The 67,828-nt window shown below is 54.8% G+C and overlaps 1 protein-coding gene and 1 long non-coding RNA gene across 2 annotated transcripts; both read right to left on the bottom strand.

Moving 5' to 3' along the window:
* Nucleotides 1-37,708: 37,708 nt before the first annotated feature.
* On the bottom strand, nucleotides 37,709-46,164 carry LOC148051682 (maestro heat-like repeat-containing protein family member 7). Its single transcript, XM_087735471.1, has 16 exons — nucleotides 46,142-46,164; nucleotides 45,634-45,754; nucleotides 45,326-45,412; nucleotides 44,482-44,586; nucleotides 44,019-44,199; nucleotides 43,439-43,545; nucleotides 42,870-43,019; nucleotides 42,498-42,652; nucleotides 41,969-42,116; nucleotides 41,132-41,269; nucleotides 40,263-40,439; nucleotides 39,470-39,625; nucleotides 39,064-39,165; nucleotides 38,545-38,647; nucleotides 38,150-38,209; nucleotides 37,709-37,860 (listed from the first exon to the last, which is right to left on the bottom strand). The coding sequence occupies exons 1-16, from the start codon at nucleotides 46,162-46,164 to the stop codon at nucleotides 37,709-37,711; spliced, it is 1,965 nt and encodes a 654-aa protein (XP_087591597.1).
* Nucleotides 46,165-52,022: 5,858 nt separating this feature from the next.
* On the bottom strand, nucleotides 52,023-60,731 carry LOC148051683 (uncharacterized). Its single transcript, XR_015699468.1, has 5 exons — nucleotides 60,604-60,731; nucleotides 60,241-60,325; nucleotides 54,666-54,760; nucleotides 53,125-53,173; nucleotides 52,023-52,476 (listed from the first exon to the last, which is right to left on the bottom strand). It is a non-coding gene; the product is annotated as an uncharacterized LOC148051683 (long non-coding RNA).
* Between the last annotated feature and the right edge of the window lie 7,097 nt (nucleotides 60,732-67,828).

A 67,828-nucleotide genomic window follows, 5' to 3' on the forward strand; every position in this document is an offset into this window, starting at 1 on the left:
CCCTAATGATCCAGCTCCGTACTGTTTGATTGCAACGATACTGAACCTGGATCAAATTTGGAATAGAACACGCGATCCCAAAGGCAGGTAACTGGTCGGCTCTGTATGCTGTCAAGCAGGGGCAGACTGAAACGCCCACGGAGCTTTTAGATCGCTTATGGGCTGCTGTGAGAAGATTTACTACTAGTCAGAAGCTGCCACACAGCAGCTGGTATCTCTGTTTCTGGGACAATCCACTAATGGTATCAGAAAGAAACTTCAGAAACGTAGGGAACCAGACATAAGGAATTCAGAAAAGTTGCTGGAGGAAGCGTGGAGAGTATATCGGAATGGGGAGGGGAGGACAGAAGGAAAGTGGGAAAGGAGATAGTGGCTCCGTTAGCCACATTCTCTGTATTGAATCAAACCTTGTTACCTCTAAGTACACAAAATGTTCATGTTGTGGGAGCAACTGGGCAGGTTGAAAAGGTTTTTTTCTTGAGACCATTAAAATTTAGAATTGGGAAGAGTGTGGGGATTCACAAATTTCTCCACCTGCCTGAGGCTCCTAGACCATTGCTGGGGAGAGACCTATTAGAACAACTAAATGCCGAAATAAAATTTAGAAACGGGGAAACTGAATTTAAAATACCAGATGAAAATCAGACTGAAATTTTAAGTTTGGTTCTTACTGACCCCAAATTAAAGAAGAAGAAATTACACAAGAAATAAAAGACCAGGTATACCCAGGAGCGTGGGCCTCAGGAATGCCTGGAAAGGCTAAAAATGCTGAATTGGTTGTTGTTAAACTCAAAGGAGGGGCACGACCTGTTAAGATAAAGCAATACCCCTTGAAATTGGAAGATAGGCGAGGGGTACAAAGTGTTATAGAAGAGTTTATAAAATTTGGACTATTAACTGAATGCTCTTCAGAATATAACACTCCCATGCTGCCTGTCAAAAAGCCTGACGGCAAAACTTATCCATTGGGGCAAGATTTGCGGGCAATAAATCAAATAGGTGAAGATTTGTATCCAGTAGTGGCAAACCCCTGTACTCTCAGTGGTTTACTGTATTAGATTTAAAGGATGCATTCTTTTGCCTTACCTTGGCTCCAGAAAGCTGCAATTTATTTGCCTTTGAATGGGAAAACCCTGATACAGGACGAAAAACCCAACTGACCTGGACAGTGTTACTCCAAGGATTTAAAAACAGCCCTACCATTTTTGGAAATCAATTAGCTAAGGAATTAGAGACCTGGGAGAGGCCCCCAGGAAACGGGATTCTTTTGCCGTATGTGGATGATACATTAATAGGCACAGAAAAGGATGAAGAGTGTAAGGAATGGACTGTGAGCTTGTTGAACTTTCTGGGATTAAGCGGTTATCGAGTCTCATTACAGAAAGCCCAAATCTTGAAGAAGGAAGTGATATACCTGGGATTCGTGATTTCTAAGGGACAAAGACAGCTCGGGAATGACCGAAAGGAAGCTATCTGCAGAACTCCAGAACCCAACACGGTAAAAGAGCTTCGAACCCTTTTGGGAATGACAGGTTGGTGCCGGTTATGGATCTCTAATTATGGACTTTTGGTTAAACCTCTGTATGAACTGTTGAAAATAGCCAGACACAATTACTGTGGACTGATGAAGCTGAGAGGGCATTCAAGGAACTGAAATTGGAGGTAATGAAAGCTCCAGCTTTGGGCCTGCCAGATGGAACGAAACCTCTCTGGCTGTTCTCGTATGAAAGGCAAGGAGTGGCTCTGGGAATTCTGGCCCAGAAGCTGGGTCCTTATAAATGAGCTGTAGCGTACTTCTCTAAACAATTGGATGAAGTAAGCAAAGGATGGCCGGGATGCCTTTGGGCAGTGGCCGCCGTTGTTTTGATTGTCCAAGAAGCTCAAAAATTTCCTTTGGGACAAAAGATGATTGTGCACACTTCCCACACTGTAACCTCCGTTTTAGAACAAAAAGGGGGACCCTGGCTTTCACTATCAAGATTCTTGACATATCAAGCAGTTTGGATGGAACAGGATGATATGGAAATCGTTACATCTACAATTATCAACCCTGCTTCCATTTTAAGTGATAAACAGGAAATGGAGACCGTCGTGCATGATTGTATAGAAACTATAGAAACCGTATATGCAAGCAGAGCAGACCTGAAGGAGGAGCCACTGGAGGAAGCCGACCAAACGGGGTATACTGATGGGAGCAGTTTCGTAAAGAACGGAGTTCGAATGGCAGGATGTGCTGGAACCACCACAGAGCGACTGGTGGAAGCGAAGTCACTCCCTAAGGGCACATCTGCACAACGAGCTGAAATGAAATAGTTGCCCTAGGGAGAGCGTTGGAGCTGGCCGAAGGGCTGCGAGTAAATATCTGGACGGATTCAAAATATGCCTTGGGTGTAGTCCATGCCCATGGAGCAATTTGGAAGGAACGAGGACTCTTGACTGCTCAAGGGAAAGGTATAAAACGTGCTGACCGAATTTTGCGACTTTTAGATGCTGTACAACTTCTGTCAGCAGTGGCAATTATGCACTGCAAAGGACATCAGAAAGGTAACACTGACAGGGAAGTGGGAAATTGGCTGATTACAAGGGCAGGCGAGCTGCAGAACAAGGTGAGGTATTAAGCATAATTCCTGAAACATCTTTGCCACCACCTGAAACAATTGAATGTGATGAAAAGGATCAAAAGCTGATGACTAACTTAGGAGCTGAAATCAGCCCATCAGGATGGGCACTGCTGAAAGATAACAGAATAATAGTTCCCTTTAGCATATTATGGGAACTTATAAAAACAGAGCACGACAAAACTCATTGGGGAACTGAAACCTTAACCAACTCTCTTCTTAAGCAAATTGTAGCTAGAAATTTCTATCAGACTCTAAAGACTGTAGTTAATAGATGTGAAGTATGCTTAAAGAACAACCCAAAAGTAGAAAACCGTGTGAAATTTGGAAATATCAGCAAAGGAAATGTTCCAGGTCAAAACTGGCAGATAGATTTCTCGGAACTCCCCAGAAAAGGGGGATATAGGTATTTGCTAGTATTAACTGACCCTTTTTCTGGGTGGCCTGAAGCCTTCCCTTGCAGAACAAATAAAGCCCGAGAGGTAACAAGAATTCTGTTAAAGGAAGTTATTCCTAGATTTGGAGAACCAGAGGCAATGTCCTCTGACAAGGGACCACATTTCATATCACAAGTGGTCCAGCAAGTTAGTAAGTTTTTAGGAATCTGTTCCGATCCAATGTCGGGGGAGGTTTCAATACGATCCCAGGGACGAGATTAAGACGCTGGAATCGGTCAGATGTCGTACAACCTTTTACTTTAATTTGAGGGGAGAAGAGAATGGAGGGAGGAGGGAGGGCAAGGGAGGAGAGGAAAAGAATAGGGGAGAGAGAGAGAGAGAGAGAAGGAGTTTATCACCACCACTCCGAGTCCGATGATCTTCCGCTGGGTCTTTGGTGGCCTCAGGCTTCGTCGGGGACGGAGGGGGGGGGGCCTTGAGGGTGCAGGAACGGAAGGAGTGGTCGCGCACGCCGCCGCCGCCCCCGCCGAGGGGCACGTGTGCTCCTTATATAGGGGCTCTCACGGATGCGCGGATCACAAATGCGTACGTGCGGTTTCTCACGGACGTACTGCTCCCGCCTCTGCTCTTTCCGCGCCTTTAGTCCCTGCGCAGGTGCACGAGGTTGTTTTTCTCAAAACTGTGGAGAAGAGGGCTTTCTCGAAGCACGACGCTGGATAGTGCTACAGCAGCAATGTCGAGACAAAACCGCATTTCATAACGGCTCTATACAGGCGATGGGGGGGGGGGGGGAGGTTAAACACAGACTCTGCCCACAGGTGGGCAGCAGGTGGGCAGCGGCGCGCACCAAGCGGGCGGCACCAAGCGCAGGGCATCTGAGGACACCAATGGGCCCGCCTCGGTGCTCCAGCCACCCAGAAGCCCTGGGGACGCCGGGGGGCAAAGCGCCCCGCCCCCGCCGCCCACCCGCCCACCCCGCCCGCTGCTGCTCGAGAAGGCGCGCAGCACGCATCCCCGCGCCATGCGACCCCACGACAGGCTGCTGCGCAAAAAGGTCCAGGCCAAAACACTGCGGGGGCCGAGGACGCCCCGCTCCGACCTGAGGGCCCACCTGCTGGCCTCCATCCAAAGCTTCCACCCGCTGGGGCAAAGGGTGAAGGCGGTGGGGCCCGTGCGCCAACCGCCCCAGCCGGAGCCCCAGGCCGGCCCCAGCGTGCCCCCCAAGGTCCCCAGGCCCCTGCCCCCTGCCCCGACAGCCGGCGAGGGGCCCGCTGCCTCCGAGGCCCCAGCTGACGGCCAGAAGGAGACGGCACCGGCGGCGCCATCGAGCAGCAAGGCGCGCACCGGGGCTGCCGCCAAACCCAAGCGGCCCAGCTGGCTGCGCCTGTCGCCCACGGGGGGCCAAACCCCGCGGGAGGGGCTGCCGCAGCAGCTGCACATGCCGCCGCGCCTGCCGCGCCCTCCCGCCGACTCCGCGCTGCCGCCTGACTCCCGCTGGCCCCGGGCTAGGCCCACCCCGCTGGAGGAGCAGGAGGAGTCCGTGCCCATCACGCCTGAGCAGCGGCCCGAGCGGGAGCGCCTCAAGAAGCTGGCCCAGGAGGAGCGGCAGCGGGCGGCCCTGCAGATGACACTGGGGCAGCTGCAGTTTTTTGTGCAGAGGGAGATCGACATGCAGATAGCCGACGCCTACGGCTACCCAGAAGCCACCGCTCCAGCACCGTCCCCCCTACCACCCACGCACAGAGCAGATGCGCAGGCAGGGACCTGCACCCACCCGCTCCATCCCCAGCCCTCTCCCACATCCCCCCGGTTCTTCTTTCAGTCATTAAAAGGCTTTCCTGTTCGCTTTGCAGCGCCTCTCTCTGCCTGCGGCCATTTGCTCAGCGGGGGTGGGGGGGGTGGGGGGGGTTTAACGCAGCCTCTGCCCACCCCGCGGGTGGCTGAGCTGGGCTGGGGATGGCCACCCAGACGATGGGTAGACGGGGCATCGCTCCGGGTGGCAGGCGCCCGTGGGAGAAACCACACTGATTCGCACCAACGCCGGAAGGACGCAGGCCTCCAGCACTGCCCCACTACCGGCATCACCGCCCCGCTACCGCCATCACCAGCACCGCCCCAGCACCAGCATCACTGCCGGCCAGCTGGATCCGGCCCTGGCAAGGAGCCGCGGCCGCCCCAGGGGGCCAGGCAGAGACAGCCTGAGCGCGCAAAACGCAGCTCGCCCCGTGGCCGGCCAGCGGCCGTCGCCTGCCAAGGCTCGCGTGCCGAGATCCCGCAGCTGCCGCTGCAACGCCTGCACAGCTCGCTCGGCCCCCCTCTATGGCCTCGTCCGGCGCTGCCCGGACCTCATCCACCAAAAACCCCTGCCCACACGCCAGCCCTCAGCCGCTCTCACCAGCAACTCGCAAACGGCCCGTGCCGACCGAGGCCAGAGGCTAGGACGCAAAGGGTCCAAATACAGGGGCCAAGATTCTTTCACGCACGTGCCGGGTCCCAGCCCAACTGGGGCAGCCCCAGTGTGCCTTTACACAGGGTTCTTGGACCCTTCAGTCGGTCAGGTACCAGACCACTTGACTGATCACTCCCACCCACGCTACCCACTCCTCATCACAGGCCAACTTTGCAAAGCAGCTCTAGTTTTGCAGCATTCTTGATGCTTGTCTACCGAGCCGCATGTTCCTGGAGTCAGTCTCGCTACAGTTCCTGATCTCTGATGCTGGATGACGCCGGCAGGGTTTCAAAGACTTTCGAACATGGCTACATTGCAGTCCTATGCCCCAGGAACTAAGATTTCTGACCAGCATCTTGAGTGCCTCAGGACTACAGTTCTCAGCTTTTCCCTGAAACAACATGGCCACCTTGCAGCTCTGTGCTCCAGGACTACACCTCCCAGCATGCTGCGGGGTGCTCCTTTCTTCGCTCTCACCCTGCTGGGACATTGCCTCACCGTCCTGGCTGGGCCCGATCCTCCTGCAGGCCCCAGGGTTTCCTCCCTCGGTCTGCCTGTGTCCCAGACCCCAGTGGGGCAGGGAGGAGGAGGAGAGAGGGACAGAGTGGCAGAGAGGGGTGGGATAGGGTGTTGGGGTGCCCGGAGAGGGAAAGAAGCAGGACAGAGGGACAGGAGAGAGACAGAGAGAGGAGGAGAATGGGGCAGGGAGCTGGGCAGCGGGTGGAGAAAGGAAACCCCTGGTGAGGAGTGGGCACAGGGACATGGAGTAGGGCATGGAGGGGAAGGGGGCAGGGGGTGTCCCGGATCATGGTGACGAGCAGCGGGACAGAGAGAGCAGAGGAGGGCAGGAGGGAGGACAGAGGTATGGAGCAACACAGGCAGGCTGAGGGAGAGGAATAGAGGGAAAAGGAGGAGAGGAAAAAGGAAGGGGAGAGAGAAAGGGAGAGGCAGGGACAGAGAGCAGGGCACAGAGAAGCAGAAGATCTGCAAAACAGTCAGTACTGTAAACTGCCTCTTGTCTGAAAAGATGTGAAAACTGGAGTTATCGACCACACAAGCAGCTGCACAAGCCAGGGGCCTGCTCTCGCCCTATCACCTGCTCAGCAATCAGTGAGATCAGAAGAAGTGTCACAAGCAAGGGGACTTCTCATACCCAGAAAGCTACTGAGCAACACGGGACACCACAAGCACCTGCACAAGCCCAGGACGTGCTGTGACGCTAACAGCTACTCAGAGACCGGTGACCTCACAAGCACCCGCGCAGCAGAAGCATCCTCACTTCCAACATCCCAGCTTTTTCCCCTCCATCACCATCCCTGTCTCCCATCTCCCCGTGCTCTCCTCTCTCCCAGGCGCCTTTCTCACCCACTCCACCACCTCCCAGTGGCTGTCTCTGGCTCTCTCTGGCAGATCTTACCTCGGCGGCAGCAGTGTCCCAGACGGGTCACCTGCATCTCCTTCTCTTCCTCCTCTGCTGTCATCGCAACTGCGCCAGGTGCCTGATGCACTTTTTGACCTCAAAGGGCATTTCGTCCTGCCTCCCTTCTGCTGTGAAATCCTGCTCCTGCAAGAGAAGTGACAGTCAGTCACGGTCACCTCTGTTGCATCTTACCTGCATCTTCCTGAGCTGGACAGCTGCTGGGACCTGTCACCATCAGCCCCGGCTCTGCTTGAAGTCTTCTCCTGGCACAGGCGTAGCTCTGGCTGAGCTTGGGGCGGGCCATGCTTCCTGAAGGAGGACAGCAACACTCACAGTTACTCCTGGGCAGTTTCCAGCTGGGAAAAGCTGATTAGAGGCAGGTTTGCCACAGGTCCGGGTGTGCTCCTTGTCCCCCAGCTCGGCCACAGGTCCCACATTTGGCTCCCTCCAGCAGGAGCTTGGAAAACCCCTTCCCAGCTGGGAGCGCCAGGCCCAGGGCATGGGGCAGAAACAGCCCCCTCCCCCGAGCACCCCAGCCCCCAGCTGGCCTCTGCCCCCACACTCCTAAAATTCCAAACAGGCTCGCCCCCTAACTTAATTATCTTCAGTTTTAAGAAAAGAAACTGTGTACTGCCAGATTCAGTAGTCCGACTAAGACTGTTAGAGGGCGATTTGGGCTTCAGCTCCAGAACAAAAGGATTTCCAGTACAGAATCTCAGCTGCCAACTCCATGACCATCTTGGCACTGACACACAAACACGCTGTTGTACTAAAACTTACGGCAAATTAAAATTATCCTCCCCTCCCCAAATCTTTGTTCTTCTCATACCCTCAGACTGCCACAGGTAGTATTTAATGTAATAGAATATAATAATATAATCATGTCATTATTCTGCAATTACCACCGATCAGAAAGCCCTCCAAAGCATTACTCCCTGACGGGACTGACAGTACTGCTGATAAGGGAGAACCATCACTACCCATGCACCTGCCTGTTAGGCCTTTTGCCTCTGCGACCAAGCACTTCTACATGGACATCTCTGCCTGACAGGAGAAGACCAGCCCCCCCAAAATATCTTACATTGCCTTGGCTCTAGAGTAAGCCAGGGATCTATGAGAGTGATACAAACAAGTTTAAGAGAAAGCAGGATAGCGGAAAAAGCAGAAAATGTAAGATATCTCACCCCCCTCTAATTTCAGAAGAAAGTTTCAAGGGCGTTTTTTTTCTGTTTGGTTTGGTTTTTTTAACCACTGCAGAGCACAAGTTGAAAACACATGCCTATGTTTTAAGGAGAACTGTAAACTACAAGAGTAAAACTATCCAGTCTATGTAATGACACTTCTTTCCAGGATACATCAGTCATTTTTCTTACATTTCACTGGAGAGGTTTATGCTAAAATCACTGAATTCTGATGTGGAAATAGCAAAATGTCATCTGTAAATCTTGGAAAAGAACACCACATTGGAGGAAAACTGTTCATAGAAACTGTAAATGACATGTTTCTGCTGCCAAAGGTTATAATGCTTTTGAGTATCTTTGCTGCCTTCATCTTCTTTGCCTTCACTTTCTTCTGATGACATTATAACTACTGTACCTCAACATAACATTAAACTGTTCAAGCACTCTTGCAAATTACATGAAATCCAAAATGCCTTACTGTACTGGCTTTGGCTGGGAGAGTTAAATTTCTTCAAAGCAGTTTTTATGGGGCTGTGGTTTGGATTTCTGCTGAAAATACTGTCGAGAATGCACCAATGTGTTAGTTACTGCTGAGCTGTACGTACACAGCATCAAGGCCTTTTCTGCTCCTCACGCTGCCCCGCCAGCGAGCAGGGTGGAGGTGCACAGCGAGTTGGGAGGGGCACAGCTGGGACAGCTGACCCCCGCTGACCCAAGGGATATTCCATACCCTATGACGTCGTGCTCAGCAATAAAACTGAGGGGGAGAGTGGCAGGGGGGACCCTGCTCAGGTACCGACTGACTGTCGGTCGGTTGGTGGTGAGCAATTGCTTTCATTTGCATCGCTTGTTTTTCTTGGGCTTTATTTTCCTCTCTCTGTTTGTTTTTTTTTTCTCTTTTCCCTACAATATTTTTTAAAAATTTCTTTTCAATTATTAAACTGGTTTTATCTCAGCCCACGAGTTTCTTTCTCACTTTTACCTTTCTGATTCTCAACCCCATCCAACTGGGTTTTGTTATTACCATCACATCCATGACACACTAGATCCTGCCAAACCTACAACCTGCAAAACCAAAAGACCAACTTATGCAAGACACGTTCCAGAAATTACCATCAGCACAGAGAAGCATACGTATCTATCTTGTTCTGTCCTTGCCGGAACTGCTGGCTGACCTGTCTTCAGCCTCGGTGACTAACAGCAGGCAAGATGCTCTCATCTGCCTTAGCTCAGATGCAGCTCCTAGGAAAACAGCTATTTCAGAAAGTCATGCCTTGTTATTTTGGGAAAGTGTTTCAAGGAAATGTTTTTAACACTCCAGAATGGTAAGACTAAGCACGGTCATCTCACTCCAAGTTCAAGCTCTGCTACAGATTACCTTTTTTTCTTTTCCCCCCCTTTTCCCCAAAAGGGTGGCACTTCTTCCTGAACACAAGATGAGTTACATGGGGTATACAGATAGCCCACGGAAAACTGAGAAATGAGCCTGTGATCCCTTCCATCCCCATTCCTTGGCACTCCAGCACTCCTTTCACACTCCTCTCCTCACCAGCAGTCAGGCCTTACGCAGGCTGTGACACACATACAAGACGCCAGCTTCGCCAGATATTGCCCAAATCATTTCCTACTTGAGATCTGATGGGCTCAGCTACTGCCACAACCTTTTCTGTCCTTACATGCAGTCTTGCCCCCTTCTGACCCATCCAGAAAGCTCCTCAAAGGATCACCTCACTCACTGCCTTCATTGCAACTAACAGTCTCCTTAACACCCCAAAGTTGTTTCCCTCCCTTCACACATCGAGTTAATATGGCCTTTCATGACTTAGCTCCCTCCCTCATTATCTCCCACCAAGTACCACGACGACAGCTCCGAATTACAGGCCCTGAGAGCAGCTTCCACCAACTGCCACCTGCTACACACCAACAGGAACGGCACTGTCTTCTCCCATGCCCGTCTCCATGCTGGGGAGGAGCTGCTCACACACCCCTGGCAGCCGGCCTTGGTGCCTGAAAATCCTTGCTGTCAACCAGAACCCCCAGATCCCTCTCCATGGGGCTGCCCTCCAGCCTCTCCTTCCCCAGGCTGTAGGTACATCCAGGGTTGCCATGTCCCAGGTGCAAAATCCGGCACTTGCCCTTGTTAAACCTCATACGGTTGGTGATTGCCCAGCTCTCTGATTTGTCCAGATCCCTCTGCAGGGCCTCTCTGCCCTCAAGAGTCTCAACAGCTCCTCCCAGTTTTGTGTCATCGGCAAACTTTGATAACAAACCTTCAAGTCCTCCATCCAAGTCATTTATGAAGATATTGTAGAGCACTGGCCCCAAGATGGATCCCTGTGGAACCCCGCTAGTGACTGGTCGCCAGCCCCATGTAACCCCATTTACTAGAACCCTTTGAGCCCGACCCATCAGCCAACTGCCCACCCACCAGAACTAACCTACACTCCCTCCTTGATTGGCACCTCTTTCTTCATCAGGTCCTTGCATTTCTGCAGTTCCTGGGGAGTACCTATCAAGATTTTCCTGTTCAAAAGAAGCAAGAAACATCAGTCACAACTATGCAGAAAACCTGCCATTCACATACACGCTGCCCACCCAGGAGCATTATCAAGGCCCTGCATATATGCAAAAGATTACATGAATGCACCGGGGAGGAGAGAGCAGGAACAGCACTCCGGCGCCCATGATGAGCAACAAGAATTTCTGCTCTGAACTGGGGCTTAGTAAATGTGCAAGTACACTACTGATCCAGACACGAAACTAAGCCTGTCACTTCACCCCAGGTGCCACCCACACTGCCCGTTCTTCCATCGCCTCCTACCGATGAACTGTTTTCCAGGCTCTTCCATCTCATCGCAGCTTCCTTACCTGCACTCTGGCTCCGGGATGACTGGGGGAACTTCTCAGCGCTTTAACTTTGCTTCGGGCTTGCTACGAGCACGAGGCTTCATCCCTCTGGCTTCGCCCCCAGCAGAAGCTGGGCAAGTGGCAGGTTTGCAAGTGCCTTGATGGAACGGAGCTTGGACACCTACCAGGCATTAAAAACCAACCAAAGAAAAAGCCAGAGAAACTGCGTTAGAGAGCAGCAGAAAGAAACAACGGGGCTCAGCACTCTTTCACACATGGGGTTTGGAATTTGGGAGACTGGGGCTCCCAACAGACTCGCCTCTTGCAATGGAAACATCCTGTAGCTTTTGAGCCTGACAGAAATATGACAGACTGCCCCCATCCCTACGCTTGCAGTTGCAAGGAAATCAGCAAGATGACCACGTCCTCCTGATCCCTGGCTCTCATGGGAACTTTGGCCTGGCAACCAATACAGGAAATGGCAGTGGGATCACAAAACCATCAAGGCTTGCCCCGGAGCAGGTGGGATGAGATTTGCTGGTGTTCTGCAGGGAAGCACAGCACAAAGAAAACCTGCTGAGGTCTAAGCATTAACAACTTTATTGGGCTTTACTGGGCTTTTGCTGCCTTCTGCAGACCTCTCGGCTGTTAACATGCCAAACTTCCCAGCCCCCTGGGTAGTGAGGTGGCTCGTTTTGGCTTGGACTAGAGTACCAGTTAACACCTGCACTCCTGAACCCTCGTAGACCTGAGCGTGTTCCTCACAGCTCCGTGCCGCTGTCCCCTGGGGGAACTGGGGCTCAGGGGGAGCCGTGCTGCACAGATATGTGCTGGAAGGCAGCGCAATGGGAATACAGATACGAGACTGGTGGGGGAAAGGTCGAGTATCGACCCTGGGAAGCGTGATGCCAGTTCAGTGTCTGCAGCAGGCTCCGGGCAGCCACAGAGCTGAGCAGCGACTCTCTTTGGAGACCATGAGGCAACGGGTACCCTCACTCCCACAACCCGCTCTAGAGGACATCCCACTTCTCGCAGCCTTGCCCTCCCTTTCCCCTCCAGCTTCCCAGACTGTGGCCGTCGTCCTCTGAGGGTACGACAAGAGAAAGTGCCCCTTGCTGAACCGCCACCATTGCCTCCACTGGAACCAGCCTGGCTCTGCACGCAAGGACATACGGCAGTGGCAGCAGGTCACTCCCGTTCTGCTCCCTGCATCCCCCCTGATGACCTGAAGGAAGTCTGCTCCCGGCATCTTCCTCGTGCCCACACCAGCCTCCTTGAAGAAGTCGACTCTCAGCCGCTTCTGCTGGCGCAGGAGCTTGCAGCGTGACAAGATCCTGGGGTGCACAAAGAAGGGGGTGCTGCCCTTCCCCCAGGGCCGTCGGCTCTCTGCTCGTGAGCACTGGAAAAGGTGACAAAACACCCTGAGAGCACCCTTACCCAGTCGCCGTGCCAGGAGGTGTGACACCATCGGGGGTCAAGCAGCGCAGCTCTACGGATCTCTTCTGCTCTCTCCAGCCTTCCTTTTCTCCTGACGGTTTCCGTCAGCAGGGTTTGCTCCCGAGTTCTTGCAGACGCCAACAGAAACCCTGCCGTTATGGCTGAGGAACTAACTCACCCAGGAGCTATTTTTCAGAAAGGGCTACGGTTACTTGTCTGGCATAAGCAATGCCCAAACAGAGTTTCTGAGGCACCTCCTGAGCACAGGCGTGCAAACAAGGGATTGCTAAGACTCAGAGTAACTCACATCATTTAAGAACCCACAACAGGCAACTGAATGTGAAAAGGAGCACAAAGAAAGGGCTCTTTTCAGAATCGCTATCTTTTTCATGCCCGTACTTTCCTCACCACGGGGAGCAAACACAGACTCTGCAGCCCCTGCAGGCACAGACGGTTCTGTGGGACAGAGGGGAGAAGAAAGTAGAGAGACCTGAAGAGGGAATTTTCAAACCTGGGAAGAACCAAGTCGAAACACCTGCAAAGTGTACCAGCAACTTACAGAAATTTAAACCCGATGCAGCCGACTCGTAGAAGTGAGGATTACAGAGAACTAGAGGGGAGCACTGCAATCCAAGGGGGAAGCAACACAGGCAGCTCTAACCGCACATTTTCCCCTGATTGCCTTACACACAACAGGCCTGGGATCCCCACTGCTCACCTCACCCTGGAATAGTCCCATTCCTCCTCTGAAAGCTGCTGTGTGCCTGGCTGAGGACAGGCACAGGCCACACAGAGAGCAACCAGAGCTAAACGCTGCGCTTTCCTGGGTGAAGTTTCCTCAGAAAAAATACATTGACAAAAACAAATAACCTGCTACTGCAAGCACCAGGAAGAACAAAGTCCCTGACAGGTTACCGGACCTTCCCGGCTGTGGTAAAACCATCCGCCCTCGGTACCCCCGTTTCCCAGAAGCCCGCCGCACAGCTTGGGTGGGGGGACAGGCAGGTATCCCACCTTGGGGCCCAGAGAGGGGCACAAGCGTTACCTGTGGGATTCAGAAAAGGAGTTCATTACCAAGGCCTGCTTCAAAACGTTCATCATCAAGGCCTGCTTAGAAGAAGCTGGTCACCAACAACTGACAGCTCCCAAGGACAGAGTAGAGCTAGGAAGGAAGTGAATCAGCATGCCCGCAGAAACCAAGGACAGAGGAGAGGCCTGTAAGGTAAGAAGGAATCTCTGAATCAAAGAGTGAGCTCAGCACAAAGATCATGGGCAGTCTGAACAGAAACCAAGAAACTCCCTGAACACTGGCGAGTGTCAGCTGTCTTCTTAACAAAAGGAAACAGCCAAATCAGCATGCTGAGGTGGAAAAAACCAACGAGGTCAACAAGCGGACAGCTGGAACTTGAGGAGAACGACCACCAAGGGCCCCCAAAAGAAGCCCCAGAATCAAACAGCGCATGCTCCGGTGGGAGGGGAAATATGGTCATGATTTCTGGGAAATAACTGCAATATCAGTGACTTTCCTTGGAAAATTAAGGAATCTGTACGTTTTAAGTGTGATCACACTTTGCTGGCGTGACCTACGGCATGCACACTGGGCTGAGGTATCCCCCGTGCACCCAGCGCTGTGTGTCACACTTTGCTGTGTGTCACACTTTGCTGGCGTGACCTACGGCATGCACACTGGGCTGAGGTATCCCCCGTGCACCCAGCGCTGCAATAAAGAAGGCCTGCTTTCTGAATGCCAATTTGGCGTTAGAAAGTTTTTGGGCCGGTTGGCGGTCGCACAAGCATCTGCCAAGGGAGCTGCCTCCAACCAGGAGCGCTCCCCACCGGCTGCTCTGCCAACAACGCCCCGGCGCGTGCTCCCACCAGGAGGCAGAAACAGCTCCGTGTCTGGAAATCCCCATTTCTCAAAGGCTGTCGGCAGAGGCGGGGCTGTCCATCAGCACCAGACCCACAGGAGGGGACAGCAAAGGCCCCTGGCCTGTCCCCACCACAGCATGCCTGCCCCAAAGCCCGGAGCCGCCTGCAGAGAGGAGGCCACTCTGCCTTCCCCTGCCCTGCGGACATCCAACACCCACCTCCAGCTGGCAGGGCTGGGGCTGGCGACCCTGGGGGCAGCAGCAGGAACCGCTCCCACCCTGCTGCTGGGGCTGGCCCTGGGGCTGAGCCCTCGGGCCCAGGGCTGGGGACTGGGCCGTGGCGGGGCCCGTGGGCGGTGAGGCCTCCAGGCCCCTGCCCCAGGCCCATCCCCACTGGCACATACCTGCTCCTGCAGCTCCCCTGGCCCTGTGGCCTGGGCCTGGCCCTGGCCCTGGCCCTGGCCCTGGCCTGGCCCTGCTCCCCCCGGGCCCCGGCTGCCCCCGGCCCGGCTCCCGCCCCTTTCTCCTCAGGCCCCTGGGCCTCGGCCCCCTCCGGCCCCGCCCCACCCGGCTCTGACTGACAGCCCGCCTCCGGCTCCGCCGATTGGCTCCGCCGTGGCCAATGGCGCGGCTGGGGGGGCTGGGCCTGCGCAGGGCGGGAGGGGAGGGAAGGGCGAGGGGCAGGGCCGGGGGCAGGGCCGGGGGGGAGCTGCCCGGGCTTTGCTGGGCACCGGCACGGCTTTCCCAAAGGGTGGCTCTGGCTGTGCTCCAGCCACCGCCCTGGGCAGGAGGAGCTGCGTGCCGGGAGCCGCTGGCAGCGGCCAGGCTGAGCCCGGCACCCAGGGCCTCCCTCAGGCCTCGCTGCCCCCGGGCGCTGAGGAGGAGAGACGCCCTGTGCTGGCGCGGCCCAGGGCGTCCTCCTGCGGCCAGAAGGGGGGACAGAGCCCTGTCCCTCTCCCCACGGGGGCTGACCGCTGTCCTTGGCTTCTGTCCCCGGGGGTCCCCGGTGCTGGCAGGCCCCGCGGGGCCTCGGGGCCAAGCAAATGCCGGGGCGCCAGGGGCTGCTGGGGCCCAGGGCGGCTTTGGGCCTCTCCGAAGCCGAGGCACGGCCGCCCCTTTGCTTCTGCAGGTGCAGTTGTTTGCTACCCCCTGGGAGTCTGGGAGGCCTTCGGGGAAACGAGGAGGTCCCAGCACGCACGCAGGGAGGAGGACAGTGAAAAGGAGCCCTGTCAGGGTTTTTCTGCTGGTTCCCATCTGAACGCAGACACCTGCGGGCATCAAAGAGCCAGGGGGGCTGCGCTGGTCTTTGCGATAACTGCGCTCCTTTCTTTTTCAGTTGTGTGCCCACCCTTTTCCTTTTCTCCACCTTTTCTTCCTTCCCCTTTCCCCCCCAGCTGCACTCTCTGTTAAAGGTAATGAGGATTTGGCTTTCTGGACACATCATCTGGACACAGATTTCTAAGTCTGTTTTTACCCTAAGCTGGTCTCTGTGCTCCCAGTTTTAACTCTGTATTGCTGAGATTTATGGAGGACCGGGAATTGGGTGTACTGACTAAAACGACAGATATTCAAATGCAATCCTGCCTAGAGGATTAATGCTGTCATTTAGGTATTCACGCGGTCCAGTTCTCTCTCAGCTACATTGGCATTGTTTGCCTGCTCCTGTTTTCCAGCCGCCTTAAAGATACGCCTCTCCACCACAATTAGTAGATGTCATCAGCTTGTGGTTTTGCCATGTCTTTCTGATGTTGGTTCTCAAGAAATAAAGTAGACGGATGAGTTACAGGGAGTCTCAGAAAGACAGTACAGCAGCATCCTGGTACCCATGAAGCATTTGCAAGCAAAAAACCCTGAATTTATGTGGCTCTGCATGTAGACTTTGGGCAGATTGCTGCAGGAGTTGCTGCAGTGCTTTCAGGCACTACCTAGTAATTCTGGACGCCACAGCGTTGTGCTTATAAACATGGCCTTGTTTTGGGGGTTAATTTCAATGCGTATGCTTAGTGCTGTCTTGTCAATGCATCCTGCGTTTCTGGCTGGATGGCACCCTCTCCTGGTATTGTAATGCTGCCCTGAAAGGAGAGGAGAGATGCTGCTGGCATCAAAGCTCAAAGCAATACCCGTGTGTGGGGATAAGGTAGATATGGTAGATATCTGAACACAGGGCTTGGGCTCCCACAAAGAAACACTGTTCTAAAGACTCTGCTGCTGACATTTCTGTTATTTCCTTGTCAGATGAGTGATTTTTTTCACTGAAGGAGACTTGCACTTGGAGGTGTCTAGGCTATGACTGTTCTTTCTCCGACACTCAAGTACTCTACCTGGTAGCTATTTGTAATACTAGGGGTAGAGACATTGGCTGAAGTGGCCTTTGTGTTTTGATGGCTGATTCATTCTAAACAATGTAGCCTTGTAGTAATTTTCCAAACATTACCTTTATGTATTTTCCAGTACAAGACAGCATATGTTGTGAATAGAATGGATTTGATTCAGCGTAGTAAAAACTGAGCAATGCCATCGTTCGCACAGTTCTAATGGGAATACTGGGATCAGGCCGCGGGCGTTTTGCCCCTCTGGGAAGGCCCTGAGGTGGCAGCAGGTGGAGGGAGAATCGGGCTTGAGCATCTCCTGGGAGGCGTGAGCAGCCTGTGGGCCGAGGAGGCAGGTCTTGCTCACGTGCTCAGGGAATAGCCGGTCGCCGGCGGCGCTGGGGTCCGGAAGGAATTTTCCCCCGGGGCAGACTGGCACTGGTCCCCGGGGGTTTTTTGCCTTCCTCTGCAGCATTGAGCATGAGCACTTGCCAGGGCTCCTCTGGTCCCTTTTGGCTGGGTTACTGCCTGCTGCTCATGCACCACGAAGATGGCCTCTCGTGCCCTGCAGCTGGGGGGAGGAAGGCTTTTTTTCCCCCACGCTGGGCTAGCAAGTGTCCTCGGGGGTTTTTGCCTTCCTCTGCAGCACTGAGCACGGCCCCTTGCCAGGGCTCCTTTGGGCCATTTTGGCTAGGTGCCTGCTGCTCCTGCTCCACGAAGGTGGCCCTTGTGCCCCGCATGCGGGGGGGGGACGCTTTCTAGACTCACAGGGCGGACGCCCAGGGTGGCCCCCGGGGGGTTGCTGCTTCTCCTCTCTAACAGCATTGAGCGCAGCCCCTTGTCAGGACTCCTCTGGGCCCTTTGGGCTCAGCTCTTGCCTGCTGCTCTTGCACCTCCAAGGCGCCACTCGTGCCCTGGCGCTCCCTGGCTCTTTTGCCCATTGCAGGTTTGGAGCAGGAGCGAGCTCTGCTCTTGCCTTGGCTCCGTTTCCCGAGGTGTTCTTGCTTGTGCAAAACAGCCTGTGCTTGGAAGGGCTCCAGGCTTGCTGCGCCCTCCGCAGCTGCCGCTTTTCAGCTCTCCCTGCATGCGATCCAAGCAGGAGAGCGCTTTTCCTGCCTCCCTGGCCAAGAAGCACAGCGGAGCAAGTTTTGGAAGGCAAAAGGTGTGCTTGTCATCGACACGTGTCCTACTTGTGAAAATACCCCAGGGCACCACACCCCTCTTCTTCTTCTACCTTGCTGGGGGTGGTCAGGACCCATCCTCCTTCTTCAAGTTCTTCTGCACTGTTGAGAAACGAGGGACTGCTTGGCCCGTATTCCTGCTGCTCCTTTCTGCGGCTTTCCTTTGCCACACTGCAGGGCATGATTTTTCCAACTAAACTGAAGAACACATCAGCCTGCTCCTGGCTACACAGGCGCATTGTGTTAATGCTTGTGAGCATCGGCTCTGAAAGAGATTCAGCAAAATAGCCTCAGATAAAATCAGGTAAAATGAAGTAATAGGAAAAGAAAACAACAAAATAAAATAAAAACGCATAAAGCAAGGTAAAGTAAAGTAAGATTAACCAACATAAAATAAAATAATAAAAATTAAACCCAAAGAAAATTTAATAAAATCAAATACAATAACATCACATGAAAGAAACTAAACTAAAATAACATAAACCAACATAAGAAGACAGAAAATAAAATCAAGTAAAATCAAGTAAGCTAAAATAAAATCCTGTGTCTACTTGTATCCCTTTTGATTTGTGTCCTCGAAAGTGTTTCTGGAGCTGTAAACCCCCTGGCATTTCAGGCAAAGAGTGGTCTCCTTGCTATGCGCCTCATCGTGAGTGCAGGGAAGAGAAGAGAAGAGAAGAGAAGAGAAGAGAAGAGAAGAGAAGAGAAGAGAAGAGAAGAGAAGAGAAGAGAAGAGAAGAGAAGAGAAGAGAAGACAAGAGAAGAAAAGAGAAGAGAAGAGAAGAGAAGAGAAGAGAAGAGAAGAGAAGAGAAGAGAAGAGAAGAGAAGAGAAGAGAAAAAGAAAGAGAAGAGAGGGCAGGAGAGGAGAAGAGAAGAGAAGAGAAGAGAAGAGAAGAGAAGACAAGAGAAGAGAAGAGAAGAGAAGAGAAGAGAGGAGAGGAGAAGAGAGGAGAAGAGAAGAGAAGAGAAGAGAAAAGGAGAGAGAAGAAGAGAAGAGAAGGGAAGAGAAGAGAAGAGAAGAGAAGAGAAGAGAAGAGAAGAGAAGAGAAGAGAAGAGAAGAGAAGAGAAGAGAAGAGAAGAGAAGAGAAGAGAAGAGAAGAGAAGAGAAGAGAAGAGAAGAGAAGAGAAGAGAAGAGAAGAGAAGGGTTGAGTTGGCAGGGACCTCCAGGGATCCTTCAGGACTCTCTAGCTGAGGTGAAGACGACTAGCAGGAGCAAGACAAAGGCTGAGAGGGCTGCCGTCACTTTCAGGAAAGGTCTTGAGGGTGAAGGCCAAAGGAGGAGAAAAGCTCTTGAGTGCAAGGAAAAAGAGGGTCAAGAAGAGAAAACAATTTGGGACTTCTTTCCCAGAAGAAGACCTCACCATAAGCAGGGTAGTAGCAAATGTCCCTTGGTGCATCGGTCAGGAGCGGCGAGGCCATCCTGCACGTGCTCTACGGCTCTGCACAGTTCACGCAGAGGGAACCCAAAGCCTTGCTTTCACCTCTGGCATCCCCACAACCAAATGAATGGCTATGGTACAAAGAGCCTTCACGACGCAGTCTGAATGTCCAGCTGTATTTAGCGGGACGCCCAGCAGCTGTGCCCGGTGCATGGCCAGCAAGGGCAGGGACAGCCCCCTGAGCCTCCTGGGCCCAGGGACTGCCTCGGGGCCAGCAGCCCTGAAAGGGTTAAAGCCAAGGTAGACAAAACTACTGCATGAAAATGCTTCCTGAAAGAATGAAAGCCTAGGGGCAAGGAAGATATTTTACATATCTTAATCACTTAACTAAACAAAAGAAAGGCCTATGTGATTTAGAGTGTAGTTAGAATGGTTGTAAGATAAGGGGGCTCCGGGATAATCCCATCTCAGACAACTGGGCCTTGGAAGAAGAAATGCATGGAAGATAGGAAGTCACAAAAGAATGACAACAGCCTTGAAGGACACCGTTTAGGTGATCCTAGGACTGAGTTTGCAGAGAAGCAAGGGTCGGTCAGCGAACACAGTGAAGAAGACTACGAGCCTTCATCTGAAGACTCCCAAAGAGCACTTGAAGACCACCACGGGAGACGACTGTGCCTGCAGATCGGACATTTGCATATGTTAATGAGCTCCAGGAATTCTCATGTTTATGTAAATGATTTCTTGGAATTTCTGTGAATATGTAGGACTTTATAGTATATAATCTCTGAAGGTCTACCAAATCGTTGGAGCGCTTCTGGTGGAGAATCCCCAGTGCTGCCCAGCGCTGCAATAAAGAATACCTGCTTAATAGTGACTTCATTGCTATTGAGTTTCATTTCAGGGACTCTCTGAATCCTCGGTTTCTCCCTTGGGGAGATTCAGACTGTGAGGAGAAGCACCCGTGAATGTTTGTATCAGTTTTGGCGACCCAGGTGGGACCCTCTCTGTTTGGCTGCAGGACCCGTTGAGAACGGGATTCCCTAGGGTACCCCCGGAAAATTTCCGGAGGGACTCCTTCTCTGAATCGGATCACTGCGGGAGCAGATAAGGACCGTCTTCAGAAAAAGGTATTCTTTCTGAAATTTGGTTTGGGACTAGGCATTTGTTGGAAACCCCTGTAAGCCGTGAGTGGTTCACACTTGGTGGAGTATACCGGGCTGCTAGCGCCTTAAAGGAATACGCTTGGGAGCACTTCGGTGCTCATTTGGAACACTTGCATTTGGATACATTGGATCTTGGCTTTGGAACTCGGTTATTTGGTTTTGGGATTGTGTTTGGCATGTTACAAGGACAAGTAGTTGCTCTGTGTTTGCTTTTAGGATTTTTGTTCATTGTATTGGTATGTGAGCGTTTTTGTTGTCAAAAGTGTCTATACCGTCCTGTGCGTGCGTGAATGAGACGTACTCTTAGTACAAAGTGAGTGCGGAGTCCTGATCCGTGGTTTCGTTGTCCCGCAAGGGAAACGGCCGGAGATGGACGAAGCGAAAGAAAAAGATTGTATGGATGTAAAACAGTAATTCTGTAACCCTCTAAGTGGTAAAGTGTGGACGGTGGAACTAACTGTTAAAATACTGCGGGAATACAGGAGAGAACTGGGACCAATAAAATGGGAGGGTCACAACAAAGTAAAGAGATACCAAAGAAATCTCTGTTAGGTTGCATTTTATATCACTGGAAGGGCATAGGGGTCCTCCTGCAGGAAATGTGAATAAGAAAACTCTAATTAAGTATTGTAATCAGTGATGGCCATTGTATAAATTAGATGATGAAGAAAAGTGGCCTTTGAATGGGACTCTGAAGTCTAATGCCTTGCTGCAACTCCTCTGTTATTTTTAAGGAGGGAGGGAAAATGGGACGAAGCTCTGTATGTGGATACGTTTTCACCCTTCGAAATCACCCCGAGTGGCAGAAAGATTGTGGTTTTAATTTTGCTCCCCAAGATCCCATGGTGTTGGCTTTGGAAAAGGAAAATCAGAAAGAGTTCGGGAAGTTGAAGCGATGTTGTTCAGCATGTAGTATTGGACAGAGGTGTTGGAAGGTGAAAGAGAAACCCAGAAAGGCGGAAGAAAAGTGCCTTTCCGGATGGATGATGTGGATAAGTGGAAGGATGCAGTGAAGAGGTACAGGGAGGACCCAAGTGGGGCTGCGAAAAGGTTTGAGTGGATTACTAAGAACTTGGACCCGGATTGGAAAGATGTGGATCTTATGCTAGATGCTAGGACTGAACCTGAGAAGCAGCTTGTATTAAAGGCAGCCCGAGCTCCTGTAGAAACACAGACTGAGGGACGAGTTTTACAGGGCACAGCTGAAGATCATGCGCCCTCCAGGGACCCAGGTTGGGACCCTAATGATCCAGCTCCGTACTGTTTGATTGCAACGATACTGAACCTGGATCAAATTTGGAATAGAACATGCGATCCCAAAGGCAGGTAACTGGTCGGCTCTGTATGCTGTCAAGCAGGGGCAGACTGAAACGCCCACGGAGCTTTTAGATCGCTTATGGGCTGCTGTGAGAAGATTTACTACTAGTCAGAAGCTGCCACACAGCAGCTGGTATCTCTGTTTCTGGGACAATCCACTAATGGTATCAGAAAGAAACTTGAGAAACGTAGGGAACCAGACATAAGGAATTTAGAAAAGTTGCTGGAGGAAGCGTGGAGAGTATATCGGAATGGGGAGGGGAGGACAGAAGGAAACTGGGAAAGGAGATAGTGGCTCCGTTAGCCACATTCTCTGTATTGAATCAAACCTTGTTACCTCTAAGTAAACAAAATGTTCATGTTGTGGGAGCAACTGGGCAGGTTGAAAAGGTTTTTTTCTTGAGACCATTAAAATTTAGAATTGGGAAGAGTGTGGGGATTCACAAATTTCTCCACCTGCCTGAGGCTCCTAGACCATTGCTGGGGAGAGACCTATTAGAACAACTAAATGCCGAAATAAAATTTAGAAACGGGGAAACTGAATTTAAAATACCAGATGAAAATCAGACTGAAATTTTAAGTTTGGTTCTTACTGACCCCAAATTAAAGAAGAAGAAATTACACAAGAAATAAAAGACCAGGTATACCCAGGAGCGTGGGCCTCAGGAATGCCTGGAAAGGCTAAAAATGCTGAATTGGTTGTTGTTAAACTCAAAGGAGGGGCACGACCTGTTAAGATAAAGCAATACCCCTTGAAATTGGAAGATAGGCGAGGGGTACAAAGTATTATAGAAGAGTTTATAAAATTTGGACTATTAACTGAATGCTCTTCAGAATATAACACTCCCATGCTGCCTGTCAAAAAGCCTGACGGCAAAACTTATCCATTGGGGCAAGATTTGCGGGCAATAAATCAAATAGGTGAAGATTTGTATCCAGTAGTGGCAAACCCCTGTACTCTCAGTGGTTTACTGTATTAGATTTAAAGGATGCATTCTTTTGCCTTACCTTGGCTCCAGAAAGCTGCAATTTATTTGCCTTTGAATGGGAAAACCCTGATACAGGACGAAAAACCCAACTGACCTGGACAGTGTTACCCCAAGGATTTAAAAACAGCCCTACCATTTTTGGAAATCAATTAGCTAAGGAATTAGAGACCTGGGAGAGGCCCCCAGGAAACGGGATTCTTTTGCCGTATGTGGATGATACATTAATAGGCACAGAAAAGGATGAAGAGTGTAAGGAATGGACTGTGAGCTTGTTGAACTTTCTGGGATTAAGCGGTTATCGAGTCTCATTACAGAAAGCCCAAATCTTGAAGAAGGAAGTGATATACCTGGGATTCGTGATTTCTAAGGGACAAAGACAGCTCGGGAATGACCGAAAGGAAGCTATCTGCAGAACTCCAGAACCCAACACGGTAAAAGAGCTTCGAACCCTTTTGGGAATGACAGGTTGGTGCCGGTTATGGATCTCTAATTATGGACTTTTGGTTAAACCTCTGTATGAACTGTTGAAAATAGCCAGACACAATTACTGTGGACTGATGAAGCTGAGAGGGCATTCAAGGAACTGAAATTGGAGGTAATGAAAGCTCCAGCTTTGGGCCTGCCAGATGGAACGAAACCTCTCTGGCTGTTCTCGTATGAAAGGCAAGGAGTGGCTCTGGGAATTCTGGCCCAGAAGCTGGGTCCTTATAAATGAGCTGTAGCGTACTTCTCTAAACAATTGGATGAAGTAAGCAAAGGATGGCCGGGATGCCTTTGGGCAGTGGCCGCCGTTGTTTTGATTGTCCAAGAAGCTCAAAAATTTCCTTTGGGACAAAAGATGATTGTGCACACTTCCCACACTGTAACCTCCGTTTTAGAACAAAAAGGGGGACCCTGGCTTTCACTATCAAGATTCTTGACATATCAAGCAGTTTGGATGGAACAGGATGATATGGAAATCGTTACATCTACAATTATCAACCCTGCTTCCATTTTAAGTGATAAACAGGAAATGGAGACCGTCGTGCATGATTGTATAGAAACTATAGAAACCGTATATGCAAGCAGAGCAGACCTGAAGGAGGAGCCACTGGAGGAAGCCGACCGAACGGGGTATACTGATGGGAGCAGTTTCGTAAAGAACGGAGTTCGAATGGCAGGATGTGCTGGAACCACCACAGAGCGACTGGTGGAAGCGAAGTCACTCCCTAAGGGCACATCTGCACAACGAGCTGAAATGAAATAGTTGCCCTAGGGAGAGCGTTGGAGCTGGCCGAAGGGCTGCGAGTAAATATCTGGACGGATTCAAAATATGCCTTGGGTGTAGTCCATGCCCATGGAGCAATTTGGAAGGAACGAGGACTCTTGACTGCTCAAGGGAAAGGTATAAAACGTGCTGACCGAATTTTGCGACTTTTAGATGCTGTACAACTTCTGTCAGCAGTGGCAATTATGCACTGCAAAGGACATCAGAAAGGTAACACTGACAGGGAAGTGGGAAATTGGCTGATTACAAGGGCAGGCGAGCTGCAGAACAAGGTGAGGTATTAAGCATAATTCCTGAAAAATCTTTGCCACCACCTGAAACAATTGAATGTGATGAAAAGGATCAAAAGCTGATGACTAACTTAGGAGCTGAAATCAGCCCATCAGGATGGGCACTGCTGAAAGATAACAGAATAATAGTTCCCTTTAGCATATTATGGGAACTTATAAAAACAGAGCACGACAAAACTCATTGGGGAACTGAAACCTTAACCAACTCTCTTCTTAAGCAAATTGTAGCTAGAAATTTCTATCAGACTCTAAAGACTGTAGTTAATAGATGTGAAGTATGCTTAAAGAACAACCCAAAAGTAGAAAACCGTGTGAAATTTGGAAATATCAGCAAAGGAAATGTTCCAGGTCAAAACTGGCAGATAGATTTCTCGGAACTCCCCAGAAAAGGGGGATATAGGTATTTGCTAGTATTAACTGACCCTTTTTCTGGGTGGCCTGAAGCCTTCCCTTGCAGAACAAATAAAGCCCGAGAGGTAACAAGAATTCTGTTAAAGGAAGTTATTCCTAGATTTGGAGAACCAGAGGCAATGTCCTCTGACAAGGGACCACATTTCATATCACAAGTGGTCCAGCAAGTTAGTAAGTTTTTAGGAATCTGTTCCGATCCAATGTCGGGGGAGGTTTCAATACGATCCCAGGGACGAGATTAAGACGCTGGAATCGGTCAGATGTCGTACAACCTTTTACTTTTATTTGAGGGGAGAAGAGAATGGAGGGAGGAGGGAGGGCAAGGGAGGAGAGGAAAAGAATAGGGGAGAGAGAGAGAGAGAGAGAAGGAGTTTATCACCACCACTCCGAGTCCGATGATCTTCCGCTGGGTCTTTGGTGGCCTCAGGCTTCGTCGGGGACGGAGGGGGGGGGGCTTGAGGGTGCAGGAACGGAAGGAGTGGTCGCGCACGCCGCCGCCGCCCCCGCCGAGGGGCACGTGTGCTCCTTATATAGGGGCTCTCACGGATGCGCGGATCACAAATGCGTACGTGCGGTTTCTCACGGACGTACTGCTCCCGCCTCTGCTCTTTCCGCGCCTTTAGTCCCTGCGCAGGTGCACGAGGTTGTTTTTCTCAAAACTGTGGAGAAGAGGGCTTTCTCGAAGCACGACGCTGGATAGTGCTACAGCAGCAATGTCGAGACAAAACCGCATTTCGTACCGGTTCTCTACAGGCGACTGGGGGGGGGGGGAGGTTAAACACAGACTCTGCCCACAGGTGGGCAGCAGGTGGGCAGCGGCGCGCACCAAGCGGGCGGCACCAAGCGCAGGGCATCTGAGGACACCAATGGGCCCGCCTCGGTGCTCCAGCCACCCAGAAGCCCTGGGGACGCCGGGGGGCAAAGCGCCCCGCCCCCGCCGCCCACCCGCCCACCCCGCCCGCTGCTGCTCGAGAAGGCGCGCAGCACGCATCCCCGCGCCATGCGACCCCACGACAGGCTGCTGCGCAAAAGGTCCAGGCCAAAACACTGCGGGGGCCGAGGACGCCCCGCTCCGACCTGAGGGCCCACCTGCTGGCCTCCATCCAAAGCTTCCACCCGCTGGGGCAAAGGGTGAAGGCGGTGGGGCCCGTGCGCCAACCGCCCCAGCCGGAGCCCCAGGCCGGCCCCAGCGTGCCCCCCAAGGTCCCCAGGCCCCTGCCCCCTGCCCCGACAGCCGGCGAGGGGCCCGCTGCCTCCGAGGCCCCAGCTGACGGCCAGAAGGAGACGGCACCGGCGGCGCCATCGAGCAGCAAGGCGCGCACCGGGGCTGCCGCCAAACCCAAGCGGCCCAGCTGGCTGCGCCTGTCGCCCACGGGGGGCCAAACCCCGCGGGAGGGGCTGCCGCAGCAGCTGCACATGCCGCCGCGCCTGCCGCGCCCTCCCGCCGACTCCGCGCTGCCGCCTGACTCCCGCTGGCCCCGGGCTAGGCCCACCCCGCTGGAGGAGCAGGAGGAGTCCGTGCCCATCACGCCTGAGCAGCGGCCCGAGCGGGAGCGCCTCAAGAAGCTGGCCCAGGAGGAGCGGCAGCGGGCGGCCCTGCAGATGACACTGGGGCAGCTGCAGTTTTTTGTGCAGAGGGAGATCGACATGCAGATAGCCGACGCCTACGGCTACCCATAAGCCACCGCTCCAGCACCGTCCCCCCTACCACCCACGCACAGAGCAGATGCGCAGGCAGGGACCTGCACCCACCCGCTCCATCCCCAGCCCTCTCCCACATCCCCCCGGTTCTTCTTTCAGTCATTAAAAGGCTTGCCTGTTCGCTTTGCAGCGCCTCTCTCTGCCTGCGGCCATTTGCTCAGCGGGGGTGGGGGGTGGGGGGTGTTTAACGCAGCCTCTGCCCACCCCGCGGGTGGCTGAGCTGGGCTGGGGATGGCCACCCAGACGATGGGTAGACGGGGCATCGCTCCGGGTGGCAGGCGCCCGTGGGAGAAACCACACTGATTCGCACCAACGCCGGGAGGACGCAGGCCTCCAGCACTGCCCCACTACCGGCATCACCGCCCCGCTACCGCCATCACCAGCACCGCCCCAGCACCAGCATCACTGCCGGCCAGCTGGATCCGGCCCTGGCAAGGAGCCGCGGCCGCCCCAGGGGGCCAGGCAGAGACAGCCTGAGCGCGCAAAACGCAGCTCGCCCCGTGGCCGGCCAGCGGCCGTCGCCTGCCAAGGCTCGCGTGCCGAGATCCCGCAGCTGCCGCTGCAACGCCTGCACGGCTCGCTCGGCCCCCCTCTATGGCCTCGTCCGGCGCTGCCCGGACCTCATCCACCAAAAACCCCTGCCCACACGCCAGCCCTCAGCCGCTCTCACCAGCAACTCGCAAACGGCCCGTGCCGACCGAGGCCAGAGGCTAGGACGCAAAGGGTCCAAATACAGGGGCCAAGATTCTTTCACGCACGTGCCGGGTCCCAGCCCAACTGGGGCAGCCCCAGTGTGCCTTTACACAGGGTTCTTGTACCCTTCAGTCGGTCAGGTACCAGACCACTTGACTGATCACTCCCACCCACGCTACCCACTCCTCATCACAGGCCAACTTTGCAAAGCAGCTCTAGTTTTGCAGCATTCTTGATGCTTGTCTACTGATCTGCATGTTCCTGGAGTCAGTCTCGCTACAGTTCCTGATCTCTGATGCTGGATGACGCCGGCAGGGTTTCAAAGACTTTCGAACATGGCTACATTGCAGTCCTATGCCCCAGGAACTAAGATTTCTGACCAGCATCTTGAGTGCCTCAGGACTACAGTTCTCAGCTTTTCCCTGAAACAACATGGCCACCTTGCAGCTCTGTGCTCCAGGACTACACCTCCCAGCATGCTGCGGGGTGCTCCTTTCTTCGCTCTCACCCTGCTGGGACATTGCCTCACCGTCCTGGCTGGGCCCGATCCTCCTGCAGGCCCCGGGGTTTCCTCCCTCGGTCTGCCTGTGTCCCAGACCCCGGTGGGGCAGGGAGGAGGAGGAGAGAGGGACAGAGTGGCAGACAGGGGTGGGATAGGGTGTTGGGGTGCCCGGAGAGGGAAAGAAGCAGGACAGAGGGACAGGAGAGAGACAGAGAGAGGAGGAGAATGGGGCAGGGAGCTGGGCAGCGGGTGGAGAAAGGAAACCCCTGGTGAGGAGTGGGCACAGGGACAGGGAGTAGGGCATGGAGGGGAAGGGGGCAGGGGGTGTCCCAGATCATGGTGACGAGCAGCGGGACAGAGAGAGCAGAGGAGGGCAGGAGGGAGGACAGAGGTATGGAGCAACACAGGCAGGCTGAGGGAGAGGAATAGAGGGAAAAGGAGGAGAGGAAAAAGGAAGGGGAGAGAGAAAGGGAGAGGCAGGGACAGAGAGCAGGGCACAGAGAAGCAGAAGATCTGCAAAACAGTCAGTACTGTAAACTGCCTCTTGTCTGAAAAGATGTGAAAACTGGAGTTATCGACCACAGAAGCAGCTGCACAAGCCAGGGGCCTGCTCTCGCCCTATCACCTGCTCAGCAATCAGTGAGATCAGAAGAAGTGTCACAAGCAAGGGGACTTCTCATACCCAGAAAGCTACTGAGCAACACGGGACACCACAAGCACCTGCACAAGCCCAGGACGTGCTGTGACGCTAACAGCTACTCAGAGACCGGTGACCTCACAAGCACCCGCGCAGCAGAAGCATCCTCACTTCCAACATCCCAGCTTTTTCCCCTCCATCACCATCCCTGTCTCCCATCTCCCCGTGCTCTCCTCTCTCCCAGGCGCCTTTCTCACCCACTCCACCACCTCCCAGTGGCTGTCTCTGGCTCTCTCTGGCAGATCTTACCTCGGCGGCAGCAGTGTCCCAGCCGGGTCACCTGCATCTCCTTCTCTTCCTCCTCTGCTGTCATCGCAACTGCGCCAGGTGCCTGATGCACTTTTTGACCTCAAAGGGCATTTCGTCCTGCCTCCCTTCTGCTGTGAAATCCTGCTCCTGCAAGAGAAGTGACAGTCAGTCACGGTCACCTCTGTTGCATCTTACCTGCATCTTCCTGAGCTGGACAGCTGCTGGGACCTGTCACCATCAGCCCCGGCTCTGCTTGAAGTCTTCTCCTGGCACAGGCGTAGCTCTGGCTGAGCTTGGGGCGGGCCATGCTTCCTGAAGGAGGACAGCAACACTCACAGTTACTCCTGGGCAGTTTCCAGCTGGGAAAAGCTGATTAGAGGCAGGTTTGCCACAGGTCCGGGTGTGCTCCTTGTCCCCCAGCTCGGCCACAGGTCCCACATTTGGCTCCCTCCAGCAGGAGCTTGGAAAACCCCTTCCCAGCTGGGAGCGCCAGGCCCAGGGCACGGGGCAGAAACAGCCCCCTCCCCTGAGCACCCCAGCCCCCAGCTGGCCTCTGCCCCCACACTCCTAAAATTCCAAACAGGCTCGCCCCCTAACTTAATTATCTTCAGTTTTAAGAAAAGAAACTGTGTACTGCCAGATTCAGTAGTCCGACTAAGACTGTTAGAGGGCGATTTGGGCTTCAGCTCCAGAACAAAAGGATTTCCAGTACAGAATCTCAGCTGCCAACTCCATGACCATCTTGGCACTGACACACAAACACGTTGTTGTACAAGAACTTACGGCAAATTAAAATTATCCTCCCCTCCCCAAATCTTTGTTCTTCTCATACCCTCAGACTGCCACAGGTAGTATTTAATGTAATAGAATATAATAATATAATCATGTCATTATTCTGCAATTACCACCGATCAGAAAGCCCTCCAAAGCATTACTCCCTGACGGGACTGACAGTACTGCTGATAAGGGAGAACCATCACTACCCATGCACCTGCCTGTTAGGCCTTTTGCCTCTGCGACCAAGCACTTCTACATGGACATCTCTGCCTGACAGGAGAAGACCAGGCCCCCCAAAAATATCTTACATTGCCTTGGCTCTAGAGTAAGCCAGGGATCTATGAGAGTGATACAAACAAGTTTAAGAGAAAGCAGGATAGCGGAAAAAGCAGAAAATGTAAGATATCTCACCCCCCTCATTTCAGAAGAAAGTTTCAAGGGCGTTTTTTTCTGTTTGGTTTGGTTTTTTTAACCACTGCAGAGCACAAGTTGAAAACACATGCCTATGTTTTAAGGAGAACTGTAAACTACAAGAGTAAAACTATCCAGTCTATGTAATGACACTTCTTTCCAGGATACATCAGTCATTTTTCTTACATTTCACTGGAGAGGTTTATGCTAAAATCACTGAATTCTGATGTGGAAATAGCAAAATGTCATCTGTAAATCTTGGAAAAGAACACCACATTGGAGGAAAACTGTTCATAGAAACTGTAAATGACATGTTTCTGCTGCCAAAGGTTATAATGCTTTTGAGTATCTTTGCCGCCTTCATCTTCTTTGCCTTCACTTTCTTCTGATGACATTATAACTACTGTACCTCAACATAACATTAAACTGTTCAAGCACTCTTGCAAATTACATGAAATCCAAAATGCCTTACTGTACTGGCTTTGGCTGGGAGAGTTAAATTTCTTCAAAGCAGTTTTTATGGGGCTGTGGTTTGGATTTCTGCTGAAAATACTGTCGAGAATGCACCAATGTGTTAGTTACTGCTGAGCTGTACGTACACAGCATCAAGGCCTTTTCTGCTCCTCACGCTGCCCCGCCAGCGAGCAGGGTGGAGGTGCACAGCGAGTTGGGAGGGGCACAGCTGGGACAGCTGACCCCCGCTGACCCAAGGGATATTCCATACCCTATGACGTCGTGCTCAGCAATAAAACTGAGGGGGAGAGTGGCAGGGGGGACCCTGCTCAGGTACCGACTGACTGTCGGTCGGTTGGTGGTGAGCAATTGCTTTCATTTGCATCGCTTGTTTTTCTTGGGCTTTATTTTCCTCTCTCTGTTTGTTTTTTTTTTCTCTTTTCCCTACAATATTTTTTAAAAATTTCTTTTCAATTATTAAACTGGTTTTATCTCAGCCCACGAGTTTCTTTCTCACTTTTACCTTTCTGATTCTCAACCCCATCCAACTGGGTTTTGTTATTACCATCACATCCATGACACACTAGATCCTGCCAAACCTACAACCTGCAAAACCAAAAGACCAACTTATGCAAGACACGTTCCAGAAATTACCATCAGCACAGAGAAGCATACGTATCTATCTTGTTCTGTCCTTGCCGGAACTGCTGGCTGACCTGTCTTCAGCCTCGGTGACTAACAGCAGGCAAGACGCTCTCATCTGCCTTAGCTCAGATGCAGCTCCTAGGAAAACAGCTATTTCAGAAAGTCATGCCTTGTTATTTTGGGAAAGTGTTTCAAGGAAATGTTTTTAACACTCCAGAATGGTAAGACTAAGCACGGTCATCTCACTCCAAGTTCAAGCTCTGCTACAGATTACCTTTTTTTCTTTTCCCCCTCTTTTCCCCAAAAGGGTGGCACTTCTTCCTGAACACAAGATGAGTTACATGGGGTATACAGATAGCCCACGGAAAACTGAGAAATGAGCCTGTGATCCCTTCCATCCCCATTCCTTGGCACTCCAGCACTCCTTTCACACTCCTTTCCTCGCCAGCAGTCAGGCCTTACGCAGGCTGTGACACACGTACAAGACGCCAACTTCGCCAGATATTGCCCAAATCATTTCCTACTTGAGATCTGATGGGCTCAGCTACTGCCACAACCTTTTCTGTCCTTACATGCAGTCTTGCCCCCTTCTGACCCATCCAGAAAGCTCCTCAAAGGATCACCTCACTCACTGCCTTCATTGCAACTAACAGTCTCCTTAACACCCCAAAGTTGTTTCCCTCCCTTCACACATCGAGTTAATATGGCCTTTCATGACTTAGCTCCCTCCCTCGTTATTTCCCACCAAGTACCACGACGACAGCTCCGAATTACAGGCCCTGAGAGCAGCTTCCACCAACTGCCACCTGCTACACACCAACAGGAACGGCACTGTCTTCTCCCATGCCCGTCTCCATGCTGGGGAGGAGCTGCTCACACACCCCTGGCAGCCGGCCTTGGTGCCTGAAAATCCTTGCTGTCAACCAGAACCCCCAGATCCCTCTCCATGGGGCTGCCCTCCAGCCTCTCCTTCCCCAGGCTGTAGGTACATCCAGGGTTGCCATGTCCCAGGTGCAAAATCCGGCACTTGCCCTTGTTAAACCTCATACGGTTGGTGATTGCCCAGCTCTCTGATTTGTCCAGATCCCTCTGCAGGGCCTCTCTGCCCTCAAGAGTCTCAACGGCTCCTCCCAGTTTTGTGTCATCGGCAAACTTTGATAACAAACCTTCAAGTCCTCCATCCAAGTCATTTATGAAGATATTGAAGAGCACTGGCCCCAAGATGGATCCCTGTGGAACCCCGCTAGTGACTGGTCGCCAGCCCCATGTAACCCCATTTACTAGAACCCTTTGAGCCCGACCCATCAGCCAACTGCCCACCCACCAGAACTAACCTACACTCCCTCCTTGATTGGCACCTCTTTCTTCATCAGGTCCTTGCATTTCTGCAGTTCCTGGGGAGTACCTATCAAGATTTTCCTGTTCAAAAGAAACAAGAAACATCAGTCACAACTATGCAGAAAACCTGCCATTCACATACACGCTGCCCACCCAGGAGCATTATCAAGGCCCTGCATATATGCAAAAGATTACATTAATGCACCGGGGAGGAGAGAGCAGGAACAGCACTCCGGCGCCCATGATGAGCAACAAGAATTTCTGCTCTGAACTGGGGCTTAGTAAATGTGCAAGTACACTACTGATCCAGACACGAAACTAAGCCTGTCACTTCACCCCAGGTGCCACCCACACTGCCCGTTCTTCCATCGCCTCCTGCCGATGAACTGTTTTCCAGGCTCTTCCATCTCATCACAGCTTCCATACCTGCACTCTGGCTCCGGGCTGACTGGGGGAACTTCTCAGCGCTTTAACTTTGCTTCGGGCTTGCTACGAGCACGAGGCTTCATCCCTTTGGCTTGGCCCCCAGCAGAAGCTGGGCAAGTGGCAGGTTTGCAAGTGCCTTGATGGAACGGAGCTTGGACACCTACCAGGCATTAAAAACCAACCAAAGAAAAAGCCAGAGAAACTGCGTTAGAGAGCAGCAGAAAGAAACAACGGGGCTCAGCACTCTTTCACACATGGGGTTTGGAATTTGGGAGACTGGGGCTCCCAACAGACTCGCCTCTTGCAATGGAAACATCCTGTAGCTTTTGAGCCTGACAGAAATATGACAGACTGCCCCCATCCCTACGCTGCAGTTGCAAGGAAATCAGCAAGATGACCACGTCCTCCTGATCCCTGGCTCTCATGGGAACTTTGGCCTGGCAACCAAGACAGGAAATGGCAGTGGGATCACAAAACCATCAAGGCTTGCCCCGGAGCAGGTGGGATGAGATTTGCTGGTGTTCTGCAGGGAAGCACAGCACAAAGAAAACCTGCTGAGGTCTAAGCATTAACAACTTTATTGGGCTTTACTGGGCTTTTGCTGCCTTCTGCAGACCTCTCGGCTGTTAACATGCCAAACTTCCCAGCCCCCTGGGTAGTGAGGTGGCTCGTTTTGGCTTGGACTAGAGTACCAGTTAACACCTGCACTCCTGAACCCTCGTAGACCTGAGCGTGTTCCTCACAGCTCCGTGCCGCTGTCCCCTGGGGGAACTGGGGCTCAGGGGGAGCCGTGCTGCACAGATATGTGCTGGAAGGCAGCGCAATGGGAATACAGATACGAGACTGGTGGGGGAAAGGTCGAGTATCGACCCTGGGAAGCGTGATGCCAGTTCAGTGTCTGCAGCAGGCTCCGGGCAGCCACAGAGCTGAGCAGCGACTCTCTTTGGAGACCATGAGGCAACGGGTACCCTCACTCCCACAACCCGCTCTAGAGGACATCCCACTTCTCGCAGCCTTGCCCTCCCTTTCCCCTCCAGCTTCCCAGACTGTGGCCGTCGTCCTCTGAGGGTACGACAAGAGAAAGTGCCCCTTGCTGAACCGCCACCATTGCCTCCACTGGAACCAGCCTGGCTCTGCACGCAAGGACATACGGCAGTGGCAGCAGGTCACTCCCGTTCTGCTCCCTGCATCCCCGCTGATGACCTGAAGGAAGTCTGCTCCCGGCATCTTCCTCGTGCCCACACCAGCCTCCCTCAACAAGTCGACTCTCAGCCGCTTCTGCTGGCGCAGGAGCTTGCAGCGTGACAAGATCCTGGGGTGCACAAAGAAGGGGGTGCTGCCCTTCCCCCAGGGCCGTCGGCTCTCTGCTCGTGAGCACTGGAAAAGGTGACAAAACACCCTGAGAGCACCCTTACCCAGTCGCCGTGCCAGGAGGTGTGACACCATCGGGGGTCAAGCAGCGCAGCTCTACGGATCTCTTCTGCTCTCTCCAGCCTTCCTTTTCTCCTGACGGTTTCCGTCAGCAGGGTTTGCTCCCGAGTTCTTGCAGACGCCAACAGAAACCCTGCCGTTATGGCTGAGGAACTAACTCACCCAGGAGCTATTTTTCAGAAAGGGCTACGGTTACTTGTCTGGCATAAGCAATGCCCAAACAGAGTTTCTGAGGCACCTCCTGAGCACAGGCGTGCAAACAAGGGATTGCTAAGACTCAGAGTAACTCACATCATTTAAGAACCCACAACAGGCAACTGAATGTGAAAAGGAGCACAAAGAAAGGGCTCTTTTCAGAATCGCTATCTTTTTCATGCCCGTACTTTCCTCACCACGGGGAGCAAACACAGACTCTGCAGCCCCTGCAGGCACAGACGGTTCTGTGGGACAGAGGGGAGAAGAAAGTAGAGAGACCTGCACACGGAATTTTCAAACCTGGGAAGAACCAAGTCGAAACACCTGCAAAGTGTACCAGCAACTTACAGAAATTTAAACCCGATGCAGCCGACTCGTAGAAGTGAGGATTACAGAGAACTAGAGGGGAGCACTGCAATCCAAGGGGGAAGCAACACAGGCAGCTCTAACCGCACATTTTCCCCTGATTGCCTTACACACAACAGGCCTGGGATCCCCACTGCTCACCTCACCCTGGAATAGTCCCATTCCTCCTCTGAAAGCTGCTGTGTGCCTGGCTGAGGACAGGCACAGGCCACACAGAGAGCAACCAGAGCTAAACGCTGCGCTTTCCTGGGTGAAGTTTCCTCAGAAAAAATACATTGACAAAAACAAATAACCTGCTACTGCAAGCACCAGGAAGAACAAAGTCCCTGACAGGTTACCGGACCTTCCCGGCTGTGGTAAAACCATCCGCCCTCGGTACCCCCGTTTCCCAGAAGCCCGCCGCACAGCTTGGGTGGGGGGACAGGCAGGTATCCCACCTTGGGGCCCAGAGAGGGGCACAAGCGTTACCTGTGGGATTCAGAAAAGGAGTTCATTACCAAGGCCTGCTTCAAAACGTTCATCATCAAGGCCTGCTTAGAAGAAGTTGGTCACCAACAACTGACAGCTCCCAAGGACAGAGTAGAGCTAGGAAGGAAGTGAATCAGCATGCCCGCAGAAACCAAGGACAGAGGAGAGGCCTGTAAGGTAAGAAGGAATCTCTGAATCAAAGAGTGAGCTCAGCACAAAGATCATGGGCAGTCTGAACAGAAACCAAGAAACTCCCTGAACACTGGCGAGTGTCAGCTGTCTTCTTAACAAAAGGAAACAGCCAAATCAGCATGCTGAGGTGGAAAAAACCAACGAGGTCAAAAAGCGGACAGCTGGAACTTGAGGAGAACGACCACCAAGGGCCCCCAAAAGAAGCCCCAGAATCAAACAGCGCATGCTCCGGTGGGAGGGGAAATATGGTCATGATTTCTGGGAAATAACTGCAATATCAGTGACTTTCCTTGGAAAATTAAGGAATCTGTACGTTTTAAGTGTGTCACACTTTGCTGGCGTGACCTACGGCATGCACACTGGGCTGAGGTATCCCCCGTGCACCCAGCGCTGTGTGTCACACTTTGCTGTGTGTCACACTTTGCTGGCGTGACCTACGGCATGCACACTGGGCTGAGGTATCCCCCGTGCACCCAGCGCTGCAATAAAGAAGGCCTGCTTTCTGAATGCCAATTTGGCGTTAGAAAGTTTTTGGGCCGGTTGGCGGTCGCACAAGCATCTGCCAAGGGAGCTGCCTCCAACCAGGAGCGCTCCCCACCCGCTGCTCTGCCAACAACGCCCCGGCGCGTGCTCCCACCAGGAGGCAGAAACAGCTCCGTGTCTGGAAATCCCCATTTCTCAAAGGCTGTCGGCAGAGGCGGGGCTGTCCATCAGCACCAGACCCACAGGAGGGGACAGCAAAGGCCCCCGGCCTGTCCCCACCACAGCATGCCTGCCCCAAAGCCCGGAGCCGCCTGCAGAGAGGAGGCCACTCTGCCTTCCCCTGCCCTGCGGACATCCAACACCCACCTCCAGCTGGCAGGGCTGGGGCTGGCGACCCTGGGGGCAGCAGCAGGAACCGCTCCCACCCTGCTGCTGGGGCTGGCCCTGGGGCTGAGCCCTCGGGCCCAGGGCTGGGGACTGGGCCGTGGCGGGGCCCGTGGGCGGTGAGGCCTCCAGGCCCCTGCCCCAGGCCCATCCCCACTGGCACATACCTGCTCCTGCAGCTCCCCTGGCCCTGTGGCCTGGCCCTGGCCCTGGCTCTGGCCTGGCCCCGCTCCCCCCGGGCCCCGGCTGCCCCCGGCCCGGCTCCCGCCCCTTTCTCCTCAGGCCCCTGGGCCTCGGCCCCCTCCGGCCCCGCCCCACCCGGCTCTGACTGACAGCCCGCCTCCGGCTCCGCCGATTGGCTCCGCCGTGGCCAATGGCGCGGCTGGGGGGGCTGGGCCTGCGCAGGGCGGGAGGGGAGGGAAGGGCGAGGGGCAGGGCCGGGGGCAGGGCCGGGGGGAGCTGCCCGGGCTTTGCTGGGCACCGGCACGGCTTTCCCAAAGGGTGGCTCTGGCTGTGCTCCAGCCACCGCCCTGGGCAGGAGGAGCTGCGTGCCGGGAGCCGCTGGCAGCGGCCAGGCTGAGCCCGGCACCCAGGGCCTCCCTCAGGCCTCGCTGCCCCCGGGCGCTGAGGAGGAGAGACGCCCTGTGCTGGCGCGGCCCAGGGCGTCCTCCCGCGGCCAGAAGGGGGGACAGAGCCCTGTCCCTCTCCCCACGGGGGCTGACCGCTGTCCTTGGCTTCTGTCCCCGGGGGTCCCCGGTGCTGGCAGGCCCCGCGGGGCCTCGGGGCCAAGCAAATGCCGGGGCGCCAGGGGCTGCTGGGGCCCAGGGCGGCTTTGGGCCTCTCCGAAGCCGAGGCACGGCCGCCCCTCTGCTTCTGCAGGTGCAGTTGTTTGCTACCCCCTGGGAGTCTGGGAGGCCTTCGGGGAAACGAGGAGGTCCCAGCACGCACGCAGGGAGGAGGACAGTGAAAAGGAGCCCTGTCAGGGTTTTTCTGCTGGTTCCCATCTGAACGCAGACACCTGCGGGCATCAAAGAGCGAGGGGGGCTGCGCTGGTCTTCGCGATAACTGCGCTCCTTTCTTTTTCAGTTGTGTGCCCACCCTTTTCCTTTTCTCCACCTTTTCTTCCTTCCCCTTCCCCCCCCAGTTGCATTCTCTGTTAAAGGTAATGAGGATTTGGCTTTCTGGACACATCATCGAGTAAGCAGATACAGGAAATATAGGCTGGTCTGTGCGTCCAGAGCTGTAGGCTATAGACTAGATAGATATGGGCTACGGGTAGAATTACTATTTGCTAATTGTAATTTCTTTTCCATATTCTACACCAGGTAAGCGTGGGGACAGCAGTGTAGTCCTCCTGCTGAGAAGCTGGGCTCAGTGTAGAAGGACAAGAAGCACTGGTGAGGGGGTTGTGTCGGGGCAGAGGCCAAAGGGCTGGGAGCCCGGCCTCAGCAGCCCAGAGGAGGTGGGGCAGGGTGCCCCTGAGGGCACAGCTGCTCCCTCTCCACAGGGAAACTTCTCCCCCGGCTCCCAAACAAGGATGTGCAAGCCCAGAGCATGCCAGAGGTGGCCGCGTCTGAACAGCAGGATGAAACCTCCAGGTGTGGCAGTCCAGCAGGGCAGCTGGGGCTTTGCGGCAAGGATGCCCTGCGTCCGCGTGTGCTGTGCTGCCGTGGGCACGCTCAGGGTGCTTCCTGTGTGAAGGACACCATGGCCTCGGACTTGTGCTTCCAGCTTTAATCCAACAGAGCCGTTTTCTTGGAGAGCGCTTCACTTCTGCCCAGCTTTGCAGGGCCAGCAGCAGAGCGCCCACAGGGCCCATCCCCGTTTTGGCTGCTTCCTGGGAGATCTCAGGAGGAGCACGGTCTGAATTGCCAGGGACGAGACCGAGAGTTCGTCATCTTTCTCCAAAAGCTGTAGGGCTGCAAGAGGAGGAAAGAGAACAGAGCTGAAGCCCACCGATCTGCAGAGACCCCCAGGCATCCCCTCCGGACCATGCCAGCCCCACCCATCCCTTTCCCTGGCCAGGAGGAGCAGGTGGGACAAAGGCATCAGCTGGAAGCTGCTGCTCAGGAATGCCCCAAATGCCCCTGAGATGTTCCCCTGCCCTTGAAGCATTTCCCTGCAGCAGGGCAAGGCATGGCAGCACCCTGCCCAGGCTGGGGCCCCTGCCCCACCAGCCCCGCCACACACAGCACTGCCCCTGCTCACCGCTGCAGAGCTCAGCCAGCTCCTCCTCGCTTTGGTCCCTCCGGTGCCGCGCGGCAAGCCCTAGGCACAGAGCTGCGTCAGACCTCCCGCTCCCCAGCGTGCTCCCAGCAGCACAGCTCCCGGCTCTGCCGGTTTGGCTGCACACCCTCCTCCCCCTCAGCAGGGTGACCCCAGGGAAGGACGGGACCCGAGGCGGGGTGGGACTGAGCAGGGCGGCCACCAAGCCCACCTGCGTGGGCAGGGCTGGGAGAGGGAGGCCCAGAGCCCCTGGCTGCCCAGGCCCTGCCCGGGGCAGCCGGGGCTCTGGCAGCCACAGGGCTGCCCCTTGCTGCCAGTGCAGCGGCTGGCACTGGGGCCAGGCTGCCAAAGGAGGGTCTCCAGGGGCTGTGGCTCACCAATGAACCTCACGGCCGCCTCTCGCAAGGGGACCTGAGCATCCTTCAAGTACGGCAGGCTCTGACTCAGATAGTCTTCAAGTCTGCTCCTGTCCTGCACCAGCTGGAGAGAGCACAAGGGCATGGGGCTGGCACAGGCCCTCCCCAGTTACCCGGACCGGTCCCTCCTCCCAGCACCCCCGGTCCCCCTCCCACCTCAGGCCCTTCCCATCTCCCAGCCAGGAGCCCTGTGGGGCTGAGGTTCAGAGAGAGCCCCAGGCAGAGGCAGGTCTGGAGGTCCTGAGAGCCCTCTGTCCCACTGCCAGGGCCTGGGTGGGCTAGGGTCTCGTTCGACATCTTGAGGGTGGGGAAGGGAGAGGGGCCTGGAGAAGAGCCCTTGGGGGGCTCTGTGCCTGGGGGCAGGGAAGGAGGATGCAGCTCCAGGCTGCGGGCTCTGGGCTGGAGCAGGGCAGGCCAGGCACAGCTGCACAGGGGCACCCCTTGTCCAGCCCGGGCCCTGGGCCTGGGGGTTGTCCTCACCAAGCACTCCCCAATTCTCCAGGTCTGCTGTGTCTGGGCCAGGTGCTTGAGCTGCCTCCACTTCAGCAGCTTTGCAGCGACGAGGAGGGCTTCCTGAGAGGCCTGCAGAGGGGGACAGGGATTGGGGCTCAAAGTCCTGGCCTCCAACACCTGCAGGGGCAGGACTGTGGGGAGCAGGGATGGGAGGGGACCCCACATCTCCATCCTCTGCAGCAGTGGTGGGACTGGGGCAGGGAAGGAGGGCAGCTCTGCCCTGTCCTCAGTGACTCGGGCAGTTGGAGCCTGGGGTGAGACAGACGCCAAGAGGCCAACTGCCAGCAGCCCTTGCCCCTCCCTGATGCCCAGCCCACCCCTGTGCTGGCAGCACACCCTTCCCCGCATCACTGGTCACGTTTGAAATCTCTACCTTGGCCACGCTCTCGCTCTCGTCACTCATGCGGAAGAAGAGTCGGAGCAGGCTTCTCCGCACGCTCTCCTTCACCTGCCGCTTGTCGTTCCCCACCACCATCTGTAGCACCTCTTTGAAGAGGCAGATGGAGAGCTCTCGCAGCTGGCTGGACTCCTGGCAGGGAGGAGAACAGGAGGACGTCAGCAACAGCCGCTCCCTGAGCAAGGGCGTTAGCGGGGCTGATGTGAGGGGAGATGCTCTGCAGTCAGGTTCTGTACACAGGAGCCGTGGGCCAGATCTGCAGCTGTGGCTGAATGGGCCCAGGCCCACGAAAGGCCACGCATGAGGTTTCCATCAGGCGGTGCCTGTGCAAGCCCCCAGCATTCACCACCAGCCACACCAGCTGCACCAGCGCAGAGCTCCCCAGGGACCAGGCTGGCCCTCGGCAATGCCTCCAGGGCACACATCGCCGCCTCAGCCCCCTGCCACGGCGCCTGGGGACAACGTCTGGTCCTGCCTGGCAGCACAGCTGCGGGCAGCCTCAGGGATCTGTGAGCAGCTCTTGGCCTGCAGGTGCTTTGCACAGGGGCTGGGCTGGGCCCCAGCACAGGGGGCTCAGGTCACCCGGAGGCATCAGCCTGTCAGGGAGAAGCCGTGCTGGGCTGCAGAGCCCAGAAGCCATCCCCACGAGAGCCCAGGGGCGCGAGGAGGGGAACAGCCCTGCCTAAGTGCTGCCACAGGGCTGGGCTGACGGGCAGTTGTCCTTGCTGAGGGCCCAGCAGTGGGGCTCAGGCTCCCACAGCAGCCTTACATCATCAAAGAGCGGCAGGAGCTTCTCCACCAGCTGCAGAGCGGTCAGGCTGGCCTCCTCCCTCGTCATATGACCCATCACATTTCTGAAGACAAGCAGGGCCTTCATCTTGTTGTCAGTGTTGGCATTCTGCTGGGTCTCCATGATGTCCGGCAGCAGGACCAGCATTTTTCTTGCCTGTAGGAAGCACAGAATTTTCTTCTTGTGAAGCGGTGAAAGACCACCCTGGCAAAAATGCTCTGGCCACTAAGCACCAGCCTCCTCTCCGCCTTCCTGGCAGGTGGCACAGGAATCCCAAACCAAAGGGGCAGAAGGCTTGGTAACCCTCCGGGCCTGGAAAGCTCCCCAGGCAGCCACCACCAGGCCCCTCCATGGCAGCAGTCTGCAGACCCCCATGGCTCGTGCACCGCAGGGTGCGGGGAAGGGCAGCCATCTCCAAGCTGGCAATGAGCAGGCGGTGACCCCGTCATGACAGAGGCCCACTGCCCCAGCCCCAGAGTCAGCCCCTAGCATCAGCTGTACCCTGGGCTCTGGCTCATCCCCCTCTCTCAGCAGAACGCTTCTTCTGGGGACAGGGCTCCCTCGACTGAGGCACCTTGGCGCTGGCTGCCTCGGTGCAGAGCAGAAATTCCTGCCTGGCACCACAGGGATGAGCCAGGAGCGAGAGCTGCTGGTGAGGGAGCTTTTCTCCTTGCGCTGCAGCGGCAAGGTCCAAGCCTGAAGGAGCCTGGGGCCCGTGAAGGGGACAGCGGGGGCATTTGGAGCCATCACCCCACCTCCTGACTCCCAGCCCAGGCCAAGCCACCGCGTTACCCACTTCCCCAGCCCCAGGCTGCCAACATGGCTTCACTTGACCAGGCCCTGCTCACCGTCTCGGGTCTCTGCGACAGCGTGATGAGGCCTCTGAGCACCAGCAAGAGCAGCACCAGGCTTGGACGCCTCAGGTACCTCTGGACTTTGTAGAGGCTAGCAAACTCCTCCAATTCAATGTCGCTGGAGGCCAGCAGCTGAAACAAAGGCGGCAGTGAGAGACTGGCAGAGCCCACTGGGCTCCCTGCTCCATGTGGCTCCTGCTTCCCACTGGCACCTCAGGGCAAGGGCACCGGGGCCAGACAGCCCGACCCAGGGGCAGCTCTGCCCGTGGAGGGCCGCTTGGCTTCCCCGCGCCCTGCGCCTCGCCGCACACCACATGGTTGCCTGTGCCGGCTCCTCCTGTCCTCTGAGCATCAGCAGCCTCTTGCTCTCACGCCTCTGAGGAGCGATGCAACAGCAAGAGCGGGCACAAAGGAGGCACGACACGCGAGTGGTGACGAATGTCTCCTGCCCCCAACCTTGCAGCCTGCTCAGCGTGTGCAAAGGCCACATCTCTGCCCCTGACCCAGCCCTTGCCCTGCCCCAGGCTTCCAGTCTGCAGAGCAGGGCAGAGGGGTGCAGGCAGGGGAGAAGCAGAGAGCTGCCTGGGCAGGCAGGGGCTGCCTGGGCTTCGTGTTTGTGCACCGGGGCCCAAGCAGCGTGGAGTGGCCCTGCATGGCTGGCGCAGGGGAACCTGCTGCTGGGCGGGTCCCTGCTGGCCCTAAGGGGCTGTGTCCCTATGTCCTGGAGAAGGCGACTGTTTGGGGCAGATGGGAGGGGAGAGGGCCGTGCCTGTTTGCCTGAAGAGGCAGGCACAGCCCCGAGGGTGAGCAAGGACTGCTCTGGTCACTCACAGCCAAGTGATGGATGCAGGCGTCCTCTGTGCTGGAGCTGAACACCCTGCGCAGCCGCTGGTCCTGGAGCTGGCTGAGCAGCTCCCTCAAGACCTTCTTCAGGGTGTGGGGCTGGGAAAGCATCACGTCCCACATGGCCAGAGCAGCACTGCAGGCCCAGAGCGCTCTGTCAGCAGGGCTGCCTCGGCCACCACACTGTGCCCGCGCCAGCCCCACAGGACCCAGGCTGTCCTGGCCCTTCCCGACCCCTCGCTTGGAGTGCCCAGGTCCCTGCCTGGGCAAGGAGGAGGGGGCTGAGATAGTCTTCCCTGTGGGGCCCGGAGGAACCTCGTGGCAGGGCTCTGGGCTGCCTTGGCCAGCTTTGGCTACTGCGGGCCTGGCACATCCACCAGGGCTGGAAAGTGGCGTGGGCTGGAGGGCCCTGCTCCTTGGGGGTGTCCTGCGCTTTCCCGTGGCTCCGGCAGCCAGAAAGTCTCCAGGCCCCTCTCCCCACACGGCACAAGCCCCCGGGGGCTGCTGGGGTCAGTACCTGTCACACGATGGAGAGAGCTTCAGCAGGCTCGCGACCACTCCCCTGGGGCACTGCTCCGTCATCAGGAGAAGCAGCAAGTCCAGTCTGTGCCGGGCGGATGCCGTGCGGATGCATGCCGTGTTTTCATAGATGCACCTCACGATGCTTGGCACCTGGAGGGCACACAGGTGAGGATGGTGCTGCCACTGGAATGCAGCCATTTCCTCAGCTGCCTCTCAAACTGCTGCTCTTCCCATCCTGCTCTGCTGGCTTCAGATGGCTTCAAGGTGCCTGAGGCACCTGCATCAGGGAGGGAGGGAGGGAGGGAGGGAGGGAGGGAGGAACAGTGCCTGAAAGGGCTTCAGGGCAGGGCAGCCACAGGCCGCTTACCTCTGTCAGCCAGGAGGCAGGCTCTCTCCCAGCCACATCCAGGATGCTGCTCGCCTCCTCCTTGTCATAGATGCTGGAGTCTCTCATGGCCTCAATGGCCACGAGGACGACGTCTCTCTTCTCAGAAGGCTGCAGGTATTTTCCAAATGCCTATGGGAGGAAGGAAGGCAGGGAAGACATGGCACACCGAGCGCCCTGATGGTGCTGCTTAGCTGAGCAGTGAGAGCAGCTCTGGCAAGACATGGCCCAGCAGTGCTGGCAGCGGTGCCCGCAGGAAAGCTGGAAGCAGGGGCTGCAGTACTGCGTGGTGGAGGAGGAGAAGAGAGGGCCCTCAGGGTGAGGGAGGAGGGTTGGGGTCGTGAGCCCAGCGTGCCGGCCCTACAGAGAACCAGGGGTTGCTGGTGGCCAGGCGGGCTGGAGCTGATGCTGGGACACTTGGGAGTGCAGCCCCTTCTAGTCCCTGCTCGGGGACAGCAGCAACCCTCTCACCAGGGACAGTGAGGCCATGCCGGCCCCACTGATTCTGGATCTCTGGGCACAAGAGGCCCAGCAAGGGAGGAGCTCATTACCATTGTTATGTTGCTGGTGCTGGGCGAAGAAAGCCAGGTGGTGTTCTCAGCCTTCCATTCCCTTTGACGCCGCGGATGCTCTGGATTATCCTCTGGCAGCATCGTGCCTAAACAGGAGGGGATCACAGACAAGTGATCAATTAGGTCAAAGCATCTTTGCCAACAAGCTTAGCAAATGGTGAAAAGAGCTTTGAACTAGGAATGGCTGAGGAGGGGGGTTCCGACCCACAGTCAGGGGAGGAGGTGGTGGGCAGGGGTATAAAGCAAAGGGTGACGACAGGTGAAGGGAACAAGAGGGACCTCAGGGACGATGGAGAAGGATGAGAGACACCTGCCTCAAGCGTATGTGTGCAAATGCTCATGGCCTGGGAAGCTCAAAGGAACTAGAACTCTGCACGCAGTCACACAACTCACACGTTGTTGGAATAACTGAGATGCGAGGGACAGAGAAGCTGGCAGGCTTTCCTGGACAGCCTCCAGCAGGCACAAGAACGGTCCGTTGCAACACTCAGGGAAACAAGCACGCATCTGAGGAGATGCCTGTGTGTGGAGGGACACAGCCCACCACAGCTTCACTTACGTTTTTGCCACAGGATGAACCTGAAGAGGCGATGAAGAGCATCCAAAGCCCCCCAGCTGATCTCCCAGTTCGTGCAAGTGCGGCAAAGGATGAGACGCCCCAGCAGCTGTCCCAGGATGGGGATACGGATCTCTGTCTGGCAGGCACGGCTGTCATCGTCTCCTACAAAGGTGCTCCGGACCTGGGCGAGGGAGGCAGGACAGGTAGAAGGGCTGAGGGGCAGCAGCTGCAACCCAAGAGTCTGCACGGGGAAGGATCCCCGGGGAGTCAGAGCTTTGGAGGGCCCTCCCAAAGCAGCCAGCTGGGGAGAGAAGAGCATGGGAAAAAGAAAGAAAGCAAGACGCTGGCTCCAGGGCAGAGCCTTGCTGAATGCCTCAGTCGCTGCCCAGGCTTGCCTCACAGGCATCTCTGAGCTGCAGGCTGCTTTGGTGTGCAGGCAAGGGGAGGCTGCCTGGCTCCTTACCTCCACTGAGGAAGAGCTGGCCAGCAAATCGCTCAGCCTCCCAATCCTCCCCACAGCCCTCTCACACGCAGCTGCGTTCTGGCAGTTGACGAAGGTCAGCAGCATCTGGGAGGAGAGAAAGTGCTCACGTGCCATGGGAGCTGGTGCCCGCGCCAGCAGAAGCAGCACTGCTGAAGCCCTGGCTGGACTCACGCAGCCCTTGTGGCCAGGCAGGTGGGCAGATGCCACCCCCAGGGCAGTGCCTGCTCCCTTCCGTGCCCTCCCCCACAACACAGCCCTGTGTCCCCTCTCCAGTGAAGGCTGGGCTCTTGGGCAGGAGCCTGCCTGCAGGGTCTGCAGTGGGGCAATGGGGATACGGCCCCCTGGGAAGCCAGGAGTACAGAGCTTCAGGGCTGGGCTGCCTGTGCAGGACAGGCAGGTCTCAGTGGCTCTCTGCCCCAGTCAGATCTGGGGAGGAAAGCACGAGGGACAGTGAGGCAGGGGAAGAGCAGCACCAGCTGCCACCGCTGAGGTGCCTAAAGAGAGGGGTCAAATGTCTGCCACCGCTTTGGTGCAAGGAAAGCTCTGGGGACGGAGCTGGCCCAGAAGTGCCATGGGCAAGGCTTTGCCGTGACACAGGAGGAGGCTGCAGAGGGGAAGCGACATTGAGTGCAGCCAGGGGACACGGGGCTGCCAGAAGAGCATGGCGGGCCAGCCCTGGCTCCCCCAGGCAGCTGGGCACCCTCCCTGCAATGTGCTCTGTGCGTGGCACTGGGGTGGGGACCATCCACTCGAGAGTGGACACTCCCGTCCCTCCAGCGTCAGGAACAGCCCCTGCGCACCCCACTCTTTGCCAATGCCACACCTGTAAGATTGTCTGCAGCTGCGTGAAGCCAGAGGCAGGAGAGCTGAGCACCAGCGTCCACAGCATGGTATCCATGGTATCCAGGGTCTGCAAGAAGGACAAAGGGTTGTGGCAGTCTTTCTGCAGGCCCTCTCACCCTGGAGATGGATCTGAACTCCCCACGCCAAGGACTGCGGGTGAAGGGAGGAGGGTGGGAAAGCAAAGCCGAGCCCCTGCCCTGCCTTGGATCTCCGGGTGTCTCTCAGCACATGGCGGCCAGGGAGCAGCCCAGAGGGACTAGGGACTCCTGCCGCTCAGCCAGCACTTACGTTAAAGTAGAGAGCAGTGTCCAGGTCCTGCATGTCTGTTTTTGGAGGAAGCAAGAAGACACTCCTGAAGCAGGCCTCTAAAAGGCTTTTCTTTTTGCCCTCCAGCACCATCTCCACTTTGCTGCAAAGAGAGAGAGGGGCCTGTTGGACACTGGTGCTGGGCGCCTCGATGCCTTGGGCAGGTGGCCACGTGCCTCTGGAGCAGGGGTCCCCGAGAGGGATGGAGGGTGTGCAGGGAGCCCTGCCAGGAGGCACCTCCTCCCTCCCCAACATGGCCTGGGCCAAAGGACAGTCCTGGCAGGCAAGCCTCCCGCCTCCTGCCTCCCGCCTCCCGCTTTGGGGAAGAGCCGAGGCATGGCAGGCAGCTGCACGATCCCTCTGGCCTCCCCTACGCCCTCCCAACAAGCCGCGAGCAGGGCAGAGCAGAGTCCCTCTGACGGCACTACTGGACTCTGCCTGGATGGGGGACGGGGAGAGGTGCCAGCCAAACCAGGGGCTGGGCAGCTACCTCAAGGCGGCGATGGCAAGCATGGCTTGCTGCCGCACCGCTGTGTGCAGGTGGTCCCCGGGCTCCTCTTCCAGCAGCACCTGCAAAGCGCAACCGGCATGGCACCTGGCAGCCACCAGCAGCCAGTGCCAGCAGACCCAGCACCAGGCGGTGGGGCTGGTGGAGACCCTCTGCCCCCACCCCAGCACCAACCCCAGCGTGCCCCCTGCCACTCCTGGTGATGGGGTCTCTGCTGGCAGGGCTTCTCAGCGGCACCCGAGTCCCCTCAGGGCAGCTCCGCGTCCACTCACACTTGTCCCTGCCCGACCCCTGCCCGTGCACTGCCCGCACACTGTGCCGGTGCCCGGGGACCTTGCCCCCGTCCCCAGACCTGCCAGGTGTCCCCTCACCTTGATATTCTCTGCCAACTCAAAGCTGTGGCAGAACGCATTCAGGCCCTGTGACAAGCCCTTGCACCTGGCAGCTTCGCACAGGGTGCAGATGGTCTCTAGGAACTGTATCTTCTGGGCCTCCTCCTGGCAGCCAGGGGACAGAGAGACAAACGGGGAGCGTGAGAAGGCAGACACATGGCCAGCAGCACTGGAGCCCTGGGGCTGCAGTGCTGTGCAGGAGACCTGGGAGGAGCAGCTCTGCCCAGCCACCAGCCCCCCAGCAGCCCCGGCAGCAGGCAGCAGAGCCGGTGCCACCGTCAGGAGACGCAGGCACAGCTACCATGGAAATAGCCATGCTTACCTTTTCTGAGCTCTTCAGAAAAGCCTGGATGAGCTCTACGGCTTCTTTTTCCTCTCGGTACAGAGATTGCCAGCTGGATGCACCAGCGGGGGGACCTAGTAAAGGAGGAGAGCAAGGAGGGCTGTAGAGAGGGGCTGAAGGCAAATGCAAGGAGACGGAGGAGCTCTGCCCTCCATCCGGCCCCATGCCCACTCCCCTGGCGCAGTCTCCCCATGGGTGTCTGGCCCGGAGGGTGCCCGGCAGATGGGCTGCGATGTTGGAGCACAGCGCGGCACAGAAAGGCACAAGTGCACTGGGCTCAGAAACTCGCTTGCAGACAGACTGGAAAGGTCCCCGTCCCCCACCACCGCTGCCTCCCTCCAGGCCAGCTGCCTCTTGCTGCCCCATAGCCTGGAGCAGGAGCCCCGTCCCGCCCTGGGGGAGGCTGTGCTGGGGCCAGCTCCCAGCCCCGAGCAGCATTCCACCAGTGCCGTGCTCCCCGCCCGTGGGACCCCCACTGCCACTGTGCCCGGGAAACAGGACCCTGGTGTCGATCAGGGTGCCGGCCCCAGCCCTGCCCAGCCCGGCGGGGCCCCTCACTTACTTCTCTGCAGCGGCTGGGGCACGCACACCTCGTAGGGCTGCGGTGGAGAGCTGCTCTCCTGGGGAGCCCTCTTCTCCTCCCAGGCCACCCTGGGGCGGCTGGGGGGTCTCTCCGCCATCCTGCGCGACGCAGGAAAGAGCTAGGGGTGGGGAAGGGGGAAGCTTTGGCAAAATGCCTTGGCACCGCGGGGCTGCCGGGGAAAGACGTGGGCTGTGCTCAGGGGCTGCTCGCCAGCTCCAGGCTCCCGCCCTGTCCCGTCGCCGTCCTGCCGGACACTGCAGGCTGGGGGCTGTGACCGCGTTGACCATATGCAGTGCCACAGGGTGTCACAGAGGCGGGTCACAAAGGGCACCACTGTGACCCGCCACCCAGGCCGGGAGGGGCAGGGTGTCCTCTGGGGGCGTCACGAGGCCCACTGACCCCTGGGCACTTGGGTCCTCTTGGCGTGCCCCAAGCCCCACATTTGCCCTCATGTTCCCTGCAGACCTCCCTGTTGCTCTCCAACTGGCCCAGAGCCCCGTGTTCACGCGTCCCAGCGTGCCCCCAGGACCTTCCCTTCCCTTCTGTGCACTCCAGAGCGCTGCTTCTCTCCCTTGGCGATGTTAGATTTAGTCAAGCTGAACACAAGTCCTAGTTTTTGTCACTTCCTCTCTTCCTCCTATCAAACAGGAAGAGCTTATGCAGAAAAGAGGGAAAAGAAAAGGAAGCATCTTCCACGGAGTTTGCCCTTTTAGGAGTTGGGAACCTTTCACAAATGGAGATTGCTCTCTTGCTGCTTTTCTCTTGGCCTGGTTTTGGACCGCAAGCGAGAAGCCCTCCTCATTGTGCTGGTGCTGGCTGAGCGCCATCTCCAGTGCTCCATGGGCATCTTCTGGGCCACTTCTGCCTGATGGCCTGCTCCCCCTCCCAGCTTTCAGAACGGTGGGAAGCCCATTGCTGCGCGGGCTGCACAGAAGTTTTATAATTGGAGTCTTTTGGCCTGTGGGCAATGGTAGCTCCAGGCAGGGCTGTCTTATGCTGGGTTTTTAGCAATGTGGAAACTTCTCCCCTGCAGCACAGCAGGAAATACCACTGTCTGCTTTCAGCTCGGAGCTGCATAAGAAAGTGCAAGGCTAGGATCCTAACCGAGTGTTTCTATCCCAACTGACTTTTGATGTTGCTAATGACATTTACCAGTTCTTTTGGAATCTCATGCTAATCTTTAATCATTCCCGTGAGGATACGACACTGGCCACAGTGCGGAGTTCACCACAGATGGGACGAGATGCTCTCTTCACATTTCTACAATTTCTGGCATCTTACAATTCACAGCCTTTCCTCCGTTCTGAGAATCTCTTTCAGCAAAAAGCCGTTTACACTTGCCTCTCTCCTCTGATCCTTGTTTGGTGTTACAACTGTCGACGGAACGTTAACATGCTGTATTGCTGACCAGATGCTATCAGAAGAGGAAACCGGAACAAAATATGCTCTCTTTCCTAAAGTGTCTTAACATTTTCCATCAGTCCCCTCCCCTACAGGCCGACAGACAGAGAGCTTGAAGGGCGGTTCAGCAATTCTTCTTCTTTAAACATACGGATCTCGTTGGGATCCAAAGGAAAGGTGGCTGATTTGAACAGCATCCAAGCCGCTCCTTATTTGTGCCTTTAGCGATTTCTAGAGACTTCTAAGGTGGGCAGCAGAGAGGACAAACGCTATTTGATGATGTCTGCAGTCACAGATCACAGAATCACAGAATGGTTGAGGTTGGAAGGGCTCAGCCACCCACGCAGTAAAAAAGTGCGTTCTGATGTTCAGAGGGAACCTCCTGTGTTTCGGGCTGTGCCCATTGCCTCTGGTCCTGCACTGGAAAGAGCCTGTCTCCATCCTCTTTGCACCCTCCTTTTGGGTATCAAGACACATTGATGCCGTCCCCCCTGAGCCTCCTCTTCTCCAGGCTGAGCAGTCCCAGCTCTCAGCCTGTCCTCATAGGACAGATGAGTCCCTTCAGCATCTTCCTGGCCCTTTGATGGACTCTCAAGCCTGCCTAACCAAGGGTTTTGTTGGTCTCTGCCTCTTCAATAATTCAGACCTTACTATCTGTCAGGAAAAGCGGGGTCCCACTGACTTTTGATTTCTGTTACCTTGCAGACATGAAAAATGCCAAAAGGACCAATAAATCAGTTCATTAGAAGAAATAAGTCACGTGAATGTCTCCCTGGTTTACATCCCTTTGTCTTCAAAACCATGTCAAAGCACACTGAAGTTGTCAAGGGAAGGTCTGCATTCGTCCTCTTTGTACTGATGGGCCAAGACCGCCCCTGCTAAGACCGCAGATGGAAACTGGCTGTGCCTGTACTCCCGTACGGGCTCTCCTTTACTGTCTGCTGACGAGCAGGTGTCAGCTTGCTGTCGACTTATGAAATGGTCCTCTGTTCAGAGCACAGGCCTAAGCACAGGACACACCAAGTTTGTTTTCCGTGTCTTCTTGTTCTGGTTCTTTTTCTTCTGAACGTCCTTGCCAAGATCTACACAGAAATCTGAGCATGACATCACTTTGCCATGCCCATGCAGAAGGATGCTTGCATTCGCAAACACACTCCTCTGTCTCCCTCCAAGTGTGGACAGCTTGAGTTGGACTTCCAGAAGATACCAGTTCTTCTCTGGATTCCATTTTGTTCTTTGCGCATGAAACACGTTAATATTTTTTCAGATATTCCTTAGGGAGACCTATTTCTACCTAACATTCCCAGGATAATGAGAGGGATGACTCATAGCTCACCCTATTGCTAGTTTGATAGCATGATCGTACTCCGGGGGAAGGCTCTAGAAAAGGGCCCCCGGGGCTCTGTGCAGGGCTTTCCGTTGTCCCTGCCTCGCAGGACAGCAAGAGCAGGAGAACCCCGCTGCCAGCGCCAGGCGGGTCCCCAGAAATGGCGGCTGTCCCTGAGCCTGCACAGCGTCCAGAAGGAGTGGCATACAGGAAGGGTAAGGCTATTGCCACTTCTACCACAGGAGCCACCAGAGCTGTGCATTGACTTCAGGTGCTGTAGACTGGCCTCTTCTGCTACGTCAACAAACACAGCTTTCACTACTCCACAGCTACGTGCAGTGCAAATCCGTTTTGTTGCAGGAAGATGCAAAGAGAGCAAGTCTTCATGGCTACAGTGCAGTATCAACCACCAAGAAAGCACAATTTAGCCTGAAGACAGTAAAGCTCAATTTTAAAATGCCACCTTAGTCCCTTCAACTTCACTGTTTCTTTGGCAACTTGTCCAGGATGCAAAAGACTTGCACTGCAATCCGACATACAGGACTATTTAACCAACACTTCTAGCCAGATGGCCTAGCAAAATTTTGCACATACCTCTAGCTCTAAGCAAGGATAGTGACCGCATGTCAGGAAAAATCATACCTAAAAGCTGCTCAACTCAGCCTCTAGGAACTGGACTCAATGCCATTACTCCAGGAAAGATACCAACAGCATTACTAACAGAGAGCTCTTCAGACTCCTGCCCGAGTGATTTTGGGGGATAGAAAACATCAGCTACCCTGACTGTTTTCTTCACAAATTTTTCTTTTATTGTTTTTTAAAGAACCATTTCACATTATTCCGCAGGTGTCCATTAGCATCATTCCTCCTCTCAAGGTCCTTCACCAATTTAATTGTCAAATACTCACAGCTGCTTAAACGTCAAAGGGATAAGGAAGCTGTCAAGTTTCAGCTTAAGAGGACTTAAAAAAACCCTGGAGTTTATTTGAGAAGGAAGCATCACTACAGGATACTTCTTTTCAGTGGAGTTTGTCAATGAATCAGCCAGTGTCTCATCAGGCATACATGCACATGGTTATGCTTTTACGAACACAGCATAGTTGCCTGGCAAAATAAGTCTTTCCTTGGGTTACTTATTTATATTTTACCAGCAGCAGGACAGTGTTTTCAAACCTGAGGAAAAACGCTGCCCCTTTTCCAAAGGTACATTCAAAGCGGTGGTAGACTGAAGAAAGGCTTCACCTTTGGGAAAGTAAAGCAGCAGGCGAGCCTGAGGTCGCCGAGCTCCAAACAAGTACTGCAGGCAGAAGGTAAGAAAGATGACAGGCATTTTACCCACAAATGCACCAGGCTCTAACCCTGTGCCAAAGCGTGTACGCTGGGTTTCAGGTATTTTCATTTGCAGACAAACTGTTCAACTCAACTGCTTCATCAGGTAAAGCGGAAAGATCAACTGCAGAGCTCTAGAAGACCACTTTGCGTAGCAACGCTATTGACATTCACGGCAAGGGATTCAAAACACTTATGTACCCAGAGGGGCCCAAACAATAGCACTTCAATTTCACAGTTGTAGGAACAAATACCCAGGTATTTAAGGACACGAGAAGGAATCATTCAGCTGCACAGAACTGTCCTCCAAACATAAGGGATATGTTGGTTTTGGTATTTGTTTGAACGCCCAAGGCAAAAGTAAGGAACAGTCCCAACTTTAACAATCATGGTTTCTCAGGGGGTTTTGATAACATTTTCAAAAACCAGGAGGCCAAAACGGATTTAAAACCAAAAGCTAAGTGATACAAGGTGAAAATGGCAAAAAATACGCTCCAAACCATTTTTATTGCAAGAAACAAAAAGCACACGACACCCTATACAAACATCCATATTGCTAGCTAGAGACAGACAGATGTAGAACAGGGCACCACGTTCAGTTGGGCAAACCTCGCACCTACGTGATCTCAAAATGATCATACATTATCTGTACAACTCAAAGTCATTCAGGAAATGTTCCAGCAGATTCAAGATGAAACACAATGCACTCCTAGGCACAAATACCAGTGTTCCCATTAGAACTGTGCGAACGATGGCATTGCTCAGTTTTTACTATCCATTCTATTCACAACATATGCTGTCTTTTACTGGGAAATACATAAAGGTAATGTTTGGAAAAGTAATACGAGGTTACATTGTTTAGAATGAAGTGCAGTGTCTAGCAAAAAGTCTGCGTTTTTACATACTGCGTTTGATGCTCAGCTCACTGGCTCAGTTGGACTTCTGGAAGAAGAAATACAGGGGATCAGAACTTAAAACAGAGCACTTGTACCCAACATAAAGCGGTGAAAACAGATTCTAAAACCTGAACATCCAAACATGATGTTCTGATAGTCTAGTGAATGTGGACATTTATTCGTACACAGAAACTGTTCTCTCTTGGTACATGCAGTGCAGCTAAAAAGAAGCCCAACAATCACATTTCTACTTTGTCACAAATCACTCTAGGACTTACAGAGACAGAACACAACAGTGCAAGAGGAAGCCCTCAGGTATTTTGTCTCTGCTACATCAGTATCAAAAAGATGAAGTCTGTCCTACAGTTTTGTGTTCTTCAATCATCAGCCATCAAAACACAAAGGTCACTTTAGCCAATCTCTACACCCCTAGTACTGCAAATAGGTACCCGATAGAGTACTTGAGTGTCGGAGAAAGAACAGTCATAGCCTAGACACGTCCAAGTGCAAGTCTACTTCAGTGAAAAAAATCAAGAAATAACAGAAATGTCAGCAGCAGAGTCTTTAGGACAGTGGTTCTTTGTGGGAGCCCAAGCCCTGTGTTCAGATATCTACCACACTTGGCCAGGAAAGGGCCAAAATACTACATTGTTCCATATGCTGTATTGACTAAAAATAGCAGTAGATATCTCACCTGACAGCAGTTCCGAGGAGTTTGTGCGATTTAGGAGCCCCGTGACAAACTAAAAAAAAAAAAAAGTCTTAATTGCCAGAACTTGCTTGAAGATAATCTTGAAAATGCTACAATATTCTAGGCAACATTTATTACGTTTGAAAACTTGCTGAGATTCCACACGCTCATTCATCTGTCCCTGCATGCTGCTCATCCTGACTCAGACATGCAAGCATTGACGTAGTTAGCAACCAATTCATACATCACCCAAAGTGTCCCATGAGCAGAGGCAATTCAAAGGCTGCTCTGGAATTTCTGTACAAATAGAAAGGCACGTGCTCCCTGCCACTGCTAGAACACCACCGGGCTGGCAATTACAGCCACGCACCTCCGGCAGATGAGGAAGTACAAGGAAATACTTTAGATTACCACACAAGGATTGCTTCATCCATTTCCCTTGAAGAACATGCTACAAGGCGAGTAACGCATTGCTGAAGGCCTCTCCACCCTGACAGCATACATTCATCATTCCCAAACAGGAACCACTCTACCAGTTCTTTCTGCAACGTTTCCCACTGAAGGGATAGAAAGCTAAGCTGCCCGGTTCATTTTCTACGGGAGAACAGCAGTGCCATTCTTTCCTTATCCCCACACACGGGTATTGCCTTGAGCTTTGATGCCAGCAGCATCTCTCCTCTCCTTTCAGGGCAGCATTACAATACCAGGAGAGGGTGCCATCCAGCCAGAAACGCAGGATGCATTGACAAGACAGCGCTAAGCATACGCATTGAAATTAACCCCCAAAACAAGGCCATGTTTATAAGCACAACGCTGAGACATCCAGAATTCCTAGAAGAAGGCTGGAAAACATGACCAGTCAAACAATGCCAATGTAGCTGAGAGAGAACTGGACTGCATGGATACCTAACTGACAGCATTAATCCTCCAGTCAGGACTGCATTTGAATAGCTGTCATTCTAATCAGGACACCCAATTCCCTGTCCTCCATAAATCTCAGCAATACAGAATACAGAGTTAAAACCTGGAGCACAGAGATCAGCTTAGGGTAAAAACAGACTTAGAAAGGGAACTAGCAACATTTGGTAACATGTGAAACCGCTTCCTGACTTTCAAGTTTGGAAAGGATTAACTCTTCCTTCATCGTACTGACACAAAAGGAAACACGCTTTAGGATAGTGTTGGTTTTATCTTGCCTGAAATGGACATTGTCTTTAGGAAACTAGCAGGAATCCCTGAGGAGTGGAACTTCTTGTTTGCATGGTTCGCCAGCTGGCAACCCTTGGTCTCTCCTCTAGAGCTAGCATGCAAAAGACCCCGATTTGGGGCGTAGGAATACCTGCCATATCCCGCCCCCCACTTCCCCAAATGCAAGAAAGAGTCAAACGGATACATTAAAATCTACACCAGGACAACGACAATTAACAGCAGCTTTAACAAGAAAGATACAATCGGAATGCCTCTGTAAACTAACAGCCGTTAAAACAGTTAACACATGGAAACCCCTGAGAAAGAATACAATGCTTGTTGGAGCCTTACACAACCTATGTTTTGCTGGGAGCTTTAACTCCTCCAACAGGGATTCTTCTAACAACGACCGATGAGTGCTTAGGAATCAGGGCATTATCAGCGGTGTATTCTGAAAACAACATAAATACAGAAAAAACATTAGTCAATTCGTAAGAACGTATATTGATATCTAATTACACAGCACTTCAGAGAACCCCTTTGAGCTAAAAAAGCCAAATTTGATATCGAACATCGCGCTTCTATCGTACAGTTCAAGAAACCTGCAGGTGTGATATCAAACACAAGCAGCAAGAACGGTTTCATTTTCAACGGCTCCTTTTCCGTCTTGCCTCCCACCGTATCACTCAGGGTGGGCTTCTTGTCATTCTACACTGAGCCCAGCTTCTCAGCAGGAGGACTACACTGCTGTCCCCACGCTTACCTAGTGTAGGATATGGAAAAGAAATTAGAATGAGCAAACAGGAACTCCAACGCCAGCCTACAGCTCTGAAGGTAGAGACCAGCCCACACTTCCATCCTGGATCTACCTTCTCTAGGATGTGTCCAGGAAGCCAAATCATCATTACCTCTAAGAGAGATTGGAACTGGGGGGAAGCAGGGAGAAAGAAAAGTTCCCGAGAGTCCCTCTCCCTGGCCCGCTGATTACAGCCAGAGCCCAGCCTGGAAACGGCGAACGTCCAGGGATTCCTCCCACACCAAAGGGGCCAGGACCAAAAGCTCTTGCTGCGCTTCAAGTATCCAGGCAACCCCATTCACAGCCCCACAAACGCTGGCGCTCTCTCTTTCTGGCGCCTCCGCACGAATGCATTAGCCCTAGAGCACCTTTCAGCAGCACAGGACAGAGAATGTGCATTGTTGAATAACAGCTGCTGGGGTTTTATGTCAGTCAAGACCAGAAAAATGAAACGGATAGAAACAAGAGAAAGACTCATTTAAAAATACTACATGAAGTAAGGCAGGGATCTCTCCTGAATCTGTTTGGGTGGCTAACCTCTTGGCTCCCAGACTTAGGGAGAGGCCTGTGAACTAGAAGGATTTGGGTTGTTGTAGTCACTCTCTTGTTTGGCTTTGTAATTATCTATCTGTGCGTTTCCAGTCTTCTACTACCTTATATGCTCCACATACGACTTAAAGAAGGAAGGGTATAGTGTGACCCTGATGGTCAAAAGAAAAGGAGGGACTGCTAGGAACATCTCATTGCTAGGAAAAACTATCATAGCAATTAGTCTTGAGAGTAGGAAATTGTATGACATTTCTTAAGATCCATCCAGATTACGTTGGATATTGCTCAGTCATGGTTCAGTCAGCATGACTGAAGGACCCCAGCTCATTGCAAGGAGGAGAAGGACAGCCCCCACCCTGAAGAAGCAAGGATACCCCTGGACTACCCAGATCATGCCAGCATCCCAGCCCCTCCGACACCTCTGGGGAACCCTCCCCTTATCTGCCATCAGAGATACGGAACTGCAGCAAGACCGACGGCAGGGACGTCTGGATCAAGAGCAGCAGTTGCCCCCCTGCCACGGCAGAGAGGGGGAGGACAAAAACGACCTAAAAGCGCCCCAATCCCCCCATCCCCACCACCGGTGTGGGATGGGGCAGCACACACGTGTCGGCATTGCAGGGACACCAGTGCCAGCCCCATCCCTTCCCCTTGCACAGGAAATTCACCTCCCCCCAAAAATCATGCTTGGGATGGGAAATCGTGGGGATGGGAGACCCTCGGGTTAGGAAACCATGACGGGGGCTGAGAAATCCTCATTGGCATGGCAAACCATCATGCGGTTTAAAAGCCATTGTGCGGGTGGGAACCCATCCTTCGGGACAGGAAAGCCTGGGCAGGATGGGCAATCCTTGAGATGGGAAGCTGCTGTGGTAGGAAAAATCAACCCAGCGCAAGGCTGGCTGCAGCAGGTGCTGGCGGAATGAGCGCCGTGGAGACGAGGGCTGCTTGCCCCCAACAAACCCCACCCGGACCAAGCGCCATGGCAGGTACAGCAGCAGGCTCCCGCTCCTCCCGCCCTCCAGGTAGCCTCTCAGCATGCTCTGCCCACCAATCTCTCACCCCATTGCTCCTCTGCACTTCCCCCAACAGAGAGGTTCCCTCTCCGGCTGCCGATGGCATTGGAGGTGCCCAGCGTGAGCATCACCACCCCGGCCATGCCGCCACCGGTCACTGCTGGCGTGCTGCCCTCCTCTGGCCCGGGGCTGCCGCTGTCCCGCGCGCCTGCTCAGGTGCCCACCGTCACCTCCCAGCCGGCCCAGGCCACTGTCTGGCAGGGGGTGCCGGGGCCCCTGGGGGCCCCAGGCCAGGTGGTGCAGCTCCCCGGCGTGGTGCTGCTTCCCCCCGTGGTGCAGCTCCCCCCCATGGCGCAGCTCCCCCCTGTCGTCCAGCTCCCTTCTGGGGTGCAGCTCCCTCCTGGGGTGCAGCTCCCCCAAGGGGGGCAGCTCCCCCAAGGGGGGCAGCTTCACCCTGTGGTGCAGCTCCCCCCGATGGTGCAGCTTGCCCCTGTTGTGCAGCTTCCCCCTTTCGTGCAGCTCCCCTGCGGTGTGCAGCTCCCCACCGTGGCCGCTCCTTGTCCCCCTGCTTATGGCTGGGGACAGCAGGTGGTGATGGGGACACTGGTGCCCCACCAGCCGATGGGCCTGGGGCTGGGGGCCAGGGGCCAGGGGGAGACCCTGAACCCCACAGGCCCCCCTGTGCTCCTCACCCTGCCGGCAGCGCCCAGAAGCCATCGGAGGCCTCCAGCAAGGACGGGGCGGCCATCGAGGACAGTGTCCCTGCTGCCAGCCCCCGCCAGACCGCCCTGCCTCTGCCGACTGGCAGAACCACAACGAAGCCCAAAGGTGAGGTTTGGGGGGTGGCAGAGCCCATGGTCGGGTGGCCAAGCTTAGCAAAGCTGGCATCACCCTGGGGTTCGATTGCTTTTGTTTCCTTTTTCAGCAGCGGTGACCACCCCGGGGGCCCCGGGGAAGCCCGCGGATCTGCCCCAGCAGGGGCCAGACGCCTTCACCGAGGCCTTTCCTGAGCAGGCAGAGGACACCACCGCCAGCCATGTGCTCGCCTGGCTTGACATCACGGACAGCGAGGACACCGTCCCCAATGTCCCCGACTTGAGCACCTACCTCAACAAGTTCCCTGATTTCTTGGCGTACAGGGCATACGGCGGCAGCCCCAAAGAGACAGAGGCAGTGGCGGGGCTGGGGGATGGTGATGTCATTGTCGACAATGTCCCCGACGCTACCAACTTCCTCAGCCACCTCCCTGACTTCTCCGAGTACGTGGCAGAGGGCAGCTGCCCCAGTGAACGAGTGGCGGTGGCGGGGCTGGGGGACAGTGAGGACACTGTCCCTGATGGCCTTGATTTCCCCAACAGCCTCGCCAGCACTGCTTCCCTCAGTGAGCTCCACAACTCCTCAGACCACGTGGCAGACGGCGACTGCCCCCAGGACCAAACCGTGGTGGCGCGGCTAGGGGACAGCGAGGACATCATCTTGACCACCAACGTCCCCAACTTGACCGCCGACGTCCTCAATGAGCTCCCTGACCTCTCCGAGTACGTGGCAGAGGGTGGCTGCCCCAATGAACGAGCGGTGACGGCGGGGCTGGGGGATGGTGAGGACACCGTCCCCAATGTCCCCGTCATCCCCAGCTTCACCACCTCCCTCAACAAGCTCCCCCACCTCTTGGAGTACAGGGCAGAGGGCGGCTGCAACAAGGAGCAAGTGGCAGCGGTGATGCTGGGGGAAGGCGAAAACACCTTCCCTGATGTCCCCGACAGCCTTGCCAGCACCGCCTCCTTCAGCGAAGTCCCCGACTTCTGGCACAGTGGGCTGGAGTGCGACTGCCCCAAGGACCACCTGGCAGCGGCAATGCTGGGGGACGCCGACCCCTTCTGGGGGGGGCCGGCCTCCCCCTTGCAGGACCCCGAGGGGAAGCAGGGCACGGTGGCGGCAGACCTCCCCACCTGGCTGCCACTCAGCCCCTCGGAGACTTCTGAGGAGAGCTCTCCGGAGACTTCAGAGGACAGTCCTGTGGAGAGTCCCCGCAAGGATCCCCTGAAGGCTCTTGCGGAGACTCCCCTGCTGAGCCCCCTGCAGATCCCACTGCTGAGTCCCCTGGCCAGCCCCCCCGACTGTCCCCCGGCGTCACCCGCCCCGCACGGCCCAACTGGTGCAGGAGGCGCTGCGGAGGCAGCCCCGGGTGCTTTTGACCCGCTTGCTGCTGCCGCCGGCTGCCGCCTCCTGCCAGATGGTACCCAGATCGGGAGAGATGGGCGGCAAGAAGGCCAAGCGGCCCGCACCAGCCAGCGCCCCCAAGACACAAGAGACCTCCCTGCGCAACAGCATCCCACCAAAGAAAAAGAAGAAGAGGGTGGTTGTGCCAGGTGCCCAAAAACTCAAAAACGCTGTCGAAGGGGAAGGTGGGTGGGCACGGCACGGTGTGTGTGGCAGCGGGCAGCAGGCAGGACACAGCAAGCGGAGAGCATCCAACAGCAACAACGTGCCTGCCAAGCCATCTAGAAGCCAGAGGGATGCCAGGGGTAAAGGCCCTTCGCGCACCAGAGGGGACAGTTTTCATGCAGCCCGTCTACTGAAACCCCGCAGCATGGAGGCCCTAAACTTCTGGCCTGGGGCTCTGGCCCCGAGCCCTGCCCCGGCCCGGGGACCCTTGCCTGCCCCAGTCCCCCGGCCCCATGCTCTTCAAGCTACGGCTCCCCGCTGCCCGGGGGCTGCGATACGTTCAATGGAACGGGTGACACAGTGCTGCCAGCTGCTGGCGCCACTGGTGTCATGGCCAGGCTGCGCCCCACAGCTCCCGGCAGCAGTGGGCCGCACGCCGCTGCAGCCCCCGGGGCAGCCCCCAGGAGCCCCTGGGCCGGGAGGAAGCTGCAGAGCGGTGGGGGCAGGGGCAAGACAGGGCAGACGCCCTCACCGCTCTGGTCTGTGGGAGCCCTCTCTGCCCACCATCACGCTGCTGGCCCCGGGCCCACCCAGCGCCACTTCCACTTCTGCTGCCTTCACACCAAGCCCCTGCCTGGCACAGGCTGCAGCCGCGGCGCCACCTCGCCGTTCCTAAAGGAACAACCGCCCCCAAACCAGCATCCCCACCCCGGCCTGGTACCCACACCCCTGCTACCGCCAGCTCTGCCCCGGCCTGCTGCTGACAGCCCCACCGCCGGCATCCCCACCGCGGGCTGCAACCAGCATCCCCAGGAACAGCATCCCCACCGCGGGCTGCAACCAGCGTCCCCAGGAACAGCATCCCCACCGCGGGCTGCAACCAGCGTCCCCAGGAACAGCATCCCCACCGCGGGCTGCAACCAGCATCCCCAGGATCAGCATCCCCATCGCAGGCTGCAACCGGCGTCCCCAGGAACAGCATCCCCACCGCGGTGTTGAGGAAGCCCCGCTACGACTTGAGGGAGCACGTGCTGACCTCCATCCCGCGTTTCCACCTGCTGGGGCAAGGACTGAAGGTGGTCATCTGAAAGCTACTGAAATACCCAGTAGTTCAGCTCATTGCAATTGTTTCAGACAAGGCTTTTGGCTAGAACACAGTCAAGAAAATTGAAAACCAGAACTAACCTGCACTCCCTCCTTGACTGGCACCTCTTTCTTCATCACTCCTTTGCATTTCTATAGTTCCTGCGCAGTACATATCAAGAGTTTCCTCATGAAAAGAAGCAAGAAAGATCAGTCACAACTATGCAGAAAACCTGCCATTCACATACACAGTGCCCACACAGGAGCATTATCAAGGCCCTGCCTAGACACAAAAGATTAAATTAAGGCACCGGGGAGGAGAGAGCAGGAACAGCACTCTGGCACCCACGAGGAGTGACAACAATTTCTGCTCTGAACTGGGGCTTAGTCAAAGGGCAAGCACAGTACTGGTCCAGACACGAAACTGAGCGTATCGCTTAATCCCAGGTGCCACATGCACCATACCTTCTTCCATCGCCTCCTGCTGACGAATGGTTTCCCAGGCTCTTCCATCTCATCGCAGCTGCACGCTGGCTCCGGGCTGACTGGGGGAACGTCTCAGGAGTTTAACTTTGCTTCGGGCTTGCTACGAGCACGAGGCTTCATCTCTTTGGCTTGGCCCCCAGCAGAAGCTGGGCAAGTGGCAGGTTTGCAAGTGCCTTGATGAAACGGAGCTTGGACACCTACCAGGCATTAAAAACCAACCAAAGAAAAAGCCAGAGAAACTGCGTTAGAGAGCAGCAGAAAGAAACAACGGGGCTCAGCACTCTTTAACACACAGGGTTTGGAATTTGGGAGACTGGAGTTCCCAACAGACTCGCCTCTTGCAATGGAAACATCCTGTAGCTTTTGAGCCTGACAGAAATATGACAGACTGCCCCCATCCCTATGCTGCAGTTGCCCCAAGCGTTTGCTTGTCCATGCCCCGTTCTCTTCCATGCTGACAAGGGATGTTTAATCTGCAAAAGAGGCAGTCCTACAAACCGTCAGCCAAATGCCTCTTCTCTCTCAGATGTGAAAACTGCAGTGAAAGACAACACAGGTACCAGGACAAGGCTTCTGCTCTGGCTTACGTTTTCAAAAGCAAGGTCTTCCCAACCTCTCTTTTCCAGCTGCCGCCAACACCTGCAGAAAGGGTCTGCTTTTGATCAGCTGGATGATCAGTGCTAACTACCAAATCCCAGTACAGGACGTTACACCGCAGGCTGCAGATTTCCAGCCCAACCCCAAGGACTGAATAACCTCCCTCCTGCCATTGGGCTGACGGCAGTATTGTACATCCCCTGGCTTCTCCAGCTTCTCCTTCTGCAGACCTCTCGGCTGTTAACACGCCAAACTTCCCAGCCCCCTGCGTTTTGAGAAGGCTGCTTTTGGCTTGGACTAGAGTAGCAGTTAACACCTGCACTGCTGAACCCTGGTAGACCTGAGCGTGCTCCTCACAGCTCCGTACCGCTCTGCCCTGGGGGAAGTGAGGCTCAGGGGGAGCAGTGCTGCACAGATATGTGCTGGAAGGCAGCGCAATGGGAATACAGATACGAGACTGGTGGGGGAAAGGTCGAGTAGCGACCCTGGGAAGCGTGATGCCAGTTCAGTGTCTGCAGCAGGATCCAGGCAGCCACAGAGCTGAGCAGCGACTCTCTTTGGAGACCGTGACGCAATGGGTACCCTCACTCCCACAACCCGCTCTAGATGACATCCCACCTCTTGCATCCTTGCCCTCCCTTTCCCCTCCAGCTTTCCAGACATACGGCAGTGGCAGCAGGTCACTCCCGTTCTGCTCCCTACATCCCCCCTTGATGACTTGAAGGAAGGCTGCTCCCGGCATCTTCCTCGTGCCCACACCAGCCTCCTTGAAGAAGTCGACTCTCAGCCGCTTCTGCTGGCGCAGGAGCTTGCAGTGTGACAAGATCCTGGGGTGCACAAAGAAGGGGGTCCTGCCCTTCCCCCAGGGCCGTTGGCTCTCTGCTGGTGAGCACTGGGAAAGCTGGGAAAACACCCTGAGAGCACCCTTACCCAGTCGCCGTGCCAGGAGGTGTGACACCATCGGGGGAAAGCAGCGCAGCTCTACGGATCTCTTCTGCTCTCTCCAGCCTTCCTTTTCTCCTGACGGTTTCCGTCAGCAGCGTTTGCTCCTGAGTTCTGGCAGATGCCAACAGAAACCCTGCCGTTATGGCTGAGGAACTAACTCACCCAGGAGCTATTTTTCCAGAAAGGGCTACGGTTACTTGTCCGACAGAAGCCACGCCCAAACAGAGTTTCTGAGGCACCTCCTGAGCACAGGCGTGCAAACAAGGGATTGCTAAGACTCAGAGTAACTCGCATCATTTAAGAACCCACAACAGGCAACTGAATGTGAAAAGGAGCACAAAGAAAGGGGTCTTTTCAGAATCGCTATCTCTTTCTTTTTCATGCCCGTATTTTCCTCACCACGGGGAGCAAACACAGACTCTGCAGCCCCTGCAGGCACAGACGGTTCTGTGGGACAGAGGGGAGAAGAAAGTAGAGAGACCTGCACACGGAATTTTCAAACCTGGGAAGAACCAAGTCGAAACACCTGCAAAGTGTACTTACAGAAATTTAAACCCGATGCAGCCGACTCGTAGAAGCGAGGATTACAGAGAACTAGAGGGGAGCACTGCAATCCAAGGGGGAAGCAACACAGGCAGCTCTAACCGCACATTTTCCCCTGATTGCCTTACACACAACAGGCCTGGGATCCCCACTGCTCACCTCACCCTGGAATAGTCCCATTCCTCCTCTGAAAGCTGCTGTGTGCCTGGCTGAGGACAGGCACAGGCCACACAGAGAGCAACCAGAGCTAAACGCTGCGCTTTCCTGGGTGAAGTTTCCTCAGAAAAAATACATTGACAAAAACAAATAACCTGCTACTGCAAGCACCAGGAAGAACAAAGTCCCTGACAGGTTACCGGACCTTCCCGGCTGTGGTAAAACCATCCGCCCTCGGTACCCCCGTTTCCCAGAAGCCCGCCGCACAGCTTGGGTGGGGGGACAGGCAGGTATCCCACCTTGGGGCCCAGAGAGGGGCACAAGCGTTACCTGTGGGATTCAGAAAAGGAGTTCATTACCAAGGCCTGCTTCAAAACGTTCATCATCAAGGCCTGCTTAGAAGAAGCTGGTCACCAACAACTGACAGCTCCCAAGGACAGAGTAGAGCTAGGAAGGAAGTGAATCAGCATGCCCGCAGAAACCAAGGACAGAGGAGAGGCCTGTAAGGTAAGAAGGAATCTCTGAATCAAAGAGTGAGCTCAGCACAAAGATCATGGGCAGTCTGAACAGAAACCAAGAAACTCCCTGAACACTGGCGAGTGTCAGCTGTCTTCTTAACAAAAGGAAACAGCCAAATCAGCATGCTGAGGTGGAAAAAACCAACGAGGTCAACAAGCGGACAGCTGGAACTTGAGGAGAACGACCACCAAGGGCCCCCAAAAGAAGCCCCAGAATCAAACAGCACATGCTGCGGTGGGAGGGGAAATATGGTCATGATTTCTGGGAAATAATTGTAATATCTATGACTTTCCTCGGAAAATTAAGGAATATGTACATTTTAAGTTTGATAAATACTTTGCTGGCGTGACCTACGGCATGCCCGCTGGGCGGAGGTATCCCCCGTGCACCCAGCGCTGCAATAAAGAACTTGCTCCTGCAGCTCCCCTGGCCCTGTGGCCTGGCCCTGGCCCTGGCCCTGGCCCTGGCCTGGCCCTGCTCCCCCCGGGCCCCGGCTGCCCCCGGCCCGGCTCCCGCCCCTTTCTCCTCAGGCCCCTGGGCCTCGGCCCCCTCCGGCCCCGCCCCACCCGGCTCTGACTGACAGCCCGCCTCCGGCTCCGCCGATTGGCTCCGCCGTGGCCAATGGCGCGGCTGGGGGGGCTGGGCCTGCGCAGGGCGGGAGGGGAGGGAAGGGCGAGGGGCAGGGCCGGGGGCAGGGCCGGGGGGGAGCTGCCCGGGCTTTGCTGGGCACCGGCACGGCTTTCCCAAAGGGTGGCTCTGGCTGTGCTCCAGCCACCGCCCTGGGCAGGAGGAGCTGCGTGCCGGGAGCCGCTGGCAGCGGCCAGGCTGAGCCCGGCACCCAGGGCCTCCCTCAGGCCTCGCTGCCCCCGGGCGCTGAGGAGGAGAGACGCCCTGTGCTGGCGCGGCCCAGGGCGTCCTCCTGCGGCCAGAAGGGGGGACAGAGCCCTGTCCCTCTCCCCACGGGGGCTGACCGCTGTCCTTGGCTTCTGTCCCCGGGGGTCCCCGGTGCTGGCAGGCCCCGCGGGGCCTCGGGGCCAAGCAAATGCCGGGGCGCCAGGGGCTGCTGGGGCCCAGGGCGGCTTTGGGCCTCTCCGAAGCCGAGGCACGGCCGCCCCTTTGCTTCTGCAGGTGCAGTTCTTTGCTACCCCCGGGGAGTCTGGGAGGCCTTCGGGGAAACGAGGAGGTCCCAGCACGCACGCAGGGAGGAGGACAGTGAAAAGGAGCCCTGTCAGGGTTTTTCTGCTGGTTCCCATCTGAACGCAGGCATCTGCAGGCATCAAAGAGCGAGGGGGGCTGCGCTGGTCTTCGTGATAACTGCGCTCCTTTCTTTTTCAGTTGTGTGCCCACCCTTTTCCTTTTCTCCACCTTTTCTTCCTTCCCCTTTCCCCCCCAGTTGCATTCTCTGTTAAAGGTAATGAGGATTTGGCTTTCTGGACACATCATCCGGACACTTTCTAAGTCTGTTTTTACCCTAAGCTGGTCTCTGTGCTCCCAGTTTTAACTCTGTATTGCTGAGATTTATGGAGGACCGGGAATTGGGTGTACTGACTAAAACGACAGATATTCAAATGCAATCCTGCCTAGAGGATTAATGCTGTCATTTAGGTATTCACGCGGTCCAGTTCTCTCTCAGCTACATTGGCATTGTTTGCCTGCTCCTGTTTTCCAGCCGCCTTAAAGATACGCCTCTCCACCACAATTAGTAGATGTCATCAGCTTGTGGTTTTGCCATGTCTTTCTGATGTTGGTTCTCAAGAAATAAAGTAGACGGATGAGTTACAGGGAGTCTCAGAAAGACAGTACAGCAGCATCCTGGTACCCATGAAGCATTTGCAAGCAAAACCCCCTGAATTTATGTGGCTCTGCATGTAGACTTTGGGCAGATTGCTGCAGGAGTTGCTGCAGTGCTTTCAGGCACTACCTAGTAATTCTGGACGCCACAGCGTTGTGCTTATAAACATGGCCTTGTTTTGGGGGTTAATTTCAATGCGTATGCTTAGTGCTGTCTTGTCAATGCATCCTGCGTTTCTGGCTGGATGGCACCCTCTCCTGGTATTGTAATGCTGCCCTGAAAGGAGAGGAGAGATGCTGCTGGCATCAAAGCTCAAAGCAATACCCGTGTGTGGGGATAAGGTAGATATGGTAGATATTTGAACACAGGGCTTGGGCTCCCACAAAGAAACACTGTTCTAAAGACTCTGCTGCTGACATTTCTGTTATTTCCTTGTCAGATGAGTGATTTTTTTCACTGAAGGAGACTTGCACTTGGACGTGTCTAGGCTATGACTGTTCTTTCTCCGACACTCAAGTACTCTACCTGGTAGCTATTTGTAATACTAGGGGTAGAGACATTGGCTGAAGTGGCCTTTGTGTTTTGATGGTTGATTCATTCTAAACAATGTAGCCTTGTAGTAATTTTCCAAACATTACCTTTATGTATTTTCCAGTACAAGACAGCATATGTTGTGAATAGAATGGATTTGATTCAGCGTAGTAAAAACTGAGCAATGCCATCGTTCGCACAGTTCTAATGGGAATACTGGGATCAGGCCGTGGGCATTTTGCCCCTCTGGGAAGGCCCTGAGGTGGCAGCAGGTGGAGGGAGAATCGGGCTTGAGCATCCTCCTTCTTCAAGTTCTTCTGCACTGTTGAGAAACGAGGGACTGCTTGGCCCGTATTCCTGCTGCTCCTTTCTGCAGCTTTCCTTTGCCACACTGCAGGGCATGATTTTTCCAACTAAACTGAAGAACACATCAGCCTGCTCCTGGCTACACATGCGCATTGTGCTAATGCTTGTGAGCATCGGCTCTGAAAGAGATTTAGCAAAATAGCCTCAGATAAAATCAGATAAAATGAAGTAATAGTAAAAGAAAACAACAAAATAAAATAAAAACGCATAAAGCAAGGTAAAGTAAAGTAAGATTAACCAACATAAAATAAAATAATAAAAATTAAACCCAAAGAAAATTTAATAAAATCAAATACAATAACATCACATGAAAGAAACTAAACTAAACTAACATAAACCAACATAAGAAGACAGAAAATAAAAGAAAGTAAAATCAAGTAAGCTAAAATAAAATCCTGTGTCTACTTGTATCCTTTTTGATTTGTGTCCTCGAAAGTGTTTCTGGAGCTGTAAACCCCGTGGCATTTCAGGCAAAGAGTGGTCTCCTTGCTATGCGCCTCATCGTGAGTGCAGGGAAGAGAAGAGAAGAGAAGAGAAGAGAAGAGAAGAGAAGAGAAGAGAAGAGAAGAGAAGAGAAGAGAAGAGAAGAGAAGAGAAGAGAAGAGAAGAGAAGAGAAGAGAAGAGAAGAGAAGAGAAGAGAAGAGAAGGGAAGGGAAGGGAAGGGAAGGGAAGGGAAGGGAAGGGAAGGGAAGGGAAGAGAAGGGAAGGAAGGGAAGGGAAGGGAAGGGAAGGAAGGGAAGGGAAGGGAAGGGAAGGGAAGGGAAGGGAAGGGAAGGAAGGGAAGGGAAGGAAGGAAGGGAAGGGAAGGGAAGGAAGGAAGGGAAGGAAGGAAGGGAAGGGAAGGAAGGGAAGGGAAGGAAGGGAAGGGAAGGGAAGGGAAGGGAAGGAAGGAAGGGAAGGGAAGGGAAGGAAGGGAAGGGAAGGGAAGGGAAGGGAAGGAAGGAAGGGAAGGGAAGGGAAGGGAAGGGAAGGGAAGGGAAGAAGGAAGGGAAGGGAAGGGAAGGAAGGGAAGGGAAGGGAAGGAAGGAAGGAAGGGAAGGGAAGGGAAGGAAGGGAAGGGAAGGAAGGAAGGAAGGGAAGGGAAGGAAGGGAAGGAAGGAAGGAAGGAAGGAAGGGAAGGAAGGGAAGGAAGGAAGGAAGGAAGGAAGGAAGGGAAGGAAGGAAGGGAAGGGAAGGAAGAGAAGGGAAGAGAAGAGAAGAGAAGAGAAGAGAAGAGAAGAGAAGAGAAGAGAAGAGAAGAGAAGAGAAGAGAAGAGAAGAAGAAGAGAAGAAGAAGAAGAAGAAGAAGAGAAGAGAAGAGAAGAGAAGAGAAGAGAAGAGAAGAGAAGAGAAGAGAAGAGAAGAGAAGAGAAGAGAAGGAAGAAGAGAAGAGAAGGAAGAAGGAAGGGAAGGGAAGGGAAGGAAGGGAAGGGAAGGGAAGGGAAGGGAAGGGAAGGGAAGGAAGGGAAGGGAAGGGAAGGGAAGGGAAGGGAAGGGAAGGGAAGGGAAGGGAAGGGAAGGGAAGGGAAGGGAAGGGAAGGGAAGGGAAGGGAAGGGAAGGGAAGGGAAGGAAGGAAGGGAAGGGAAGGGAAGGGAAGGGAAGGAAGGGAAGGGAAGGGAAGGGAAGGGAAGGGAAGGGAAGGGAAGGAAGGGAAGGGAAGGGAAGGAAGGGAAGGGAAGGGAAGGGAAGGGAAGGGAAGGGAAGGGAAGGGAAGGGAAGGGAAGGGAAGGGAAGGGAAGGGAAGGGAAGGGAAGGGAAGGGAAGGGAAGGAAGG

Source organism: Nipponia nippon, unplaced genomic scaffold (genome assembly GCF_047370975.1).
Source record: "Nipponia nippon isolate SJK-2023a ecotype South Korea unplaced genomic scaffold, ASM4737097v1 scaffold_58, whole genome shotgun sequence".
Classification (NCBI taxonomy): domain Eukaryota; kingdom Metazoa; phylum Chordata; class Aves; order Pelecaniformes; family Threskiornithidae; genus Nipponia; species Nipponia nippon.

Bases quoted from the DNA above. Each gene is read 5' to 3' on its own strand.
- LOC148051682 (XM_087735471.1), bottom strand. From the start codon at position 46,164: ATGCTTGCCATCGCCGCCTTGAG. The intron at 40,440-41,131 runs GTGAGCAGGGCC...TGCTTCCTACAG, and splicing joins TGTCGCAGAGACCCGAGACG to GCAAGAAAAATGCTGGTCCT. The intron at 38,210-38,544 runs GTGAGCCACAGC...CTCTGTGCCTAG, and splicing joins GGCGGCCGTGAGGTTCATTG to GGCTTGCCGCGCGGCACCGG.